The following is a 60,948-nucleotide window of genomic DNA, read 5'->3' on the forward strand; positions in this document are numbered from 1 at the left end:
CGCCTTTGGATTCCTCTTGTCACATTACATGCTCACCTCAACCCTGGGAGGGGCTGTCAGACATCCTCCCTTTGAAAGAAACAGGTCCAGAGAGATGAAGGGACTTGCCCAGAGCCACACAGCACGCAGGTGGCTCCCACCATCCCGGGTTCTCAGAAGCCACCCTCCTCCGGCTCCGTGTGCTGCCATCTGTTCTCATTTCCTCAAGATCCCACGTTTCTCCTCGGGCTTATCCAAGGCAGCCCACATACGCCCTCTGCCTTCCCTCATCACACAAAACCCCAGGTCTCTGGAAGCACAATCCACAAGGGCCAGGGACGGAAGACGATCATCTCTATGGGGCCTGCAGCTGAGACCCACGTCAGATAGCCCACCATCCACTCCAGGAAGCTCTGCCGCACCCACACCGTGCAAGCAGTCCACCTGGGGAGATCCTTGAGTGAGGTGGGAGGAGGGACTTCCTGACCAGCTTCAGGCCTGACTGGAAGTCCAGATCTGGCTCAGGCTCAGGCAAAGCACCCTGTGTGTGCCCTCCTGGGTTCCCTGCATGTGGGGGCTGGAGCCCTCCCTCCTGCCCCCCCCCCCCCGACTCCTCACCTTCCTCTGCCCTTCCAGGACTGTCAAGGGCACTGCTGTCTTGGGCCACCTGGGTGGGGGTGGCTTCTCACTGCTCCAGAGAACCAAGATCTAGGAGGAAAAGGGGGTGTTCCTGAAGTCTGGGAGAGCAACTGTATTTGTGAGTTTGGGAGAGTTTAGTTGGAGCCAAGGTCCTTTTCTCGCTGCCCTGTTTTTGCCTCTGGGCTTCAGGAAGGCAGGAATTCCGGTGACACGAAGGAAGCTACCTATACCATTAGAACTGGAGGGAGTCGGTGGTGGTAACCCCTCGCCTGGGCCCTGGCCCCTCGCTCCATGCCCAACTTCTCTCAAAGGCTTTCATTCTCTTCTGCTCCTTCATCATTCGCTGCCCAGCTCAAATGTCCCATCTGTGGAACTGCTCTGTCTGTCCCCGGCTGAGCTTCCCTCCCCTGTGAGTTCTCTCAAGAGTCTATGTGGCTTCTCTGGAAGTGAGATTTGACAGCGTGTGCCAGAAAATGCTAACTGAACGGGAATCCGGGGCTGAATCCTTTCCTGCTTTTTCTCTGCATCCTCAGCATCAAGCCCACGGCCTGGCACTGAGAAAATGACTGATGGATGAGCACATGCGTGAACGCACGCCTGTTTACCTCTCCAGCCCCCCCAAGGGGTACCTGCTCTTTACGTGATTTCATCAGTTTCCAAGGGCGGGGGGCAGGGAGGAAAGGAACAAGAACGTTGGGACTTAAAGAGGAGGGCACCGACAGCACTTGAAAACCCCTCCCAGGCCTCCCCCCCAAATGTGTGGTTACGCTTGGGGCCTAGACATCTTCAAGGGCCCTGCCCTTTCCCTTGCCCCCACCCTGGATCCCAGGACCCCAGCTGGCAAGGGGAACAGACCTGGGCACAGTGCTGGGAGCCTGCCACCGCCTGGATGAGCTTCAGGGGGGGCTGGCCTGGGGCCCCCACCCAGATCAGGGCACTGAACCTGCCCACAGGCCGAGAGCCTGGGGGGAAGGAGACACAGGCTGTTAGGGTGGGAGGGGACAGAACCTCCTGAAGAGTGACCTGAGCCGGGGCCTCCAGGAGCCAGGAGAGATGTGGGAGAATCAGGGATGGGCTTGGCAGGGCTTTATGGTTGCGGCTGGGACGGACTTGGGAAGAGCTGGTGAGGGGACTTCAAGTCGCCCCGTCCCCAGGGCATACCCCGTTGTAGGTAGTAGAAGGGGAAGTCCGAGGGGCTTGTGGAAAAAGTGGGCAGGGCCAGGAGGGCCCCTGGGGGGCTGTTCCACAGTAGCGAGGGGTGAGCAGATGCTCCAAAGATCCGGTCCTGAATAATCTGTGAAATGAGAGAGGGCTGTGCTGAGGGAGTGGCCGGTGTGGTCGTGGGCAGGGTCCGGGGAAGTGCGGACCTGGCCTAGCACCCCCTCCCTGCAGCCCCCCTTCAGGCTCCTGGGAGGGCAGCAGCTGCATCACTGTCTGAAGGGTTCAGGTACAGAAGTCCAGAGTAGGGGGCACTCAGTGATGGTGTCCAGAGATGGCCGATGATGGTGAGTTTGCTGCCTCCCTTTCCTTCCTCACTCATGGCAGATGTTGCCAACAAGTCGCAACATTCTTTCCGGACCCAGAATCCTCTTTAACACAGCACCCGAGGCAGCCGCTGCCCATCACCTGGGCTGACATCTTGGCACATGCATTGAAATCTATTGGCCAGAGCTGTCCCTCTACAGATGGGGAAACTGAGGCCAAGACTGGAGAAGGAACTTGTCCAAGAGCTCAGAGCCAAGTCTCAGATTCATCCCAGAAGCCTCTTCAAGGGGGAAGTCCAAACAGCAGGGTGGAAGAGGTGTCCAGAGAGAGGGGTGTGGAGAGGGAACAGGGATGAGGCAGGAGCCAAGCCCCACAGCCCCCATCATGGAAGTCCCCCTCACCTCCAGAGTGGTATGGATGACCTTCTCCACTGAGGAGAAGTAGGCATCCCATAGAAACTGGGTCTGCTGACGCAGGGCAAGGACCCGCGTGGGGGGCATCTCCTGGAGGGCAGCGACGACCTGAGGCACAGAGGGAGGAAAGGAGAAGGCATGGCGCCTTGTCGGGCTCTGACTGACTCTGAGGTGGGACCACCCAGGTTGGCAGTCTGGGAACCAGAAGGCTTCTCCACTCGGGTTTCCAAGTGGGTTAGAGCAGCCACCTTTGGCTGAGGCCCAGGTAACAATCAAGAGTTCAAGGATCCCACAGAGTTGGGCCTAAATGCCACTTAGTAACTGTGTGACTATGGGCAAACTACTCAACCTCTCTGAGTCTGTGTCCTTATCTGTAAAATGGGGATAATAATAGTACCTGCCTTATAGGGTGGCTGTGGGGATGAAATTAGACAACACAGGGGCACCTGGGGGGCTCAGTTGGTTAAGTGGTTTGCCTTTGCCTCAAGGTCATGATCCTGAGGTCCTGGGATCGAGTCCTGCCTCGGGCTCCCTGCTCAGCGGGGAGTCTGCTTCTCCCTCTTCCTCTGCCCCTCCCCCCCCACTTGTGTGCGTGCGCGTGCACGCTCTCTCTCAAATAAATAAAAAGATCTTAAAAATAAATACATTAGATAATATACATTAAGTGCTTAGCATATGGTAGAGGTTCTGTGGCTGGTAGCTATTATTATTAACTACCATACCATTCTCACTTCTCAGGGGATTCAAGGCTTATGCAGGGTTTTCATAGTCAGGCAAAATTAGTTTCATCAGCTGGAAAAGTCACTGCATTTTGCTTGCCTACCCCAGCCTCCATGGAGGCACTCAGATTTTGGATTTTTTGTGGCTTTCCCTTAAATTGGTCGAGTCATGGGCTGGGCCCATGGAGATCATCTGGTCTAACTTATCCCACTGTAGAGATGGGAAAACTGAGTCTGGAGAAGGCTCAGGACTTGCTCTCAGAACCTTCAGGAGTCTCTGCCTCTCTATGATCCTATGGGAGCCCCAGAGGCTTGGGGCTTGGAGCAAAATCATGAATATACACATATGGGGAATAGGAATGAGGACTGAGATCAGCCTGGGGGCTGAGATCCCGGGCTCCTCCCATGTCCTGGGTCCAGTCCCACGCTGTGGGCAGCACCCTGAGCTACCTGAAATGGGAGCCTCTCGTCAGCTACAATGGCCGCCTTGGTCCAATCGATGACCTCAGAGAAGGGCAGCTCCCACCGAGGGCTGAGAAGCACAGGGATGCAGCCAGCCTGGGGGGAAAGGGGAGGCACCGGGAAGCCCAGTCTTATCCTACACACACTTCCCCTCCCCCAGTTCCAAATTAGCAGCTGCTTCGGTTGTGGGCAAGGGGCAAAGAGGAGAGAAAGGTGGTTTTTTTGGGCAGAGGGTTGTTCTACAGAGGGTGTGGTGAGCGTGGGTGCGGGCAGCTCACTGTCCCTTCCCATCAGCCTGGGCCCAGAGAGCCTGCCAGCTCAGGAGTGGGGGGGGAGGGGGCAGGGCCAGGGGATGCCTACGTTGGGGTTGTACCTGCAGGGCTTGGAGGAAGTGCAAGGCATCAGGACGGTGGCCAGGGATGAGGCAGAAGGTGGCATTGGGTAGCGTTGCCCCAGGGTGGGTCCTAAGGAGGTACAGGAGGGGTCCCACACATATGAGGCCTGAGATAGCGGCCCCTCGCCCCACCTGGCTCCCTTCACATCCCCCCAACTCCCCACACCAATACTCCCAAATTCACAATGTGTAAATCCATCATCTGTGCTTCATATGTTAATGAACACTCACGCACACGCACAACCACACACGGAACACTGACACGAACACAAGCTTCACACCTGCCCTTCACCCATGGTGGGCTTAGTTCTGCCTCTGCCCTTGGTGGGCTCAGGCATCTCCCCCCTTCTCTTCTCTGGACCTCAGTTTCCTCATTTGCAAAATGGGAGGTGGCGGGACCAGCGGTTTCCAAGGCCTGGTCTGAAACCAAGGCACAGGCTCGCCCCCCCCCCACCCCACTGCTCTGCCACACGCAGATTCTTGGGCAGCCCTCACCTGAGTGGCCTCCCTGCCCTGCCTTCCCCCCTATCCCGAGAGCCCAGGCCCATGAAAGGCTCCTCTGTCAGGAGGTGGGCTGGGCCCCCAGCCCGGAACCGCACAGGAAGCTGCTGCCCAGAGGCCCCCTTGCCCAGAGGACAGGCCTCCTCTGTTCCTCCCAACCCCAGGGCCACACTCGGCTGTGTGTGTTTGTGGGGGGAGGGGCTTGAGTCACAGCCTCCTGGAGCCGCCTCCCTGGGACTGCCCACCCAGGGAAGCGGTGCCCATGACCTAGCTGCCGGGAGGTGTGGGGAGGGCATGGAGGGGGCAGGACTCCTGGCCTCACAGGCCTGCTCAGAGTGGGACTGATGAATAGAGCTCAGAGGTCCCAGGACCCTCCTCAGCTACAGCCTGTCTGGCCTGAGTCTGAACCATTGAACAGATGGGGAGACTGAGTCTCAGAGAGACCCAAGGACTAGCTTAGGGTCTCAGAAAGGGTTAAGGCAGGGCTGGAACTAGAACCAAATAGGCTAACTCCTGCCCCTGGGTTATTTGAACTACCCCGGAGCTGCGGCTTAGGGGTCTCCCAGGGGCTCTGCCTCCCGCCTTCTGTCTCTCCTCCTCAGGTGGCCACCAGGCTTCTCCTGGAAGAAGCCACGCGTTAAACAATAGAACATTCTCTAACTCATCGGTGCCACAGGACCAGCCAGCTACAGCCCTCCTCCTCTCCCCAACAAAGCCCTAAGGGACTGAGAAGCCCTAAGTTCCAGGCTTCCGAGAACCCAGAGACAAAGAGCTTTCTGAATAAACTGTACTCCTCAGTCCTCACTAACCTCCATCGTTCCCTCCTCTGCGTCTCTGTATATCCTCCCTCAGCCTGGAGCACCCCAGCTCTGCCTTATAGCCCAAGGAATTCCTCCTACTTGATCTTTTTTTTTTAATAAATTTTTTTGTTTTAAGATTTTCTTTTTTATCTGAGAGAGAGAGAGACAGAGCGGGGGAGAGAACACAAGCAGGGGGAGCAGCAGAGGGAGAGGGAGAAGCAGGCTCCCTGCCCAATGTGGGGCTCGATCCTGGGACCCTGGGATCATGCCCCGGGCTGAAGGGAGACGCTTAACTGACTGAGCCACCCAGACGCCCCTCCTCCTACTCGATCTTAAGATCTAAGCTCAAACCTCGCCTTCTCTGGGAAGCCCTCCTTGATCTTTCCAGAGAAGGCTGGCTCCTCTCTGCTCCCACAGCCTGTGTGTGCACACAGTAGTAACGAGCCACGCCAAGCTTCCCAGAGCATTGCTCTAAGTGCTTTACCTGAGGTAACTCACCCCCCTGTCACAGCACTCCCTCAGAGACCGGAGGTCTGTGTTGCTCGTCCCCTGCTTTCCAGATGCGGGAACGGAGGCCTAGAGAGGCCCCACAGCTCTGAAGTGGAGGAGCCTGCAAGCAAGGCAGCTTGCACAGCATCTCTCTGCTTAACAGTGTGGGTCCTAACCAGGATCTGCCTGCCTCTCCCACAAGACCGAGCAACTTGAAGGCCGGGGCCCTGCCTTCCTCATCTTGGCATCCCCATGGCCTAGTGGAGCACCTGGCCGAGACTGGGTACGTAATAGCTGGTCAGTGAACGGATGCCCGGCGTGTGATAAAGGATGGACCCAGGACCAGGGGGCCAGATGTCTGCAAGGTCAGTTTCGGCACCAATTCTAGTAATGAATGTCTGGCTGACAGGAGCCAGGGGGTGGCCTTGGGAGATGGTGAGATCCCTATCAGTAGAGGTAAATAAGCAGAGCTGGATGTCTGTGTGTCTCTGTGCGTGCTGTGGCGGGGACATCATGGTAACTGCCAATGAAGTCTTAGGGTTCTGTGACCATAAAAGGTGTTTGCCACAGACTCAGGGCCTCAGTGCCCAAGGATGGAGTCAATGTGGCTCTGATGGGCTCTCTTGCAGCCTGGCTATTGGCAGGGCCACGTGTGACTTCCGTGTGCCCTAGGTACTTTGGCCTTTGGGGTCTCTCTGCCATAAATATTATATATATAAATTACATTTGATAATTGCATTTAGTATAAAAACAAAAACACTGGGGTGCCCGGCTGGCTCAGTTGGTGGAGCGTGCAACTCTTGATCACGGGGTTGTACATATTTTAAGATTACTTAAAAATAAATAAAAACTCGGGCGCCTGGGTGGCTCAGATAGTTAAGCGTCTGCCTTCAGCTCAGGTCATGGTCCCAGGGTCCTGGGATCGAGTCCCACATCGGGCTCCCTGCGGGGAGCCTGCTTCTCCCTCTGCTTCTCGCTCTCTCTGTCTCTCATGAATAAATAAATAAAATCTTAAAAATAAATAAATAAATAAATAAAAACAGTAATATTATATATTAGGGGCACCTGGGTGGCTCAGTCAGTTAAGCATCTGCCTTCGGCTCAGGTCATGATCTCAGGGTCCTGGGGTGTCAGGGTCCTGGGGTGTCGGGCTCCGTGTCAGGCTCCCTGCTCAGCGAGGAGCCTGCTTCTCCTTCTCCCTCACCCCACCCCACCCCCAGCTCATGCTCTCTCTCTCTCTCTCAAATAAAATCTTTAAAAACATATATATTAAAACATTTTCTTCTACTTAAAAGTACGGTTTTTCCTTCTGATTTTCAAAGAAATGAAAACGTTTTCCTGGGTCCCTGAAAGTACCATGGATCCTAGGCACTGCGCCTCCTAGATGCAAAGGAGACTTTAAAACATGCACTGAATTTATGTTAAAAAAAACAACAACACAAAAACCTAAGTGAGGGAGACCATACATACACGTTGTTTGTGCACACACAGAATACCTCAGAAAAGCCATGAGAGAAACTAGAAACGGTGTTTGGCTCCAGGAAGGAAAACCGGGTGGCCAGAGACACGGGTGGGAGGGAGTTTTACTGTATACCCTTTTGTGCCTTTGGAATTTTGTACCCTGTGAATGAATTCCCTATTCATAAAAATAAATAAATAACAATTTAAATGGGTGGAGGCTTATTCCAAAGCAACAGGAGACTGTTCACCCAAGGTGGAAAAATGGCTCTGGAGCCAGAAGCGCCGGGTTTAAGCCCAGCTCCGCAGCCACCCCATCACAAACTCCAGGGAGGCCACGGTGAATCAAGGAGCTTGTCACCAAAGGGCCTTGGCTGGCTCCCTCCACCGCTTTGAGCCTCAGTTTCCTGTTCCCTGAAGTGGGAATAACAATGCCTCCCTTGCAGGGTACTTGAGGGCGTGTGACTTGTGCAAAGTGGCTGGCGCAGCACCTGGCCTGGGGCGTGTTCGCTTCCTCCCCTCCCCCTCTCGCCCCCCCCCGCCCCCCCCCCCGGTCGCTAGCCCAGGGAATGTGGGACAGTGGCTGTGAGATGGTGGCAGGGACGATGAATTGCCTCTTTCTCTGGCCAATACTTGTTTATTCAGGCCACCTTCCGGGGGCTGCCCTGTGGCAGGTGGCCTCCCTCTCTCCCTCTGTCCCTATACTGTTTGGCTGCTTCAGGCAGCTGCCTGACACCTCGGGGAAACTGAGGCTTACGCTACTCCAGAGATTACAAGACCTGTCCCCTGCAGGGGGGCTGAGGCCAAAGACAGACCTTGTGAAACTGCAGAGGATAGTCAGAGGCTGCCAGGCATCACACCTTGGAAATAAACTCATCCAGAGGGTGGCCCACGCAGATAAGAAAGCCTTGACAAGTTCTGGCCGATTTGGGATCAATCGGTAAACATTTAGTACGTCAGCAGTTCACCTATGGTATGCAGCTCCCTAATTTCCAGTCTCTCAAAGAAGTTCAGACTGAAATTCACCAGCGCAGTAACTAAAGTCAGCGGAAAGAAGAACTTCCTATAAGCAGGAATGGCTAAGAGCCTAATCAGAGAGGTCAGGTGGGGCCATGGTGAACAAGAGAAACTAGTTCACTGAAGGTAAGCTCTGTCTGAGCTCTGACCTTCAGGGGCCTGGGGTGGGGGGATCCCCGACCTTTCCGATCACTGCTGAGGACGCCTGCTAGGGATGGGTCCGGGCAGAAGGGCCTGGGGGCTGATGAAGCAATTGCATTCCTACCTCTGGCTGTGGGACTCCCTGGAGGCCCTGTGCCTTGAGGAGGTAGAGGGAGTGCCTTCCCAGGAGAGCCGTCTGCCTGAGAGAAGCCCCTGAGAAGCAGAGGCAAAAAGGGAGCTTGGCCACGTGAAGCCTTCCTAGCGGGGAGGTGTTGCTGAGAATAGCCCATGTTGTTCTAGCAGCGAACGGAGATACCTGAGGGAGCGAGCAAGGGGAGGACAGTTTCCAACTCAGGTTTGCCCCAGAGATGGAGAGGGAACCCTCTGCTGCCTGGACAACCTTCAAAAGGATTTGAGTTCCTGCCTGCCCAACCAGCCTTCGGACACACGGACACACCGGCCTCCTGGGGGTCCAGAGGGGTTAGGGTACTTCAGGGTTAACTGCTTTATCACCTGAGGCCTGTCACTCCAGCTAGCCCACGGAGAGGGGTTTCTGAACAACTCTCCATGTCCCATAGGCACCACACCCCCCTCTATGTCTCCAGGCGGTTGTGGGGCGGGAAGTTCTTCTGTAGGTCTGACATTCATATTTGCTGTTTCCTTAAGAGATTAATCCCTCAAATTAGACACCAGAGCAGCTTCCATCTGTGACCAGTTCTTAGTCTCCATGGCTCTGAGGCATTTGATGGGTTGATCATACACTCTTGGTTAAAACTCAGAATTCTAATGCTGAAGGCTTTGGAAACAGGCAGCTCTGGATTTCAACACTGGCTGTGCCCTTTCTGTCTGGATGGCCTCAGACCAGTTACTTAACCTCTCTGAGCTTAGTGTCTGGTACACAAACAAATGATAGCAATTAGTATTATTTTATTATAACCATTATTTATAATTTAGCACAGAGTGAGCACAATAGACGTGTACGTTAAAATATTAGGAAAGGAGGAATTGGAATAAGAGAAAGAGAGTAAGCAGGAGTGAGTCATATTTTTGTTTTTACAGATCCCCGAGGGAGAACTCCAAAACCTACTTTGGACACCCTGTGTGACAAAGAACCATCTTGGTGGGGTCTCTCTCTGTCTAACCTGATTCCCTCTTGCTGCAGCTGAGGCCAGAGTTTGCCAGGCCTAGCCGGTTCTCCTGTCCCATCTCAATCCTGCCCTCCCCGCTGGCCTCTGGGCTTAGTCCCCTTGCAGATCCCTCCCACTCAACCCCCCCCCCCGCCCCCGGGGTAAAAGTCCACTTACTGCTCGGGTCCGCGGTCCTGCTCACAGCGCCCATCCCAGGGGCAGGCAGAGGAGTCCGGGACTGCTGTGCGCCACCCGCCCCTCTCCTCCGCCAGGGCTAGCAGGGGCACCCCAGGGTGGGGGCTGTGCTGTCCCAGCCGGCCAGGGGCCCCACCTCGCAATGGGTGGGCTTCAGGGAGAAGCGGCAGGGCCACGTCAAAGCCAGGCCGGAAGGTGTCCACCATGGGGCTGGCCTTGGCCACCATTGCCTGTCCCAGTTGAAAGGTCTGGGTGCAGAAGGCTGGGTGGAGACTGAGGACCAGATGGTTCCTTCCCCCATTCCATTGCTGGGGCACTGGGATGCACTCTCCGGCTGGGGCTTCCAGGCTGAGGAGGAGGAGGATGCAGGCCTCATCAGGGCTGACGGAGCGGGATCGAGAGCTCTCAATGGAAGCCAGGATCCTGCGGTGAGTGTCAGAGATCGGGCCAGCCACCGGGTACACGAACACCTTGAGACCACCACCCCTGCACTTGGAGACATCAAAGCAAGCTCCCCAGTCGCAGCTGCCACCACGGGGGGCTTGAGGAAGTTGAGGGTCATCTTCTGGGAGCTCCCCAGGCTGGGAGAAACTCTGCAGGAGCTCTGCATCCAGCCAGCGGGGCCAGCCTTGGGGGGCCCCTGCCCAAGGTCTAGCAGGCACTGCCAGGCGGAGAAGGGGGAAGACTCTCAGAAGGACGAGGAGCCAAGAGGCCGACAGTGCCAGCCAGAGGGACTTTCTTCTCCACGACTGCATGTGGCCACCCGCAGCCAGGGCTGGGGGAAGCAGGAGGAGCAAGGGCTTGGAGCAGGGGCTTGAGGGCGAGTCGCTGGAGCTGGGATCTGCCTTCTAGTTCAGCGCCTTCATTGTACAGATGGGAAGACTGAGGCCCATGGAGAACAGGCTGCCTGTGTAAGGTCAAACCGCAAGTCACCAGCCAGGCACCAGGAGGCCAGGTAGGACCCGGCTTTGTGGCCTTGCCTTCTTGCAGTCAGGAATCTGCTTCCTTGGCCTTTGGGCAACCAAGCCAGGCTTTGACAACCCCCCACCCCCACCCCCACCCCCCGCAACCGCCAGCAGGGCCCCTGCCCCTGGGCACTGCTCAGGCTGATGCAATCCCCTGACCACACTGCCAGGCGACGTCCTTCTGCCCTCCTGGCTGTACCCCCTGACCTTGGCCTCAGCAGGGAGGCAGGCAGTCTGCCAGGCCATGGGGACCTGTCAGGGCTCTCACAGGAGGTGGCTTGGCCAGGGTGTGTAACTGGACAGAAGGGTGGCTGGCCTCCCCAATCCTCCCCTTGCCTGAGCAGCCCCTGAGTAGTCCTGGCTGCCCCTGTGCCCACGGGCAGGCACTCCCGGGCTGTGGGCCCTGCGGCAGGAGCTTAAATTAGACTCGGCAGCCCATGTGGGCTCTCAGGGTCGGCTGAGGTCAAGGCCTGGGTGCAGCCAGTACCCCCTGCCCCGGGGGGCTGGGAGTGCTCTGGGTCCTAAGTCCTCTCCCACCCCCCGGCGCTGTCCCCCTCTCAGGCAGCTCGGCCCCTCCTCCCCTCAGCTGGCCCTGCACCCTCTGACTGACAGCTGTCCCGGTGCAGACACCGGAGACCCTGCCCCACGCTCCCGTCCTACGGCGCCCCCCAGCCCCGCCGGCGTCTCGGTCTTCTCCCCGGCTCCCTCTCAGGGCAGCATCTGGCCCGACGGGACCTCCTTCCCGGCCCGGCTCCTCCCCTGCCAGCCCTGATTCGTTGCTGCCTGGGAGGCAGGGTCTCCACTTAACCCGTTCCAAACCAGTTTCCTTGAGGGTCGATAATCCTCACCAGCAGGACCCACACCTCACAGACGCCTCGTGCTATCACAGCCTCTGAATCCACACAGCAGCGCTCCAAGGCAGAGGTTTAGCACTCATGTTTCACAGGTGAGAGAAGTGAAGCTCGGAGAGGGGTGGTATCTTCCTAAGATGTGGCAGGGCAGGGACTTAAACCCTGAACTCCTGACCCTCCTCCTTAGGGCTTCCCACTGGTCACCCCAGCAGGGGGGTCCGAGTGTGGGGAGTCTGTCAGTCAGCAGATGAGAAAGTCCACGGTGAGGTGTGAGGTAGGGGGAGGGGCGGGTGGGGGCGCAATGGGGTGGGTGGTACTGGGTAAGATGCTCTCCACTATTCCCAGGATTAGCCCCACCTCATCCAGCTGCAGCCTTTTCAAGCCCACTTCCGGCACCTCTCACTCAGGTGTCCAGGTAGGTCTGCCATTGCCTGGGGCTCTGGAGAGAAGGTCTTGATGCTCATCCTCCAGTCCATATGGTAAGTTCTGCCTGACGTTGAACTTGGCTATCCATTAGTCCACGGCCACTGAGGGGTTCCCCTGCTCAGTTCCTTAGTCTGTGCTCTGAGAGGGGGGTCAGGAATGGGTGATGTCACCCACTAAAGAATTGCTGAGGTGAAGGGGGAAACACAGCCCCTGGCTGCCAGGAGCCCCAGTCTGATGTGGGAGGCCATGTGGAATGGGCCAACCTAGAGCGAACTCTGCCTCCACCTCTGAACAGCTGGATGATGTGGGGCCTCTGTCCCCTCATCTCAAGATGGAGGTAAAGATCTTTACCGTGAGGTGGTTGTCAGATTAAATCTAGGCCTATCCCATGGGGTCCCTCAACAAGTGGCCACCTCCTTTCCTTTCTTGCCTTCCCCTGATCTCAGAGGGCCACTGATCTGAGCAGGGAGAATGTTTTGCCCTCCATGGGAATGTTTTGCTGTCCGTGGGCAGCACGTCCTAGGGAAGAGTACAGTTCATTCACCCAATGTCCTCAAAATGGCCAGCACAGGGGAAACCTGGCCTTTTTGCCTACAGCGTCCATCACTAAGTGATGGACTGACTTTCCCTGCACACATCAGGCTTTCCCAAGGGGAGAGAGACCTTTGCACTTGCTGTTTCCTGCTCCTGCCATTCACCCTGCTCAGCTAACTCCACCTCATCTGACAGGAATCAGCTCCCCTCCTACAGGAAGCCTCCCTGACTCTCCTCGTGCTGGGTTGGGGCCCTCCTCTAGGTTCTTAAGCCACTTCTTCATCCTTCTATCCCTGTACTCATTCATTCATTCATCCAACAACTACTTATTAAGTACTAAATGTGGGCCAGGTTTTGTGCCAGGCCCTGGAGATACGACATTGAAGAACAGTAACAGCTAACGTTCCTATTACACTTACTATGTTCCACATGCAACTCCAAGTGCAAGTGTATTAGCTCATTGAATCCTCTCCTAGGGGGCTCTGAGGAAGGTACTGTTATTATCCCCATCTGATAGATGGGAAAAGAGAGGCCCAGGCAGCTTAAGTAAGTTGCCTGAATTCCTGCAGGATTAGCCAGGATTTGGACCTAGGCAGTCCATTCCTTCAGTCATCACACCATCCTGTCTCCTGAGTGAGGCAGGTATACCCCCATTCTTGCAGAAGGCACCGTCCCTGAGGAACACCAGGATCCAGGCAATCACAGGACGAGGGGGGCAGGGAGCATGGGAGTGCACCGAGGGACACCTGCCCTAATGCTTGAAGGACACAGTATGTTTTTTAGAAGAACCAGTGTGGCTGCCTAGGTGGGAGCAGACAGGAAATGGCAGGAGTAGAGGCAGGGACTGCTTTTTTTTATGACGGTCACCCCCACAAGTCATTCATTCCCTCATTCCACAACTCTCCTTCATGAGCCTGTACTGTGTGGGCCAGGCGGGCTCTCAGGGTGGGGAACAAAGCAGACAAAACCTTGCCCTTATGGAGTTCACGTTCCAGGGAGGAGAGATCAGCAATGAACAAAACATAAATAAAAAATCTCGTGTTATTTGGCAAGAAAGGCTGTGGAGAAGGGTAGGGGGAGCTGCAGTGTTAGACGGGACAAGTGGGGAGGGGCGCCCTGAGAAGCTGACGGTGGAGGTGAGGGAGTGGGGGGGGCGGTGCAAGGTCAGGTCACTCCAGCAGGGCGGGGAGAAGCACAGGTTCTGGGGGTGGGGGGCATGGACGTGCAACATGAGAGACATGGTCTCACTTGTTTTTGAGGCACCACTCGGACTCCAAGGAAGAAGTTGCCACGGGGCAGAGACAGGCGGGGAGCCATGTGGGCCCAGGGGAAACCACAAGACTGAGTGGGGAGTCGAGGTGGGGGAGAAGGTCAGGGGTCCACCTCTGAGGCTAGGAATTTTGTCTCATTCACCCTTCTCATCCCAGCACTAGGGTAATAAATGGCCAACAAATACTTGTTGAATGAGTGAATGAATGGACCGGTGGACAAAGCTGGGAGGGCGAGGAGGCCAAGGCCAGCGGGCCAGGGGCTTGGTAGGGGACTCCTGCTCCCCCAGCTCTAGGTACCCTGGCTGGCTCCTGCCTGTGTCCACACTTGCATACACGCACAAGCCAACGCCTACCTTCGCCCCTGCAGGGGAGGCCCTCAGACTGGCTGCGTCCTGGGCTTGTCTGGCCTGTGATTCACGTGGTTGCCCTGCGGCTTGGATGGAGGAAGAGAAGTCAGGGCATCCTGGCAGGCGGGACTGAGCTGGGCTCGTTCTAAAAATACATCGCCAGTCTCTGCCAAAAGCTCTGAGGGCCTCTGTTGAGCTCTTAGGGCTCATCAAAGCCACCCGGAGTTCCTGTCCTATGCCTGGGCTCTGATCAATGGCCCCGTAGCCCACACTTTGGGGAGAGGGGGGTGAGACAGGGCAGGAAGGAAAGGACAGCAGGGGGGAGGAGGGGGAGGAGAAGGCCCAGGCTCTGGTTCAGTGAGGGGAAGCTTCTGGAGAAGGCAGCACTCTTGTTTCCCGCAGGGCAGGGTCGAAGCAGAGCTTGAGTGGATTGGAGACCAGGGAGTGCTCTGGATGGCATCCCGGAGCTGGAGCACTGCAGCGTTTGCTTCGGGGCTACGGTGTGTCACACTGCGGGGGGGCTGCCGGAGCAAGGGGGTGCTCCCTGCCTGAGGGGCCAGGTATCGTATTGGCCAAGTGCCCAGGCAGGAAATGGGGGTTTGATCTGGACTATTCCCTCTTTGCACCCTGGTTCTGCCTCCCCCCTGTCTTTCCTTCTCTGGAATGGGCCTGAAATTTCCAGAAAGAATGCATCTAGTCTTCCAAGAGAAAGGAGCCTGGAACGTTAGCTCAGGTGCTCTTACCAAGCTGTGTGTGTTCCTGTGCAAGTTACTTCACCTCTCTGTGCTGCTGTTTCCCTTTCTATAAAATGCCGAGAATAGCACATTTCCTCTAAGGCTTTCTGGGAAGAGGGTTCAATGAGATCATGAATGGACAACCTTCAAAACACCATGCCTGGCACAAAGCCGGCACCTAACAAATGCATCCTCTGTCCTCCTCAGACCCCAGGAGAGGTGAGCCGGCCTGCACCAAGCTGTCCAGATGGGGTAGATCAGGGCTAGGACTTGGACTTTCTCCCCTGTGCCCATGTTCTTCCTGCTGTATCTCCATCTCTGTTCAGAAAGAAAGATACTTGGAGCTCCAGGAGACGATCACCATGGCAACCCATCTGCTGCTTCTCACCCACCACTGTTGTTTCCTCCAGCTCTGAGCTTTCTGGGTGTCTCGCTGCGGAATTCACACGTGTGGGGGGCTGGAGGCCATGGGAGGCTCTGGGGTCTCAGCTCTCACTTGCCTGAGCACTGATAACCCCAAAGCATGGCGAATCCCCACAGGACTCTATGATAGCAATCCAGCTCCAGCTAAAGTGAGTCTCCCCCTGAGGCCCCACCAGGATGCAGAGCGATTCCTCCCTATAGCAGAGAACTCACATCTGGAACCCAGAGCTAGGGAGGCCCAGGGAAGCAGCCCAGGGGCCCAGGGGATGAGAGTCAGGGAATGTAGGTCTGGCCTCTGCCACTCCCCCAGGTATAGCGGGGTGACCTTGGACCAGTCACACCCTCTTCCTGGACCTTCACTTTCTCTCCATCATCCTAACGTAGTAGCAAGACTAGCTTTTTAGAGGAAAAAGATCTGGAATTCTTACTGAGAAGTGATTCTGACAGTTTGGAAGCCCAATCCTTCCCTTTCCCATCCTATGAACACTTGACTTTGTCAGGAAAAATGTGCAAAACTTGGAAGTGAAGCAATGAGGAGACTGTGTATACTTTCATCATTCTCCTGGGGCATCATCCAAGAAGCCCCCAAGGGTCATGTGACCCCCTACGTACTGGGGGCCCAGACATTTTATAAGTATGAGAACTAAGACGTGACCCCCTACGTACTGGGGGCCCAGACATTTTATAAGTATGAGAACTAAGACACTAAGTTGTAGGGGCACCTGGGTGGCTCAGTTGGCTCAGCATCTGCCTTCAGCTCAGGTCATGGTCCCAGGGTCCTGGGATCGAGCCCCGCACCAGGTTCCCTGCTCGGCGGGGAGCCTGCTTCTCCCTTTGCCCCTGCCTGCTACTCCCCCGGCTTGTGCTCTCTCTCTCTCTGTCAAATAAATAAAATCTTTATTTTATTTTTTTAAAGATTTTATTTATTTATTTGAGAGAGAGAGCAGCACGAGACGGGGGAGGGTCAGAGGGAGAAGCAGACTCCCCGCTGAGCAGGGAGCCCCATGTGGGACTCGATCCTGGAATTCCAGGATCATGACCTGAGTGGAAGGCAGTTGCTCAACCAACTGAGCCACCCAGGTGCCCTAAATAAAATCTTTAAAAAAAGACACTAAGTTGTAGAAAACAGGTAAGATACAAATGATTTTTATCTGATAGCAGCAATACAAATGATTTCTGACCAGTAGAGATCATCCCAAAGGTTATAAGTCATGCCCTGTAGGGTATTTGCCAGGTTGGAATCTGACTAGCAATCTTGTTCGAGCATTCTCTGTGCTTCATGGACCATCCTCAGTGAGTCCCCTGAACCAGCTCTGTCATCCGACAGTTTCCTTATGAATGAGTGAAATACAACTTTGACACATGCTCGCTATGGTATGATCATTTTTTCTAAACACTTGGACGATTATAATTTGATAGCTCAGTGAACCTCATTTTCCTCTTCTGTAAACTTCAAGAGAGGAATTCAAGGGGATTTAAGGGAGGGGCCGGTACATTTGCTCCCCAGTGCCAGGCATGATGGAGCTCTTTGGATCCATGATTTCATTTAAGCCTCAGAGTAAAATTGCTGCCACGGGCCTCTGTTGTCCCCATTGAACAGGTGAGCTTAGCAAGGTCCTGAGAGGTGATGTGACTGCCCCAGGGCTACACAGCAGGTGAGTAACAGAGCCTAGATTTGAGCCACTGCATCTCAGGGGCCTAATTCCTGCTTCAGAGGTTTATTCTGGAGCTGGATGAAGGAGACAATGCAGGGGAAAGGGTTTTGCCAACTGGACTGGCAGGTGCACATGTGAATAATTGCTGTCAGCCAAGGCTACCTTCTAACCAGCCACACCTAGACACAGCCCAGGGCCTGGGTCCCCCGCCCCTGGGAGGTGGGTCTCTGCTTCTTATAGGGTGGGTGTCTCTTAGCTGGAGAAAGCCAGAAGGGGTTGAGGTGAGCAAGCTTCGCTGGGCCAGCCTCTCACAAACAGGACACCATCCCTGCCTGAAACTGCAGGCTGAGCTTTCAGCCCTTTGGGGCCTGTGTTCCTGGGACAGGGGTCTTAGGGTGGAAGCTGGAGGATAGCAGGACCGGACAGGCCAAATAAAGTAAATTTCAAACCACAGTCAGAGTCATTCTGTTCCCTCCTCCTGAATGAATCAGTCCCTCTCTGAAGGCTCCAAAGCCGTGCCCAACCTCTTGAAGTTCCTCGACCCTCCCAGATCAGCCCACACCCAGACTCTTGGACCTCAGCCCTGGGTGCCAAGGAGTTAATCGACAGGCCAGCTTGGCAAGTGTTTACATAGCCGTCAGGCTGCTTGGAACCCCAGGTAATTAACAGCCTGCTTTTCAAAGCCAAGGCAAGAAGATTTTTTTCTCCTCTCCTCCCTCCCTAGGGATGCCACTTGGCAGAGTAAACACAGCTTTCTGTTGGTTCTTTGAGGAGATGCCCAGCAGAGGAGTGGGAGCTGGGGCAGGTGGTAGGCTTCTAGGAGGAGATAAAGGGGGCTCAGTCCTATGTCTCTGGGAGTCTTGGCCCCATCTCCAAAGCCTGGCTCAACCGACATTCCTTAAGACGTGATAATTATGGCTGCAATTGATGTGAGCCCATGCAAAGGCTGGTCCCCTTACAGACCTCGCCTCGTTTAATCCCTGCCACCACCGGGAGAGCTAGGTGCTCGCATCTCTGCTTCCAGATTAGGGAAGGGGGCTGAGAGGGATGAAATCACTTGTCTGGGGTCACCCGGCTAGTGGTAGTAGAGGCAGGACCAAACCATGATCTCCCGACATCAGACCTGCGGGACTTTATACTTTCCCTTATGGAAGAAAAAACTCTTTGTTGAGTACCTACTATGTGCCAGGCACTGTGCTGGACATTTTATTTCTTTTTTTGAGATTTTATTTATTTATTTGAGAGAGAGAGAAAGAGTGAGAGAGTGAGAGAGCAGGGGGAGAGTGGCCCTGAGCAGGGAGCCCGATGCGGGGCTCGATCCCAGGACCTGAGCCGAAGGCAGACGCTTAACCGACTGAGCCACCCAGGTGTGCTGGACACTTTATTTCAATCTCTACTCTGGAAGTCTCATTTTCTAGAACATCTTTACAACGCCATTAACAGAGGAGTGAGACAGTACAGTCCATGACTGGAGAAGGAAACACGGGCGTGAATCCTGGATGGCCCCCTGGCAAGTTGCCTCTTGGGGCGCCTGGGTGGCTCAGTCGTTAAGCGACTGCCTTCAGCTCGGCTCATGGTCCCAGGGTCCTGGGATCGAGCCCCGCATCGGGCTCCCTGCTCGGCGGGAAGCCTGCTTCTCCCTCCCACTCCCCCTGCTTGTGTTCCCTCTCTTGCTGTCTCTCTCTCTCTGTCAAATGAAAAAAAAAAGGTTGCCTCTTATAATCCCAACAGCATCCTCATCAGGTCCCTCAGGTCCTGTTGGCCCCATCTCCAAACACACCCTGACGCTGGTCTGACTCCCACCCCCTGCCCCCACCCAAATCCAGGCCGCCATCATTTTGTGTCTGGAGTGTTGCATTGACCTCTGGCGTCTGCTTTGCTCTCGTCTCACTAAAATACCATTTCCTCACAGAAGCCAGAATCCCTCCTTGGCTGTAACTCTGTATTAACCATATCTTTTAATTTTCTGTATTTTGATGCTTTGACATGGGGAGGTGCTTGCTGACCCCCGAGGGACTGCCTCTCCCAAGGCTAGCCCATTCCTGGAGATAATAAACAAGGCACTCTTTTTTTTTTTTTTTTTTTTAAAGATTTTACTTATTTGACAGAGAGAGACAGCGAGAGAGGGAACACAAGCAGGGGAAGTGGGAGAGGGAGAAGCAGCCTTCCCGTGGAGCAGGGAGACCGACACACAGGGCTCGATGCGGGGCTCGATGCGGGGCTCGATGCGGGGCTCGATGCGGGGCTCGATGCGGGGCTCGATGCGGGGCTCGATGCGGGGCTCGATGCGGGGCTCGATCCCAGGACCCTGGGATCATGACCTGAGCCGCAGGCAAACGCTTAACAACTGAGCCATCCAGGAGCCCCTAAAGAAGACACTCTTGAACTCACCTTTCAAATGCAAGCCAATCAATCCAGAGCCCATACCCCCAGACACCTCCTGGAGGGCTCTCTGGCACAGGGCCACACTCCCCCTGCACTCTTCACCTCAGGGCCAGGTGCTAGACAACTGAGGACTGCCCCCCTGGCTCAGAGCCTTTGGACATTATTCATACTAGCCAATCCTAAACCACCTTCCCCTACCTTATCCATTCCTCCTACAGAAACCACAATAAAGGCTCTTGCCCAGGCTCTCCCCTTGCTCCCTCTGCCTCCTGACAGACCTGGTGCTTCTCCATGTGACCCCCTGGAGCATTTCATGGCCCCTTCTCTCGGGATCTGTGAGTTTCACAAACCGTCTTTTCAATTGTAGTTGTCTCCTGATCTGTTGGCCTTGCCATACTTCAATAATAAAACCTTTTTTTAAAACAAACTCCCCCCAGTGGTTTGCATCACACAGAGTAAAATCCAGGCTTAGGCTTCCTTCCACGGCCTAGAAGGCCCTGTGTGATCTCGCCCCCGCTGACCCCCCAGGACCTTGTCTCCCGCCCCTCCCTCGGACTCACTGCACTCCAGCCCCCTGCCTGCTTGCTACTCCTCAGACCCAGCAAAGCCACTTCCCACCTTGGGACCTTTCCTTGGCTCTTTTCCCTGCCTCAAAGATACTTCTTCCAGGGTTCAGCACAGGTTCCCACATCCAGGGCTCTGTGTACACGTCACCTTCACGGAGAGGCCCTCTCTGAACCCTTGCCATCACGGAATCATAACAGTAGCGCTTCTAGGGTGTTTTCCACAGGCCAGGCACCATTTCACACACTTCCCATGTACTCAATCTTTGAATCCTCACGACAAGCCTCTAACGTAGGTGGTATTATTATTTCCATTTTGCAAGTGAGGTAACAGGCTCAGAGAGGTTAAGTGACAGGACCCAAGTCTCACAGCTAACAGGCGGGAGGGCTGAGACTTGAACCTGGCAGCCTATTTCCAGAGTCCACATCCTGAACCACTGTACCTTATTCTCTGGTGCAGAGTCAGTTTGTAATTAGCCATTATCGTTGTCAAGGTTGTTAACAGAGGCTGAATTTCACTCTCCAGTGTTCTTTTTTTTTTGTTTTTAAAGATTTATTTATTTATTTGAGAGAGAGAGAGCGTGCGCATGCGTGCGTGAATGTGCAAGTGGCGGGGAGGGGCAGAGTGAGAGAGAGAGAGAGAGAGAAGCAGACTCCCCGCTGAGCGCGGAGCCCAACCTGGGGCTCCATCTCACAGCCTTGAGATCATGACCTGAGTTTAAATCAAGAGTTGGATGCTCAGCCGACTGAGCCTCTCCTATTTTCTTTCATGGAATTCAAATTCCTTTAGGCAAATCACTCTGTCCAGTTTGCCACCATCCTTCCCGCTCCCCAGCATCTTACAACAATTTGCTTGGCTTGCTTGGACCACGAAGTCATTCATGTTTCCAAACCCCCTGCTCTGGGTGTCTCTTACTCATTCGCTCATTCTCTTATCCAACATCCACTGTGCCGGGTGCTGTGCTAGGCCCACAGAGAGGAATAAAATGGCATCCTTGTCCTCGAGGAGCCCATGGCCATGTAGGGAGGCAGACACGTCACGGGGATGTCGATGCGTGTCTGGGCAGCACCGAAGAGCACAGGGGGTTTCAACCAGGATCCCCCAGAGGAAGTGACATCTCTGCTGGGTTTTGGAAGATCGGACAGGAAGCGATGGGAATGGTGCTGAAGGCACAAATGGAAACAGCCTAAATCATGTGGAGGTGGCTGAGCACATGCATGTCTAGGGACCAGGCAGTCTCTTTGCAGGAGAAGGAACAGTGAATCTGACTTGCTAAAGGAAGCTGACTCAGATCTTGAAGGGCTTCTGGGCTTTTTGGTGAGGATGGTGGGTTTAGTCACTGAGGCTGAAAGCAGTCCTAGAAGAATTCTGAACAGGGACTGACGTGGCACTCATTATGTTAGTAAGGGTTCCATCCCTACGCACTCCCATTATCCCAAACCTGCCAAGAACCTGGTACCCACCAGGCCAGCTCATGTTCTGCAGGCTGGCCAGCCTTTACCAGACATTTGATGGGCTTGATGATAACAAGACTGGGGGCCAGGAAGAAAAGATTGAAAGTGGGAATTCAGGACCTCCTTGGCCTCTGGGCATCCCTGAACTGGCCTAGCCTCCAAGAACCATTTTTGATGAGAGATTCTGGGAAGCAGGCCATTGCCAAGGCCAAGTAAACTCCTGAAGGCATAGGAGGAGCCAGGAAATTGAAAGGGTAATGCCTTCACCAGTTTTCCCCTCCCAGGTGGGGGTGGGCAAGATGCCCAGCCCCTTCCTTTGCAGGAAACCCCCTCAGCCTGGCCCCCTTCCTCTGGGCTCCAGAGTCCCTGAGCCTCTCAGCCGGCACTCTAGGGACTGCCTTGGGGGTTGTCCCCTTAGCTGTAGAGTTAGGTCTGACAGAGAGGAAATGTCGGAACCACCTCAGAGACCCCAGTGCCTGCCCGTTCCCTCCAGCCAGGTACCAGGTATAGTAGCAGAAGAGCTAGATCTGGGTTTTGGTCTTGGCTTTGCCAGTCATTAACTGTAAGACCCTGGGTAAATCACCCAGCCTCTGTGAACCCTGTCTCCTGACCTGCAAACTGAAAATGGCCCTACTGACCTCTCAGAATTATCGTATCAGTGGAATGAGATCGGGTGTGCCAAACACTTGGCATAGATGTGATTCTTTTTTTTTTTTTAAGATTTTATTTATTTATTTGAGAGAGAGAGTGAGAGAGAGAGCAAGCCCAAGAGGGGGTAGGGTCAGAGGGAGAAGCAGACTCCCTGCTCAGCAGGGAGCCCAATGTGGGACTTGATCCCGGGACTCCGGGATCATGACCTGAGCCGAAGGCAGTCGCTTAACCAATTGAGCCACCCAGGCACCCCATAGATGTGATTCTTGTCAGTGCTGGACACTTGCAGCTGGAGTTCATCAGGTGGAGGGCGCAGGGATGGGTGAAGGTAGACATTAGATGGACCACAGTGGGAGGCCGAGGCAGGGGACACAGCACTTGCGCAGGGGACACAGCACTTGCTAAGGCATGGAGGGTGGCAGAGCATGGCCAGATTGGAGAATGTGATATCCCCAAGCAGTTTGCTGTGCCCGGAGCAAGAGGTGGCTGAAAATGAGGAGATTGGACCGACAAGAGCAGGGAAGGTCAGGACGGCAAGGGTATGGGGTGGGGCTAAAGGGGCTTGGGCTCAATCTTCAGGCTCACTGTCCCCTGGTATAGTGTTTAAGACGGTGGAATGTGATCCATGTGAACCTGGATTCAAATTCCAGTTCTGCCACTTGGTTGGGCAGCCTTGGGCAAATCACTGAGGCTCTGTCTTAGCTTGAGTCCCCTCAAAATCAGGCCCTGGGACTTAGGTGCTTGTAGTCTATTTGGGAGGTGATTTCAAGAAGCAGAAGTAAAGGCATGAAGATGGTGAGTCGGGGAGAGGAGCTAATATGGCAGGGCACATTTGAGGGAGGCTTGCTGCCCTCAGCCACTGGGTTCAGTCCCCCTGGGGACTCTCTGAGAAACAGTGTAAAATGCACCTCAAAATCATCTTGGCTCAGGATGGGGAGGCACCAACTTCCCTGATGGCTGAAGGTTGCCCTTGGGGTGTGGAACATGACACCTTCTCTCCCTTCCTGGTTCAAAGATCCCCAAGAAAGCCCTTGGGGCAAGGAAGCAGGCAGGAGGAGGAGCTTGAATGGATGGGCCCTCAGCGTGCTGGCCGGGGAAGAGATGAAGGGAAAAGAGGCAGGTATCAACGCTCCTGTTATATTTTTGAGCCTCTGTTTTTTTGTCTGAAAAACAGAAAGACTATGACATACTTCCCAGGGGGATTAAATGAAGTAAAGTATTTGAAAGTTGCTAACGACACGTCTGACACATAGTAGACAGTCGAGAAATGGTAGGTGTATGGTTGGGCTCCCCACAAATGCCAACTCTTCACAGAATTCTTCCCAGACCATTGTTCTCCATCAAAGCATCCTGTCTGTTTTCTGTAGAGCATTTAACATAGCATGTGATTATCTTGGTTATATGTTTGTTTATCTGCCTCTCTCCACTATTATGGAATCACCGCGTGGGTAGGAAATTAATTTCTTGATTCACCACTTGATCTCCACATTGAGCATAGTGCCTGGAACATACTAGGGGCTCGATATTTTTTTGAATGAAAGAATCATTATATTAACAATAATAGAGAAGGACAGTTACTATTCTTGACCTTTGTTAAGCATCTACTCTATTTGTTAACAGGACATTAGACCTAGCTGGATTCATCTGGACTCCAGCAGGGGCCCAATGCTGAAAATAGTAGGTGTAGCTATATTCAGAGCAGGACCCTTTGACTCCTCTGACAGTAGCCCACTAACTTCCAGGCTATAAGACAAGAAAGAGCTAAGAGTACTCGAGCAGGTTTCAGCCAGGACAAGGGTATTTTGGGAGAGCTTGTTTGAAGGCAGTGATTTGAAAAGAATGAAGCGACTGCATAATTTTGCCTCTTCCCAAAGTCAGAGTTGTAGAGAGGGTAATGAAGTTTAAGTTTTCGAGTCCCTTCCGAGGCCCTGGGAGGGGATCTAGCAATGTGTTCACATGGCCACATGTTTTACAAAGTTTGAAAAAGTAAGATATCGAAAATTCTTTTTTTTTTTTAAAGCAGTCTCTCCAAATTGTATAAGCTTCAAGCGTCACAAAACCTGGATCCACCCCTGCCCCCTATCAGATCCAAACCATTTAAGTAACCAGTGATCCGTGGATAAGCTCACTTGATCCTTGCGTCAACTCTATAATGTAGATGCTATTGTTGTTCTTGTTTACAGATGAGCAAACCTAGGCCTAGAGAAGAGTAGCTGCCTAAGATCTCACTTAGGCAGTGGCAGATTGGGATTTAAAGTTCATAGCCAGGGCACTGGGTGGCTCAGTGGGTTAATCATCCAATTCTTGGTTTTGGCTCAGGTCATGATCTCAGGGTTGTGAGATCAAGCCCTTTGTTGGGCTCCGTGCTCAGTGGGGAATCTGCTTGAGGATTCTGCCTCTCCCCCTTCTCCCTGCTCTCGCACTCTCGCTCTCTCTAAAATAAATAAATAAATCTAAAAAAAAAAAGTTTCATCGCCTATCTCTGAGGCTCAGACCCTTAACTATAGTGCTTTCCAGTGTTATATATTTATTCTCTTGTCCATTTTCCCTACCAGCCATGAGTCCCCAAGGACACGAAGGCAAGTGATTTCTATACACCCAGCACCCAGCCCAGAGCAGACATTAACATATGTTGGTATATAAGAAAGAAGGAAGCAGCCCCTGATCTCCAGGAGCTGGCCTGGGACTCCCAGTTGAGTTCCTAAGCTGAACAGAAACAATTTCATAGAACATCAACATCAGTGAGGCCACCATGTCCGTGATGGATCAAGATACAAACAGGACTGGGGCGCCTGGGTGGCTCAGTCAGTTAAGTGGCTGCCTTCAGCTCGGGTCATGATCCCAGGGTCCTGGGATTGAGCCCCGCATCTGGCTCCCTGCTCAGTGGGGAGTCTGCTTCTCCCTCTCCCTCTGCTGCTTCCCCTGCTTGTGCTCTCTCTCCCTCTGTCAAATAAATAAATAAAATCTTAAAAAAAAAAAAAAGATGCAAACAGGACCACTCCGTAATCACCTCTGAACATAGACAAAATGGACATTGAACATTGTCCAAACTACAAAAAACACCAGCCAGCCCCTATCCTGGCTAATAAAAGAGACTATTGCTTCTTACTAATGGCAGCTTCCACCTTAGTGAAATCTTCCCTCCTTCTAGATAAAATTAAGATCCCCAGTCATAAAATTACCCCTACTTCCGGATAGCATCCAATCCAGAGCAAAGCCCTGCTTCCTTCAACCCTCCCTGAAATCATCTAACAAAGCTCCAATTCTAGTCTTTTCTGATACCCTCTTTCTGAGATGGCCCACAGTTCCTGATCATGTCTGCTCTCCCTCACTGCAATGAGTATCCAATTTATTCAATTTTTTTAAAAGATCTTATTTATTTATTCGACAGAGAGACACAGCGAGAGCAGGAACACAAGCAGGGGGAGTGGGAGAGGGAGAAGCAGGCCTCCCGCTGAGCAGGGAGCCCGATGTGGGACTCGATCCCAGGACCCTGAGATCATGACCTGAGCTGAAGGCAGACGCTTAACGACTGAGCCACCCAGGCACCCTCCAATTTATTCAATTACAGCTCTGTTTCTGGTGGTCTTTTACTGCAGGGCATTTACACAGGTATCACCCACTGATGGGTCGTTGAGCATAAAACACCACTGTCAAAAGTTACAAAGTGCTGCTCACCCAAAACTAATTGATGATGATAGAAAAATAGTGGCTCCCTCCAGGGCATGAGTGGTTATAAACAGGGAAGGGACAAGAGGCAACCTTTCAGAGTATTAGAAATGTTCCACATTTCAGATTAAGTGATGATTACATCTATTTTTTTTAAAGATTTATTTATTTTAGAGAGAGAGAGTTTGGGGACAGGGAAGGGCAGAGGGAGAGGGAGAATCTTGAGCAGACTCTCCACTGAGTGCAGATTCCCGACTCCACTCGGGGGCTCAATCCCAGGAGCCTGAGGTCATGACCCAAGCCGAAACCAAGAGCTGGATGCTCAACCAACTGAGCCACTCAGGCGCCCCTATTTATTTATTTGAGAGCGAGAGAGAGTGAGTGAGCTCATGTGCACGTGAGGAGGGAAGGGGCAGAGAGGAACAAGCAGACTCTGAGCTGAGTGCAGAGCTCGACTTGGGGCTCAAGCTCATGACCCTGAGATCACGACCTCAGCCGAAACCAAGAATCTGATGCCCAACTGACTGCGCCACCCAGGTGCCCCAACCTACATCAGATGTCTAAAAAAAAAAAAGATTAAGCTGTGTCCACTTACTAGTAGTGCACTTTACACATTCTATTGTATATATATTATAGTTTGATTTTAAAAAGTGTTGTCCAACAACTTTGGCAGGTAGTGGAGAGAACAGGAGATCCAAACTGGTCACTTAAATAACAATTTAGTAACTTAGCAACAAGGAGAAGGCTGGAGTGGAATAGTAGCCAACTGGAAGGGAACCTTGGGCTGTTGGAGGACAGGATCTATGATGAAAGCCTGGAAAATCAACTGCTTGCTAAAAACTTAAAACATTTGGGTTGTTTATCCTAAAAAAGACTAGATTGGAAGAAAATGCAACTGAATTCAAGCATTCCATTTTGCAACAGGAGTTTGGGCCCAAGACGGATCTTCCTCACAGTGACAAAGGAGGTAAAGGAGGCTGTGATGTCCCTGTCCCTGGGAAGTTTAAAAGTCAGTTGCCCAGCAAATACCCCCACCATAGGCTGGTCTGGGAGTAGGAGACAGAGGAGTGACCCCAGCTGCTTCTTTCATGACTGGGGACTCTAGTTAGTCCTGGGTGTTCTGGGCCAACTGCAGAGCACCTAGTAATTAGTGCCAAAGAGAGCATTCTCAGATGTGTGCTAAGCTTTTTATATTCTGCTGTCACTACCACTAACCACAGCTTTAATTAAATCCGGGGCTTAATTACCACAGCCCGGTGCTGCCATCACTTTTTCCTCATGACTTTATTGTGGCTCCTGGAAGGATGGTGGTGGTGACAGTATCAGGAGCAGGGGTGAGCCTAAAGAAGACCAAAACAGGGACTCTGGACCAGTGATCTGAGGGTACGTGAGATGGGGCTGTGAGGACTCAGCACCTGACCTCAGAGAGCTCACAATTTTTTTTTTTAAAAGACTTTATTTACTTATGTGCGAGAGAGAGAGAATGAGAGAGAGAGAGAGCATTAGAGGGGGGAGGGTCAGCTCCCTGCTGAGCAGGGAGCCCAATATGGGTCTCGATCCTGGGACCCCAGGATCACAACCTGAGCCGAAGGCAGTCGCTTAACCAACTGAGCCAGCCAGGCGCCCCGAGAGCTCACAATTTCTTGCAGAGATAAGACCTCCCACCTAGGAGGTGGCACAAGGCAGTGTGAGGTAAGCTCCCACATGAGAGGTACACACAAACATCCCAGCAATTGAGAGGGGGCAGAGGTCCTTTGGGACTGGCGGAATCAGGGAAGCTTCATGGGGAGGAGAGCCTAGCTGATTTTTAAAGAAAGAACAGCATTAGACAGGCCACAAGGCGGGGCAGCATCTAGTGGAGGGAAGAGCATGAGTAAAGGGTTGGAGATAACAACAAAAACCCGATACACCTCGAGAATGGCGAGGAGGTGAAGGTAGCTGGAGGCAGAGCAGAAGAGAGGAGATCCCTGTCAGAGTGAGCAACACTTCTGGGGAAGTAGTGGGGGGCCAGGTTGAGGAGGACCTCCAATGCCAAGCTGAGGCAGGGAAGCCAAAGGGAACACGTGAGAGAAAAAGCTGTTTTTTTTTTTTTCCTTTGCTCCTTTTTGGGCTTCTATTCTTGCTAGACCTGCACCCCCGCCCTACACAAACATGCTTTATCGTATGTATGTCTTCCTTGTAAGGGACAAAGAGTTAATAATATCTTTGGAGTCTTGCAGCACAATAGATAATATCTAAGGAACTCCTGGGCAAAGCTATCATGTGCATATTCCGGACCACTGGCGCTAGACATCTCAACGCCAAGACCAAGGAGTGAGTGACTCCAAGGAGTGAGTGACTTAGGATGGACATCTGGACCCTGACCTTGTTCTGACCAGTTCCTGGATGCCTGAGAGGACACCTGCATCAGACCAGATCATCAATAAATCCCCCAGACCCCAAGCAAAGATAAGACTCATGCTCCTTTCCTTTCTGAGCCTCCGAACGTCCTGTCCGTATCTGCTGTTTCTATATCCTCAACAAACCACTTTCACCTGCTGCTGGCTCGAGTTTGATTTCCATCCTGCATGAAGCCAAGGACCCTCTTGGCTAGTCCTGCAGGAACCCCTTTGGGTCCTCAGACCCCGCCTGCCTGCATCAAAGCGAAGAAGTTGGGACCTCATTCAGTAGGTAATTGGAAGCTATTGAAAGTTTTTAAATCGCTTGAATGATCCAAATTTCTTACAGTAGCTTACAAGATTCCTGAGGATGTGGCTCTACCTACCTCCTCAGGTGTCTCTCCATTCCATCCCTCACACTTCTGTGCTCCAGCCTGAATATAAGACATTCTTCACAATCCCTGGACTCCCGGCTAAGTCCGATTCCCTCAATTCTCAATTTTAATTTCTCTCTAAGATCTCTAAAAAGCCTTGCTGACACGGTCCCATTTCCCAGAAGCCCGCGCAGGTGCCACCTTTCAGGGTTCCCACAACCCCCTTTGTTTCCCCTATTAGAGCGCATATTGCTGTGTTTTAATTCTTCATTTGTCGGAATCCTCCGCTAGACTGTGATTTCATTTGAGGCTAGGGACAGTATCTTGCTTACCACCGTGTCCCTAAGAACTAGCATAGGGTCAGTAAAGTGATGACGGATGGAGGGGCTGGGCTGGAGGCCGGGAGGACCAGTGATCGCTCAGGTTCCTCCCTGTTCTCTGTCGGCGAGCTTCTGAAGGACAATGGAAAATCACAAGTGTCAACGGGTATGGTTTGGTAGAAAATGTGCGCTTAACTTGAATGATCAGTTTCATATTCTCACAGAGCGCAGACTGGGGGAAATCAAAAAAGGCTCAGACCTTGCCCCCCAACCCCCGCACCCCCCTGGGAAGAAAAAGAAGCCCAGGCTATTTGTAGGCACGCCCGGGAATTATTTGAGGAATGGTGAGGAGGTGGGTTACTAGCCGGGACTATAAGCAATAACCCTCCGCCCGAGCCTTGTAACCGTGGCGGCGACGTCTCAGACCACCAGGGGGAGGAATCGCGCCGCATCCCGGGCCTTCGGCGGTTTCATCCAACAAAGAAGGGCCGCGTGGAACTCTGGGGATTGTAGTCTTAGGGTCGCAATGCTCCATCTTGCGCAATGCACCTAGTGAGTTGTAGTTCCAGGCGGAGAGGACGGGAACGCTTTTAGGCGCCAATGATGAGTTCTGGAAACTACATCTACCAAAGGGCCACGAGCTCCGCAGTAGTTTCTGGTTTCCGTGGCGTTGACCTTCTGGGTTACTTCTGAGGGGTCAACTTAGCTGGGTAAGTTGGTTTGGAGAAAGCTCTTGTTCTGAACTGAGCTATCAGCCGACATTTTCATCCTCCAGCCTGGTTTGGGGGCTGCTCGTCTCATACCTAGTAACTCCTCATTAATCCTTCATCCTTTTCTGCTTCCTATTCAGACACCTCCAATATCTACCTGCACCCTTAACGCTCCCACTGTCAGCTCGCGCCTTCACTCCCGGCGCCCCTGGAGTCCCACCCTGAGCTCCGGCGGTAGAACCCAGCCCCCACAGCCCCACCCGCAGCGCACAACGCGACCTCCCCGAAACCTGGGCGTCTTATGCTCCACGCCTCCTGTGTGCTTCTCTCTTCCCCTCACTTTCCGCTGTTTCATGCTAGTGGAAGAAGGGTCGCCATTCCTTCTTTCCACTCCGTGGAAGAGCCCCGGACTCAGCCGACCCGGGGTCTAGTCCACCTCTGAAGCTCACTCGCTGTGTGACCTTGGGCAAATCAAGCAATCTCCCTGGGACTACCGCTCTTCATTTACAAAATGGAGATGGCAGTTGCTCTGTCTTAAGATGAGGCTGTTTTGTGGAGTCAATAAGCTAATGTGTATGAAAGAGCTTTTTTAAACTGTAAAGCCTCCACAAGCGAGAGAGGTTATTTTTATTATATTATTAATGCTCTCGAACACTCTTATCTCGGGTCCTTTTCTATCTCTGCCCCCTTGTTGCTCAAGCCTGCCCCTTGAGTGCTTGGTGTCTCCATTCTCCAAGAGCAGGATATTGCCTCACTTCCACCAGACTAATGAGCTTTAAGTCTCCAGAGGGCTTTGTCTGAAAGGAAGCCCCCGAGAAGTGCTTCTCTTGGACTCTGTCCTGAAATAGCCGGCGATGAAAAGTGCACACAGCTGGTGAAAGGGTGGTTGGTTTCAGCTCACTGGAAACAGGACTCTGGCAGGAGATGGGACAGCTGCATCGTAGGCACTGTGCATCTCCTGGTCTCTTGTGGGCCTTTTTAGTACACTCTGACTTTCGCTGCGGTGTTTTAGACTCAAAAAGCCTGGGAGGAAAGAATCCATTTTGTCAAAGTGGTTAATACAGAAAAAATGGAAGAGACCTTGGCCCCTTGGCTGGGTATGATGCAATAGCATTATTAATTAATTTCTAACATTTTGTGAGCACTTAAAATGTACCACGCCCTAGACAATATCACTTTTCTTATTTACTTATTTTTCTAATTTTTATATATTTTCTCATTTAAATTTAACTTTTGAAGTGTCTTCATTTAACTTATAAGGAACTTAGGCTCAGAGAGGTCATGCTATAATAACTATTGTAGTTAGAGCAACCATCTCTGGTTATAGTGCCTTCTACATGTCAGGTGTTTTATATACATTATTTCATTTAATCCTCATGGACAACTTCATGAGTGCTATTATTTCTATCATATGGATAAATTCTCAGAGGCTTAGAATTTAAGGAACTCGCTCAAGATCGCAGCCAATTAAGAATTGGAATTCAGACTGTCACCAAAGCCTTTTCTTTTTACACTATACCATATAGTGTTATTTTTGGGTGAAAAGACAGATTAAAGAATTGAGAGGGTTTAAATCAAAGCCAAGTAAAGGAGCATTTAGTGGGTCCTTACTACATAAGAAAAGCATGAAGGTAGATGGTTCGGCCTACAAAGAAGTATAAAACACAGCCTTTATATGGTATGTATATCCAAAGAAATGAGGCATAAGTGTGTAAAAATTAAATCAGATTCATTGGATAAGTTAATTATTGAGACCAGTTCTATGCGGGGCACTACATTAAGCCTTGTGACTGGCAGGAACATGCTTCTAGGTGGCCATGGGGATTGAACCAAGTGAAATCATAGTCATTATCATTTCATTACGATAAAATGGTGGGCTGGAACATTGTATACACTCAGTAAATGTTTGTTGCATGGATGCATCTCTGAATAAAAAGTCCTATGTATCATCTGGACCAGCAGTTCTCAGACCTTGCTGGTGAGAAACATGGGAAGCTTTTAAAAACTGACATCTGGGAATGAGGGCCCTAAAATCTGTATTTTTTAAAGTTTCCCAGGTGACTGTGACAATAGACTCAGGAGCCTCTGAACTGGCTTCTACTTGGACCACTTGTAGGCAAGTCATTGATTGAAAACTGCTAGAATAGGTAATTATCCAAGAGCTATCCTAAGGCAGCCCATGATTGTTTAGCAGGTGAGGGATGCGGACAGTGCTTATAGTTGAGAGGAGGGCAGGTGGAAGGACTTGTTAAAGCACAGAGAACCAGAGATTTCACTGGGCCTTGATGGGTGGGGCAGGCTTGCATGGGTGGAGAGGCTTCTAGACAGGTACCACTGTGAATTGTTTGGATGAGGTGAACAAAAGAAGGTAGAGACACCTGGGCTGATTTCCTTGGAAAATTCTATGGCATTTGTTAGAAATGACTCTGGAAAGTCTGGGTGTATGTCTCCAAAATTGAATTTTCCCATCTCCCCATCTTCCTTGGGCATCAGTTAATGTGAGCCCAGGGAATGCACATTCATTTTTGTGTATGCCTTATTCTGGCCAATTAGCTTTAGTTTGTATTTATTTCCAAATTTAAAGATTCTTCCAGAAACTTTCCAGGAGTACTAGAGAGTTCTACTCCCTTCTGTTCAGCAGTTTTTTTAACTCCACTCATCTTGATTCCTGTCCCAAGCACTGTTCTCTATATGGGGCAAGACCGAAATCTCTTCCCATAAGAAGTTACTATCATCTGGTCATCCAATCCTGAAACCTGACTCCTCTTTGGCTCTTCTGTCTCCCTTGCCTCCCCAAATCCACTCATTTGCCAATTCCCATTGTTTTTACTTTTTCACTCAATCAACAAATATTTCCTGAATACTTCATGAGCGCCAGGTACTACATGAGGTGCTTTAAATGCATTATTTCATTTTATCTCCCTAGCAACCCTACAAGGATGGATAGTTTCCTATTGTACCCGTGGGGAATCAGGCTCAGTGAGATTAGAGGATCTGCCCAAAGTTAAAGAGCTAGGCAGCAAAGGAGCTAGGCTCAAACTTGGCTCCTTCAGACTTAGTATCACCCATTTCCAGGGTAGATTCCAGCTCCTTAGCCTAGCACTAGAGAGACTGCTACCCTCCAAATCTGTCACACCTTTCTCTTCTCACATGGGCTTTCTTACTCTGTGCCTTAGCTGATGCACTTTCTTCTACTTGAAAGTCAACTTTTGCCATCTTCCTCTGCCCTCCACTGCCAAGCTACAGAAATGTGCTTTCTTCTCAGCACTCCTGCATCTGATCCTCTTATCTGACCCTCTTTTTTGGCAGTTAGAACTTGGAGCTGCTTCATTATCATGTGCGTGACATGTGTCATGCGCCCCTGCCCTAGGTCTTCCATGTGTGTGCCCCTCAGCGGCGAGGGGAAAAGGTCAGGGTTTGAGACTAAGCAGCACATATTCAATTTCACTCTGGCTAACCAGGCCGCTGACTGCATCAGGAGCTTAGTTTGTTTCTTTTTCTTTCTTTACTTTCTTTCTTTCTTTCTTTCTTTTTCTTTCTTTCTTTCTTTCTTTCTTTCTTTCTTTCTTTCTTTCTTTCTTTCTTTCTTTCTTTCTTTCTTCTTTCTTTCTTTTTTAAGATTTTATTTATTTATTTGAGAAAAAGAGCAAGAGAGCACAAGCAGGAGGAGTGGCAGAGGGAGAGGGAGAAGCAGGCTCCCCTCCCCTCTGAGCAGGGAGCCCGATGTGGGACTCGATCCCAGGACCCCGGGATCATGACCCAAGCCGAAGACAGACACTTAAACTGAGCCACCCCGGCACTCCAAGCTTAGTTTCTTTTTAAAAAGAACTGTATTCTACTACTACAAGGTAGTAGAAAGAAAGCCATTTGTTATATTCCAAAGTTAAATAGAATGATGTTCAGATAATTGGTTATTTGGGGTTTGCCACTGGACCAGAAAGTTGGAAGTTGGCAACCAGGAGATCTATGTGTAATAGTAGTTCTGCTGGTGATGTTGTGCAGCTCCCTTAACCTCTGAGGACCTACATGTAGTGGGGAGGGTGAGAGATGATTGTGGCAAGGATTGAGAGAAATGTCTTCTAAGGTCTCTTCTTGCCCAGACACGCTTGGATTGAAACTTTCTGATCCATCCCAGAGTGTCTTAAAGAAAGCAGCATAGTCTAATGACTAAAAATGTGGGACTGGGACTCAGTGTATTGGCTTAGATGCTTTTGGTTCAGGCAATAGAAATCTAAAGTCAGTTGGTTTTCACAAAAAGGATTTATTGACTCATGTAACTAGAAAGTCCAGAAGTGGGCCAGGTTTTTCAGGTATTGTCAGATCTAGAGATTCTTAATGTCTTCACAAATATGACTCCATTTGTCTGATTCTCTCTGCTCTGCCGTCCTCCATGGGTACCTTCATCCTTGAGGTAGCAAAGCGCTGCCACATTTCAAGGGTTTCTATATGCACATCACTCTACCTCAGAACCAGAAAGAACGTTTCCATCTTCAACCATCAAAGTCCTGGGCTTTACTCTGAATGGATCAACTATGTCATGTGCCCATTCTTCATCTAGAGACTGACCAGGGGACACCCAGGGCTGATCGGTTCAGGTCAATTAAGGCCCAAGTCTAGAAGTTGGGGGGACACAGTCAGCCCCACCCAAGTCACAAGGGTACTGCATAGGAGGGCAAGGTAGAATGGATATAGAGAAGTTTGACCATTATTCTCCACTGTTAGGGCCACGTTGCCCACGATCAAATTCTGGCTCTGTTAGCTGTATGTTCTTGGGGAAATTACCTGACTTTGTCAAGCATCAATTTCCTCATCTCAGCTTTTCAATTAATAATGTATTGCACTTTGTGTAATTCCTGGCACTCCGTAAGTGTCGTGATGACGAGGCTGCTGGGGATGATGAGATTGAAGAGGGATAGAGAGCAATGGCATTGGCCCCAATTTAGGGAGCAGCCAAGTTACCGGAATGTTGGCTAGTTAGGAACACGCACACCTGCCGTGTCGAAGCTTCCTGGTTGATCTAGAAGGCTCCTAGTCGATCTACTGCCACATCAAACTCTTCCCCATCTCTGCCCTTTCTTGCTCTTGTGTCCTGTGTAGAAATGTTTTCCTTCCTCTCCCCTGCCTCTAAATCTTCCTCATACCTCAAGGCCTAGCCTAAGTGCCACTTTTATGGTAGTTTAGGTCCGTGTTTGTGTAGACCTATATCTGAGTCTCCCCCATGAGCAGGATCAATGGGGGTTAAGAGCTTAGGTCTGGAAGAGACAGACCTGGTTTTGCTGCCCCGAAGCAGGATAACTTCGGGAAAGTTATTCAACCATTCTGTGCCTTAGTTCCCTCATCTATAAACAGGTTCTTCACAGGACCTTCCTCAGAGAGTTGTGGAGAGAATGAAATGATGTACTGTATGGAAGGAGCTTAGTTCAGTGCTGACACAGAGCGAATAATACATCTTATTATTTTTCTTGGCCTCATGAGGATATGGTCTGGGTTACATTCTCTGCAGAGGTTACTGCCACGCTGGGCATGTGGTAGGTGCTGAACAAACACTACAGTGGGTTTTTTTGTTTTGTTTTTTTAAGATTGATTTATTTGAGAGAGAGCGCGCGCAAGGGGAAGGGAGAGAATCTCAAGCAGACTCCCCGCTGAGTGTGGAGCCCGACATGGGGCTTGATCTCAGGATCCTGAGACCATGACCTGAGCTGAAACCAAGAGTTGGACCCTCACCTGACTGAGCCACCCAGGTGCCCCTTTGGCAGTGGGTTTTGGGGAGCATGGAAGCTCTCTTTCCCCAGCTGTCTCTTCACCCTGCTCCCACCAACAACAAAGCAGCCCTTAAACCTTGGCGAAGTTAGTGTAGCAAAGCAGATGATGTGGAAGACGGAATTAGTCCCTGGCAGGGAGATGGGGTGATAAGGAGCCGCGGACACAGGTGACAGATAACACAGAAGCAACAGGAAGCTAAGAGGAAACCAGCAAGAAGCTCTTCTGTGTTCCACCCTCAGCCATCAAGTTCAGCACTGCCCAGTTCGTTGTTTGTTTCAACTGGTGATCAGATGGGGGTGAACCAGTCCGTGGGCTTCCCGCCTGTCACAGGACCCCACCTTGTAGGCTGCGGGGATGTGATGGAGGGCCAGGGTCTCCAGGTAAGTGCCTCCAGCTCCGTCCCCGCACATCCTTCCTGCTGCTTCTGCGCCCTGACTTTGCAGTAGCCAGTCTGATGGTGATGGTGTGATTCTCAGCGGAGGGGGGAGGGGACGGGACTGAGTTACTGCTGGTCTGGATTTGGTGATAGAGCCCCCAGGTCTGTCTTCCCTGACCACCTTCTTCCTCTTTCCGGTTAGGAACCTCTCAGTAGCCAGAGAGGGGTTGTTTTGCCAGCTAGGAGGAAAGGGGGGCTCGAGCTCCAAGGGCAGCTCTCAAATCCCCTGCCCGGTCTTAAGAGCGGATGCCTGATCTGGAAAGGTTTCTGGTCTCATCCCAATCTGAAGGTGTGAGAGGGGGAGCAGTGGACCATGTGCTGTTGGCCTTTGACTCCCCAGCCTGGGTAGGAAGACCTGCTGCTCCTTTTCCTCTACTACCTTTATCCGTTTTCCCTCCTGCATTGGTTCTGGACTTTCCCTCCACCAGTTCCTAGGTGCTTCTCTGCTGGCCCTTGGACTCCCCTGTTTCCCTTGTGAGAGGCACATACTTCCTGTTAACCCATCACCTACTCCCATGTGAAATGAGTGTGCTGCTGCTTCCTAAGGGCCAGCCTTGAGAACGGGCCTGGGGGACCCCCGGATGCCACCCCATCCGGCCTGCGACCTGATCGCATTCCCAGGGCTCCTACCGGCCTGGGCTCTGGGCCAGATTTAAATCTCTCTGATCCAAGCACTGAAAATATTTTGGTGTCCCCCAGATGTCATTTAAAATACAGTCAGCTATTTGAAATAACATAAGCCTACGTGCATGCTAAAAATAAAATTGCTTCTTTCTGGATTTTCTGAATGCAAAATTCAGGTATATGAATTGAAGCTTAAGTGCCCCATTTTGGTGACCTGCTTTGCTGGCACCCCACGTACCCACCGAGTGTGTGTGTTGGGAAACCTAACTGAGCTTGGGCTTCTTGCTCTGAGCAGTTGCTCTCTTCTTTCCTATAGGGGAGCTTCTTTCGACTCTTCTACCCCTGCCAAGAGGTGGAGGAGACCACGGAGCAGCCCCTGTGGATTCCCCGCTCTGAGTACTGCACTGGCCTGGCCAGTTACCTGCGCTATAATAAGCGCTGGGGGGGGTTGCTGTTCAGCTTGGCTGTAGGTAAGTGCTGGCCTCACCCCCAGATGCTTTCCCAGCTTCATGGTTATGTTCCGGGAGATCCCTAGGCAGGCACAGTACTGTGTAGCTGGCATCATCCAGCCCTCTTGTAGCGGGGCGTGCATTAGCCAGTGTGGTGTGGAGAGTCGGGAGAGGATTATATACACGAGAGCTTTGGTTACAGCGTTAGGTTGTTCCGGATTCGAATGCAGACTTTATCATTGATTCCTCCTTAGCTCTCCTCTCTCCGGGTAAAGTCGCCTTGACCCATCCACTTTCCCCACAGGCCCCACCATGAGGAACTCTAGCCAACTGCCTTGGCATCTCAGGGGTTTTCCCCATAGTTGTTCAGTACTTGTTTGCATTTATCTTCCCATTTTCTATCACATTTGTACTTTCTAGGGAAGATAGGGGTAAAGGGAAGGTGATTGATTGTCCTGGGCTGCTCAGGGGCAAAAGGTGCTTCTCCAGTGAGGACGGGCACATGTCCCCACCCATGCCTCTGCCCAGGCTGCCCTTGGGATTACGGCATTGGAGCAGCCAGAGATTCTATAGCCCCTGTCTCTGTTAGGATCTTGTCGCCTGCCTGTTAGCTGGAATGGCCCCTTTAAGACAAAGGACTCTGGATACCCGCTGATCATCTTCTCGCATGGCATGGGGGCCTTCAGGTAAGAGCTTCCTCCCTCAGACCTTGCCTAGTCTTTAACTAGTGACAGCTGCTCTCAGAGGGCAGAGAAACAGACATTTCCATCCCCCAGCTGTCTTCTCTGCCACCTGCTTCATTCTGGAGTGCTGGGTCCACCTCTCCATGAAGGCTTCCCCAAGCCCCTTTCACCTGGTGGGGTCTTTCCGCGCGGTCTTCACATCCTTCGCTTCTCATGTTCCTGCATTGATAAATAAACCTGATTGGTTTTATGTTTGTGTTATATTTAAAAATAAGTAAACATTTATAAATAAAATAAATACTTTTTTTTTTTTAAGATTTTATCTATTTGACAGAGAGAGACACAGCGAGAGAGGGAACACAAGCAGGGGGAGTGGGAGAGGGAGAAGCAGGCTTCCCACTGAGCGGGGAGCCCAATGCAGGGCTCGATCCCAGGACCCTGGGATCACGACCCGAGCCGAAGGCAGACGCCCAATGACTGAGCCACCCAGGCGCCCCAAAATAAACACTTTTTGCTCTCTTTCCATGTAACAGCACAGAAGTATTAGAAGGAGCTTGAGCTTTATAGCCAGAGTCATTCCTTCAGTGTCCGTGGATGGACAGCTCTTCTGTGGCATGCATGTAGCGGTGAAGCGGGCTCACTCCCAGCACGCCCGCAACTCAGCCTCACCTGGGAGGCTCAGCCACACCGCCTGTGCTCCGTGTGAGCTCGGGACAGCTGTAGAACTCTCTGAGCCTAGATTTCGTCGTCTGTCAGTTGGGGATGCTGCTCCCTCCGCATGGGTTGTGAGGATTCGGTTAGGCTGGCACCTAGTAAGCATGCACACATGCAGTGCTCTGTGTTTCTCTGCATGAGGAATACGAGATGGTGAACTGGAAGACTTTGGGAAACTCTGCCTGATGTTTGTAAGGCAGTATCCATTCAGAATTCTTCCTGGGGATCCTGATTTCTCCACCTTGCTGTGTTATACAGCTTACTTACTAGTCCATATGTTCCTGTTTAAATTTGTGAATATTCTGTCTATATGTTCATTACCAACATGTAAGTCTAGTTTATGTCCTAGAGTGTCACACCTCCCAAAGGTGTCTGCTTTTGCCTCCCCACTCCTCAAACCATTGTCCACACTGGAGCCAGGGAGATCTGTTTTTTGTTCTGTTTTTTAAAGATTTATCCATTTATTTGAGAGAGAGAAAACATGAGCAGGGGGAGGGGGAGAGGGAGAGAGACTCTCCAGCAGACTCCCTGCTGAGTGTGGGGCCTGATGTGGGGCTCGATCCCAGGACCCCGAAATCATGACCTGAGCCCAACCAACTGAGCCACCCAGGGACCCCCAGGGAGATCTGTTTTAAAAGCAAATATGACCTTGTCATTTCAGCACCTAGAACAGTGCCTGGCAGATAGCAGGTGCTCAATAAATACTTATTGAATAAATGAATGAATGTTGCTTCCCTACCTGGTCTTTTTAATAGCCCTTTGAACTTATTTCAGCTCCTTTCATGGTCTTACCTGGATGCAGGTCCCAAAGTCTCCAGCCTTGTTTCTTACTACTTGCCCCATTCCAGCTCTCTAGACAAACTGACCTTCACTTCCATAAAGGCGCTACATTATTTTCTGCTTCAGAGTTTTTATCTCTGCTGTGCTTTGTGGCTATTCCCTTTGCCTGGAATATTTGCTGTTCTGCTCCTCTCTTCCTCCCATGCCCCCCACCCCTTCATCTTTGCCTGGCTAATTCCAGATCACCCTCAAGGTCATAGTTTGGATGTGACTTTCTCAGGGACACCATCCTGATCCCTGTACTATATGATGTTTTCCAGTAATGTGCTTTCATAAGGTACCTGTACTTTACAGTACTTAACATGATTGTAATGAATGAATTACATGTGTGATTATTCTTTAAGGTCTGTCTTTCCTGCTAGATTGTCTGTCTTCCGTGCTAGATTGTAAGCTCCATGAGGGCAGAGACCATATCTGTCTTCTATCTCTTCCAGTGAGTGCCTAGGACAATACCTGGAAAGTAGTAGTTTCCCAATGAATATTTTTTAAGCAAACACAAGGGCTATGTTTTGCTAGGTTTTCATTTGTTTAGCAAATATCTGTTGAGCACCTGTTCTGTACCAGCACCATGGCATAAGAAAAAGGTGATTCCTGTGGAGATAAATCAAGGAATTGCATCCAGTAGGGGAGCCCGAACATGGACTCACATAACTGTAGCCTGTGGCAGGAGAGTAAATGCAGAGATGAGGCCAGTAAGCAAGTAGATGGTGTTCAGTGTTGCTTTCTTATTCAGTAAATTTAGTACCTGCCATATTCTGGGGCCGTGCTGGGGTTGTGTACTCAGTAGTGAATAAGATAGAGTCCCTGCCTTCAGAAGGACTGTAGTCTAGCAGGAAAAAGAAGTAAGAAACATTCTCTCCTAAGCTCACAGGTATTTTATACAGAGAGCAGGTGAGCACATGACTTTGGAGACTGGTCTTTTTGGTCTAAGAATCTGTGTTGAGACTTCGTACCTCAATCGACCTGGGTAAGCCAGTTATAAACACTCTTCCTTCACCAGAATGAAATTCCAAGCCAAAAGGCAGGGAGGGAAAGGGACATGATTTCCTCTTGTTGCATGTGTGGTTGATTCAGGATCTGAAATCCTTCCAGACCTCTGGGTTCCCACCCCAGGGAGGAGTATGTGCATTTAAGTGTTCCCTGCTTGCATTGTGTTCCTTCGGTTTCCACACAGTCCTGTGAGGTAGGTCATGGGGGGTGCGTATTTTACAGATGACCAAACAGGCTCTGAGAGGCAGACTTGCCCAAGGTTACACAGTCTGAACTAGGAAGGCATCAGAGATCTCTCTGGTTCTTATGCCCAGTTCACTGCCTCCCTCAGAGAAATGAGAGAAGGTGAAAGGAAATTTAATGTCTGTCCTTCCTGACCTTCCTGAATAACTTAGGATCTGGGCAAGTTGTATTAACAGAAAAAACCCAAACCATAGTGACCTAAGCCGTATGAAATTTATTTCTTGCTCAGATAAAAGAACACTAGTGGTAGACAGAGACTTCTTTCATCACCTTGCTCTTCCCCTTGTGCCTTCCGTTTCTAAGGCTGTCTAATGACCTCGGGGGGGCTGCTTTAGGTCCTGCCATTACATCCACATTCCAGGCAATGGGAAGGGAGAACTCTCCTGAAAGCTTTTATTCCCCCCCCTCGAAAGTTCTATACAACACAGTTGCTTACGTCCCATGACTAGAGCTGTTCTGTCCTTTTAAGCCATATGTGGCTATTAAACATCACAAATATGGCTGGTCGAAGCTGAGATGTGCTGAAGTATAAGGTATGCGCTGGATTTCAGAGACTTCATATGGGAAAAAAAGAACTTAATAAAATATTTCATTAATTTGACATTCTTTTTAAAATTTTTTATTTAATTTTTTTAAACATGTTATTTTTTTTTTAAAGATTTTATTTATTTATTCATGAAAGACAGAGAGAGAGAGAGAGAGAGAGGCAGAGGGAGAAGCAGGCTCCCAAGGAGCAGGGAGCCCGATGCGGGACTCGATCCCAGGACCCTGGGATCATGACCTGAGCCGAAGGCAGACGCTTAACCATCTGAGCCACCCAGGCGCCCTTATTTAATTTTTTTAAAAGATTTTATCTATTTACCTGAGAGAGAGATAGCAAGAGAGAGCACAAGGGGGGCAGGGAGGGAGAAGCAGGTTCCCTGCTCGGGAGCCCGACACGGGTGGGTCTTGATCCTAGGACCTGGGACCACGACCCGAGCCGAAGGCAGACACCCAACTGACTTGAGCCACCCAGGCGCCCCAACATTCTTTTTTTAATGTAATCTCTGTACCTAGTGTCGGTCTCAAACTCATGACCCCAAGATCAAGAGTCAGATGATCTATGGACTGAGCCGGCCAGGCGCCCCCTAATTCAGACATTTTGATTGTATGTTAAAATGATAATGTTTTGGCTCTATTGAGTTAAATATATTATTAAAATTAATTCCACTTTTTTTTTTTCTACTTTAAAAAATGTATCTACTAGAAAATTTTAATTACTTATGAGGGCAGCATTATATTTCTATTGCTGGGCTGGAATTTAATCACATAGATAACCCTGGCTACAGGGGAGGCTGGGAAATGTCATAATTGATGCCTGTATCTTCAGCTGAAAATAAGATTCTGCTACTAAGGAGGAGAGAAAAATAAGTATTTAGGCAGTTAACAGTGTCTGCCATATTCCTTTTTTTCTGGGAAGTTGGAGGACAGACAAATTCACATGCTAAGTCACAGGTGCATATTTGCATATTACAGAAATAGCCAGAGTGCTGTCTCCAAGGATCTGGCCAACTAATTTGGGAGATACACAATAATACATAGACAATAAAAATGCAATTGTTAATGTACCAAACTGTTTTGGGGGTAGGTGGAGGAGATGGATGATGAGTCAAGGTTCTTGTGGGGTTGAAAACACCATGGATCGATTTACACATGCTTCTTGGAGCCTTGGTGAGACGAATGGTCTGCTGACCAGAGAAAGCACCTTGAGGAGGAAGGGCTGCTACAGATGAAACTTCCTCCATTCAATCTTTTGAGATGGTCACTAGCAGAGCATGGTTGGAATGGGAGCTGCAGGGGGGCAATTCTTTTGACTACTTCCCTCTGTTCCTTCCTGCATCTCTAGGACGCTGTATTCAGCCTTCTGCATGGAGCTGGCCTCCCATGGCTTCGTGGTTGCTGTCCTGGAACACAGGTGAGGGGGTGATGGCCATAACAAACTCTTGGATGGGTTGCTACCAGTGGGCTAGGATATAGGCTAGTCTCTTATTGATATATTATTTCTAATCTTCACAACAACCATGTAAGGCAGGTATTCTACTCATTTTCAAGGTGAGGAAACCAAAGTTCAAAGGTTCACTTGCTAGAAGTGACACTGCCAAGTTGGGGTTCAAACCCAAGTCAGTCTTCAAAATCCGTGTTTTTTCTACTCTCTTATGTGTGCCCCTGGATCTTTCTCCCTGCTAGCCAAAAGATGATCCAGTGTTTTGGCGGGAATGGAGGATTTAGTAAAGGAGAGAAATAAGCTCAAGGGTATCCTCTAGTTTCTCCGGCGGCATGTGTATTTCAGGGACGGGTCTGCTGCGACCACCTGTTTCTGCAAGCAGGCCCCAGGGGAGAGCCAGCTTACTCATGAGCCACTGGAGGAGGAATGGCTCCCTCACCATCAGATTGAAGAAGGGGAGAAGGAATTCCATGTCCGGAATTGCCAGGTAGGCTTGTGCCAGTAGGGGAGGGAGAGTTAATAAGCCCGTCCTCCTGATACTACAGTCACTAAGAAGACTTTGAACTAGCCTTCTGACCTGAAATCTCACTCGTAGTGGGTCTGAGCTTGTCACAGCAGAGAAATGGGGTAATAATCAACACTCTTAACAATTGCAGGTGACAGAAACTCAATTTAATCTTGGTAGGCAAAATGGAGAATTGACTGGCTTATACAGGCTGAGTGTAAGAGGGGCAGGGCCACAGGAGCCAGACTCAAATACCGTCAAGACATTTTTTTTCTCTGTCTGTCTCTGCTGGTTGGTCTTATCTGCAAACTGGCTTACCTTACAAGGTTAGATGGACTGAGTTTGCACATGTTTGGCCTCACCACCTGAGAGAATACGGCTGTTCGGGTGGTCGTCCCCCAGTTGTCACACCTGCCTCAAGCTGCGCTATGAAAAATCCTGGAAGGAGGCTCCTGGGCCCGGGAGAAGTATCCAAATGGGAAATTTTCATCAGAAATAGGTCGATAGATTTGAGGGGGTCACAGTCCTCAAAAGTCAGGGGTAATGGGTGAAGTGGGGGCAGGTAAGTGCTAGGCAGACAGAAACAATAGATGTATGCTATAAATAGGCAAGTAGAGTCCAGTACTGGGTTGATTAAAAAAAAACACTCTTCTTTCTTTTGTGTTCAAGGTGCTTTCATATATATTGTCTTATTGGGTCCTCCTGCCCCCCCCCCAATGGGGAGGTGGGTAGAGTCTGAACAGCAGTGCTGACCCCAGTGGACTGTTGTTAGGTGGCGCTTATGTGAGCTGCTAGGAGGTTGCCGAGCCTTTCTCAGGATGTGGAGCTCCCAGTACTTGCTGAGATCCAGGTGGCTACACTCTCCCTACCTCTTCCCTTGGCCCTGTTGGAGAGTGAGGTTCTTGCTGGACAGTTGTGCCGTCTTCCAGACCCCACCATGACTGTCTCTGTTGCAGGTACATCAGAGGGTAAACGAGTGTACACGGGTGTTGAGGATCCTGCAAGAGGTCACTGCTGGGCAGATCGTCCTTAACATCTTTCCTGATGGGTTGGATCTGATGACCTTGAAGGTATGGCAATAATTGGTATGACCTGGAGCGCATGTATTCATCAGGACTTTTGGGGTTACAAATAACAGAAACCTAACTCATTCGCTTAAACCAAAAGAGAATTTATTGGCTCAAATAAGTGAGGAAGTCCAAGGGCAGACTGGCTTTAGGCCAGCGTAGCGAGATCCAGGGTCTCAGACATTGTCATCAAAGCTCTGGCACTCTCTCTTCCTTCTCCTGGCTTGGTTCCACTCTGTGTGTGTGGGCTTCATTCTCACCGTTCTCTCTCCATTAGGCAGGAAAGATGGTTGCTGGCAGCCCAAGCCTATATTTCCACACAGCTCCAAATTTAAAAGGAAAAGAGATTCTCTTGGCTTCCACTATTCTGGGAAGGCTGTGGCCCTGCCTGGGTTACATGTCCCTTCTGGACCAGTCACTGTACCAGAGGGACAGGGTATTCTGATTGGCCTGCCTACGTTATACACCCACTTCTGGGTCAGGGGAACCTAAGCGCCAGGATTGGCATCCCTACGGGGCCACATGGATAAGGGAAAAATGGTTCATTCCCCAAAGGAAGGTCTGTTGAGCAACAAACAACCCGTGTCTACAGCAGGCTAATTCCTTCCTTTGAGGGAATCCCAAAAATCCTCCCAGGAGGATAGAAACTGTCCCAGCTATAGAATTTGGTACCTATGCAGATAACATTCCCAAAGCCCCCATCCCCCGATCTTTCCCACCTAATTGCAAAAGTAGCTCAGGCCCTATTTAGAGAACCAAGAAATCACACAAAAGCATGAAGAAAAAAAGTGTTTTTTTACATGTTGACGTTCATCTTTCCAGTTACTCTAAAATGCGTAACACATATGTATACGTTTTTAAAAACAATAATGTTATCATTTAATACAAGCTGTTTTGTGGCCTTTTTGTTTTCACTTAGCATAAGTCTGAATGTCTTCTTACGCCAGTTAATATTTTTCTATGGCGTGATTTTTTTTTTTTAAGATTTTATTTATTTGAGAGAGAGAATGAGAGAGGGAGAGAGAACACATGAAGGGGGGGAGGGTCAGAGGGAGAAGCAGACTCCCTGCTGAGCAGGGAGACTATGGCATGATTTTTAATAGCCATGTGTATTCCATTGCATGAATGAGAATGGTGTGTGTGTTTATATGTATATAAATACATATATATAAATATGTATAAAATAACAATTACTGCTGTATGAGTACTTACTATGATAAGAGCCCCTCACGCAAACTTATGCAGCAAGCATTATTAGCTCTTTACACAGAAAGAAACCAAGGATCCAAGAGGCTACACATAGCCAAGTAAGTGGTAGAGTCAGACTTCACACTGGGGCCTTTTGATCCCAAAGCCTGTGCTTTGTGCCCCAAATCCTTGTTAGAAAATGCCTTTTAAAGGCTCTGGTCAAGTCAAGGCCATCCGGGGCACAGTATCCGCCTGGGCAGCCAGCTGGAAAGGCAGACATATGAAGCACTTTTCCAACGATGTGATGTGTGCCGCCAGCCCCCAGCAGACAGGCAGGGTCCCAGGCACTGAAGTGCAGGGCTGCGTGCCTGTGAGCCAAGATGGGCGTTGGGCAGGCTAGAGTTGAGTTGGATTATTATGATTTGGAGAAATACAGAATAAAAACAGCTAAGAACATTTTCACCTTGCAGATAAGCTCTGAAAATTGATTACTCACTCTTGTTGGCAAAGCTATGGGGAAGCTGCTGTGTTGCCCATGAGAGTACAGATTGCCCCACGCTGGTCAGTTTGGCAATAGCTATCAACAGTACAAATGTGCATATTCTTTGACCCAGCAATGTCCAGTTCTGGGAATTTATTCTATAATCTGCACATGCAACGTGATACATGTACAAGGTTATTCATTCCACCATTGTTTGTAATAGCAAAAGATTGGTAGTATCCTAAGTGTTCTCTAGTAAGGGAAATGGTTTAATAGATTACGGGAAAATGAATGTATTAGTTTTGGTAACGCTAATTGCTGTAACTCTTAAGTCCCAGATCTCAGTAGCTTAACACAATAGAAATTTACTTCTCTCCCATGCAAATTTGCAAGTGGGTGCTCCTCTTGCAAAGGGTGACTCAGGGATCCAGGCTCCTTTCAGCTTATAGCTCTACCCTCTTCCACTTGTGAACCCCAGCTCCACTGTGTGCAGTAAGCCAAGAGTGGGGAAGGGCATGGAGGTTTGAACGAAACACTCTTTATGGGCCAGGCCTGGAAGTAGAGAGATCGTTTTCACGCTCCTTCTGTTGGCTAGAACTCAGTCCCAAGGCCACATCCCACTGCTGGGAAACAGAGTCTAGCTGTATGTCCAGGAAGAAGAGAGACAGATTTGGTGATCAGCCAGTCGCCTATGCCATGGGGAAACCAGATGTAGCTTTAAAAAAATAAGGAAGATCTTTATGTAACTAATACTACTATGCACAAAGGTAAGTTTTGTGTAAAAAGTGGGGACATACAGATTCACATTTACCTATGTGTGCATAAGTAAGCTCTCCAAAGACACTGAAGAAACTGGCCCCTTTTGGGGGTAGGTGTTGGGCAGCTGTGTAGAAAGGGAATGTGGTATGTGGGTGACTTCGCTATATGCTCCTGATTTTTGGCGTATATAAATATATTAACCTATCAAAAAAAAGCTGAAGCGGCTGTCAACCAGTTGTTAGTCTGAAGGTACTAAGCAAAGGGAGAGGATTTAGGTATAGAGCCTCAGGGTGGAAATTTGGGGAAGCAGAGGAGAGCAGGGGTTCAAGGCAGAGGCTGGGCTGCAAAGACCAGAGAGATTTCCCAAGCCCCTCGGAAGGCGACTGCAGTGGCTTTTTATATAACCATGCCCTGCAGCCTTCTGGGGACAACTCGAAATAGATCCTTGCAGAGCATGGAAGAGCAAGCAGACTTCCTCTGCTGGATCAAAGTCAGGACAGATATCCAGAGGCAGATGAAGCTGGGTTTGTTTCTGCACAAGCAGGCCTTGCTTCAGAGGGAAGTGGAGGCAGCAGGAGCTTTCCATTTTGTCCTCAACTTGGCACCTTGTCACACTTTGGACCAGTTGTAAGGCAGGGATCTAGGGGTTGGAGACAGTTCTTGTTCCTAACGTGCCCTTACACAGATGCATCTGTGTGGAGTCACATCACTTATGCCCAGTCGTTTACTCATGTATTTTTGGGTGTCTCCCCTGGTCCAGGTATTACAGGTGGTATGATTATGAAAACAAAGATGAAAAACGTAGTTTTCAGAATTCCTGACTACAGAAAGTTGTTCGGCCTGGGAATTGCCTGACTGGCCGCTCTCTGGTGAGCAAGAGGTTCTTACCGTGCAGACGGGAGCTCACCCCCCTGTATGGTGCTTCTGCCTCATTGTCTCACTCTTTGTCTCTTGCCTCTGAAGAATTCCTGAAAAAGCAGCCCCGTATTTCTGATTTGGTTCAGTTCTCTGCTTTCAGGGCAGCATCAACATGAGCCGCGTAGCTGTGATGGGACATTCATTTGGCGGGGCCACGGCGGTCTTGGCTTTGGCCAAGGAGACCCAGTTTCGGTGAGTGTGTCCCATCGATGTTCTGTGAGCTCCGTGCACGATTCATTCATTCAGCAAGTATTTGTCATGCAAGTGTTACACGCTAGGCACAATTGTTTGGGGGGTGGGGACTCAGTGGTGAACAAGAAAACGAGGTCTCTGATTTCATGGAATTATGTTATTGTGGGAGGAGACAGATGAATAAACAAGCTAACAGCCAAATCCTCAGCACTCAGGTGTAGTGAAGAAAATAAACCAAGCTGGTATGCTGGAGTAATTGGAGGCTTCTTTCAGAAAGTGACATGAGCCAAGACTTACAAAGAAGCCAACCATATGAAGGTCTAGGGGAAGCATCATTCTAGGCAGAGGGAACAGCTTAATGCAAAGGCCTTGAGGCAGAAAGAAGCTTGCTGTGTCAGTGTCAGTGTGGGAAAGGCACAGTGAGTAGGGGAAGTGGGTCAAGATACGATCAGAAAGATAAATGGGCTAGATCACAGGGCCTTTGGCCAGAGTAAGAGAGTTCGATTTTATTCCAGGTATGATGGGAAACTATTAAGGGTTTTAAGCAGAGAAAAATCTTTTTTTTTTTTTTTTTTAGTTTTTATTCATTTAACTAATTACTACACCCAACGTGGGGCTCAAACTCACAACCCCAAGATCAAGAGTTGCATACTCTTCTGACTGAGCTGGCCAGACTCTGAGAAAAATCTTAAAAAGATCCCTCAAAGGGGGCGCCTGGGTGGCTCAGTCATTAAGCATCTGCCTCTGGCTCGTCTCCCAGGGTCCTGGGATCGAGCCCCACATCAGTCTCCCTGCTCAGCGGGAAGCCTGCTTCTCCCTCTCCCACTCCCCCTGCTTGTGTTTCCTCTCTCGCTTTGTCTCTCTCTGTCAAATAACAAATAAATAAATAAAATCTTAAAAAAAAAAAAAAAAGGATCCCTCAAGGGGGCACTTGGGTGACTCAGTGGATTAAGTGTCCAACTTGATCTCAGCCCAAGTCTTGATCTCAGGGTTCTGAGTTCAAGCCCTGTGTTGGGCTCCACGCTAGGCATGGAGCCTACTTAAAAAAAAAACAAAACCTAAAAATAAAAAAAATAAAAGATCCCTCTGGCTACTGTATGAAGAGTGGATCGTAGCAGGACAGGACTGAAAACCAGGAGGCTAGTTAGAGGAAGGCTGTTTCAGAGTCAAGGTCAGAGGTGATGGATCGGCATTAGGATGGAGGTGGCAGGCTGGAGAGAAACAAATTTGAGTCAGGCTATGTTTTAGAATTTGAGTGGGAGATGATTGTCCTTTATTGAGGTTGAGAAGACTCGAGGAACTCTGAGTAGGGGAGAGGAGCTAATCTTGGGGCCTTAGTTTTGCCCCAGGTGACAGATTACTGCTCGACACTCTGGCCATGTCTTTGAGCTGTGGCACCAAGGAGGCTTTTCCTGACCCCCTGTGCCATGCACACTGTGGGCTCACATAAGCTCCTTGTGCAGTCAGGGCGCTAAGCTCTATTTTGTTACCTTGTCTGTTCTGTCTCCCCTTCTAGACTGGGAGCTCCTTAAGAGCAAAAACTATGCCATTTATCTCTGTATCCACAGCACAGGGCTAAGCACATAGTAAGTACTCAATGAATGTTGAATGAAGTGCCTTCTGAGTAACCCAGGTCAGCTGCCTGAGGGTAGACCCAGGAAAATGATCCTTGCTGCCAGAGAGTTTATTTATTTATTTATTTATTTATTTTTTAAAGATTTTATTTATTTATTCATGAGAGACAGAGAGAGAGAGAGAGAGAGAGAGAGGCAGAGGGAGAATCAGGCTCCCAAGGAGCAGGGAGCCCAATGCGGGACTCGATCCCAGGACCCTGGGATCATGACCTGAGCCGAAGGCAGATGCTTAACCATCTGAGCCACCCAGGCACCCTGCCAGAGAGTTTAAAATCTAGAAGGATCTGAGGTGCCTGGCTGGCTCATTCAGTAGAGCATCCACCTCTTGATCTCAGGGTCATGAATTTGAGCGCCACGTTGGGCATGGAGCCTACTTTAAAATAAATAAATATAAACAAACAAACAAATAAAATCTAGAAGGATCTTTGGTGACAGGTGAAAGTGATCTCTATCCAAGATCCTAACTTAAGGATTTGGGCCCTGATACCCCCTTCCTGGCTTTCTGAGCTTTTGTCCCAGTGAAGGGAAGAACCCTGCCCCTCCCCCACCGGCCTAACTATTCTTGCCTGGGTTTCCGCATGGCAGTTCCAAATGTCTGGTCCTGTCACAGGTGTGCTGTGGCTCTGGATGCTTGGATGTTTCCTCTGGAACATGACTTTTACCCCAAAGCCCGAGGCCCTGTGTTCTTTATCAATGCTGAGAAATTCCAGACAATGGAGAGTGTCAACTTGATGAAGAAGATATGTGCTCAGCACGAACAGTCCAGGATCATAACTGTCCTGTGAGTAAGCCCCAGGGTCGTGATCATGATCCCCAGTGTTCTCTCCATTTGCTACTCGGTCGTGGCTCTCTTATTAATTTCTTCTAAATTATCCGTAAGTTCTACCCATTAATACGATACTTCAGTACTTCCTGAAGTGCAAAGTCTTAATTCCTTTAGGGTTTCCTATCTGTCCCCCTCCACTTAGCTCCACTTACAGGAATTCCTTTACTAGTTTGTATGACTTGCTGACAGGATTTACCTGCTGCCTTCTGGAAAAAAGGTATTGTAGGATTGTGAGTTGGAGAGGGAGAGTATGGGTCTGGCTGGACTCCAGAGATCTCTAACCTCATTTGGGAATTTTAGTGAGTCTTTTGAAGAGTGTAAATACAATAGACCCTTGACAGTCACAAGATAGACTTTTGGAGACCTTGAATACCGCAATTCATATATCTTCCATAAACCATATGTATTCTGCCCAAGAGAAACCATATTCTCTTCACTTCAGTTGCTAGCACTATCAGATGGTTTTCTCTCAGGAACCACTTATCACAGAAAGAAAATTTTGAGTGACCTTCAGATCCGAACCATAGATCGAAAGTGGCACAGAGTTCGGGTGCAGGGCTGAAGGCCCACTGACACATCTTCGACTTGCTTCTGCCCTGCACTCAGAGCCTAGCAGAGCCTGACTGCACATGCCTCGAGGATCCCAGGTCCTATTTCTGCAAAACAAGTAACTACATGTCACAGGCTTCTGGAATCACTCGGGTAGTTGAAATGCTGAATCCAAAGTGCTGGAATACTGCGAGTTCCCTTGGTAAACAGTACTTCTTCCCTTGCTCCTCTTGGGTAGGCTGTCTTCCTTAGGGCCAGCCCTCCCCTTTCCTTTTGGTCTTATGGCAGCAGGGGACTGACTGCTTGACAGTTTCCCCACGCCAGTCAGTTTGAGGATAATAGTGACCTCCAGAGGGAAGGGAGGTGAGAGCAGTTGGGAAGGGGAACCCAAAGGCAATTTACCGGCTGTGTAAATTCTTAAACCGACTGCTGGATACTCAGGTATCCATTATATTATTCTTTACACTTTTTCATGTGCCCTAAACAACACATTTTTTTAAAAAGTCGGGTATTCTGCATGATGTCAACCAAAATTGAGCGTTTCGATTTCCTTCCCTCGTTGAAATGACTAGTAAATATTTAGCTGTGAGTCATAGCCCAAAATGAACCTAGTGAGTATTTCACTTTTGAATTAAGTGTATTTGATAGCTAGGAACTTAAATTTTAATCTGGAAACCCTCTTTTATAGGCGTTTGCCCTCACTTTTCTGATTACTTCAATAAATGCAGGTGATTCCTTTTCCTGTTCACTTTGTGGCACGATTCTGATGAAGAAGGAGCTGATATGTTTTGTGACTGTTCAGAAGTCACCAGGGAAAAGCCACGGTGCAATAGTTTATAATCACAGCAGAATGGCAGGGATGGCAGGCCTTGCCTCCTTGCCCTGTGCCTGCCCACTCCATCTAACTCACCCTTCCCCGGCACTGTCAGACGTTGTGGCCTAGGAGTTAGGGCAGCTTTGAAGCCAGGCACACCTGCGTTCAAGTCCTAACTCTGTCCCTTCCTGGCTGTGTGACCTTGGGCAGATCATTTCCTCTGATTCCGTTGAAAGGAAAGTGCTTCCCTTCCGAGATTGTGATGAAAACTCAGAGATAACGCACGTAAAGCCCCTTGCACGTGGTAGGTGCTTAGCAAATATTTTTGTGCCCTCATCTCCAGACCTGTACCAGTTACTTGTTTCTCTTTTCCTCTAGTGGTTCTGTTCATCGGAGTCAAACTGACTTTGCTTTTGTGGCTGGTAACTGGATTGGTAAATTCTTCTCCCCTCAAACCCGTGGGAGCTTGGACCCATATGAAGGTCAGGAGATTATGGTGAGGGCCATGTTGGCCTTCCTGCAGAAGCACCTAGGTAAGGAGAGAACCGGGGTTTGTGGGCAGCTGTGGGGGTCCCTTAGATTTCCCTACCCAGTGGCCCATCCTGACATGTCCCAGGTCAGGAAGATTTATGGCAAAAGGAAAACCTGAGTGAAGGAGAGAGTTGCACAGAGTTATAGAAAGAAAACTTAGCTGTTAAGTTTGGAGACCCTGACTCTGTTTCTTACTATCCGGATGACCTTGGCCTAGTCATTTAACTTCTGAGCCTTGGTTTCCTCACTGTAAATGGAACTTTCACCTCTCTCTTTCCTCCAAGACCTGTGTCCTAACTCATTCTCACTCACCTCATCTGTACTGCAGAGGTGGTTATGAAGATAAATGGGCTAAGTTTGTAGAAGTGCTTTAAACAAAACAAAGCATGGAAGGCTTAAGACCAGTGTCATACCATCACAGACCAGCTAAATGGCAAGGCCTGTAGAGGTCTTTGGCCTAGCCTTCCACCCAGAGGAGATCTTCTCTTCCTTTTTCCCACCACACAGTCAAGCAGCACGGGGAGTGTGCTGCTATGAGGGTCAGCCCTCTCCGCCTCTCGTTTTATGACGGATAGTCTAGTTAGGCTTGTTTTGGTTACAAGGACTAGAGATTCCATCATCTACCTTGAGAAAAAAAGGAGAGTTTGTTTATGAAAGTACACCCAGCCACCTGGGAAGTGAAAAGTTACGGGAACCAAGGTAACTTACAGGACTGACCTCTCTCTCTCTGGTCTCTCTCATGGGCTCAGTCTCTCTGTCTCTTCCTCTCATGACAGCTGTTTCTCTTGCCTCTGGTCTGTATTTTCCTCCTTTTCTACTCTAGTTTTTCTCTTAGCATCTACTTGTTCATAGTTACTGGTTCCTCATAGCTTCGGTTGGCTCAAACCACTCATGGCTTGGTCTCCCTGCCTTGTGGCATCCTTTCCTCTGTGGCTCCCAGTGCTCACTGCCATATTTTGTGGGATTTCTTCGACCAGATTCAAGAGAGACAACTTGATTCTCCCAGCTCATCTTTACTTAGCAGCACATTGTAGGCCACTGCCCCACCCAGGCTCGGAGCTATCTTGACCAGATGTCCCTTTCTGAACCAGCCAGAATGGAGGCGGCTACCATTGTGTGCACCAGACTGATCCCTCAGTAGTGTTGTACACAGTACAGTTTCCTTCAGAAGGGAGCCAGGCCAGCCCGAGTTTCCAAGGTCACCTCACTCTAGCCTAAGAGCAAGATCTGATCCTTTCTGACTCTCTCTACTTGCCCTGGTCACCCCACAAGGGCTACCCAGAGAAGCCTCAGACCCCTTGCACATGGCAGCTCTTTAGATACTCGAAGTCCCCAGTGGTGTCTTCTCTGCATTTTCTGTTCGGTAAGCTAGATGTCTGTGGTACCTGCACCTGTTCCCCATGCGGCTCCCCATGTTGCCATTTATTATCCCCTTTGGATGCACTTGTTTGTCTGGGTGCCTTTTAATGTGTGGTGCCCTGACTTGAACGTGACATGCTGGATGTGGTACATACAGCAGGACGGTCACCTCTGTGCTCTGGACACTAGATGTCTAGTTACATGGCCTGAGTGCGTTAACAGGTCCAACAATTGCCTAACAAATTTGGTGTGGAATTCAGTTTGCTTTTTTTTTTTTAAAGATTTTATTTATTTATTTATTTGACAGACACAGAGAGAGAGAGCACAGATAGGCAGAGCGCAGGCAGAGGGAGAGGGAGAGGGAGAAGCAGGCTCCCTGCTGAGCAGGGAGCCCAATGCAGGGCTTGATCCCAGGACCCTGGGATCGTGACCTGAGCCAAAGGCAGATGCTTAACTGATTGAGCCACCTAGGCACCCCTCAGTTTGCTTTTATTTATTTATTTATTATTTAATTTTTTTTTTTTAAGATTTTATTTTTATTTGACAGACAGCGAGAGAGGGAACACAAGCAGGGGGGGTGGGAGAGGGAGAAGCAGGCTTCCCACGGAGCAGGGAGCCCGATGCGGGGCTGATCTCAGGACCCTGGGACCATGACCTGAGCCGAAGACAGACGCTTAACGACTGAGCCACCCAGGCGCCCTCCTCAGTTTGCTTTTAAAATACAATTTGTTCTGTTATGAATGTATTGACTTTTTTTAACCTAAATTTGCATATCTACATGCCTGTTCATTTCATCTTGCTCCTGTGAGCCATTATGCCAGCCTGGGTGTAGAGACTGCAGGGTTAATAGAGACTTTAGGGCATCACCCTATCACCTTGTAGGAGAGGAATGGATCCATGACTCTAGACTTCAGTGGGGACTGACTACATGTCCTCGGCCCACTTTCCCTGGTAACTGTTAGCATCATGTCATTAGGTAAAGAGCCAAAGATGACAGGGCAGCCCCCCATGGCATGATTGGGCTGCAGTTAGGAGCAATGTGTGTTGAGCTAAAATGCTCATTACTGGAGACCAGCAGAAGAGGGGGATGGGAAGGAGGAGAGTCTTAGACTGTAGGGAGGTTATCGAGAACTTGCTTTATGCCAGGCCTTCCCCTAAGTACTTTAGATTCACCATTATATGTAATCCTGAAGACCACCCTCTCCAGTAGGTACTTTTATTATTAACTCCATTTTATAGATGAAGATATGAAGCTTAGGAAATTTAAGTAATTTGTCCAAGGTTATCTGGTTACTAAGTGGCAAGGCCAGAATGCAGCCTAAATCGTCTGATTCCAAAGCCCACATACTTAGCTGATACACTGTCCTGCCAGCGACTCTAATGACCAAGGCATGGACTCAGTCTTGAGGAGACACAGAAAGCAGGCACCTAGCTGACAGAAGGGATGGGACAGTCAGGAGAGGAGGCTCCCTGGACAAAGTGTTGCTTGTCTTTAACAGATGAGTCTGGTTCACCAGGGAAGGGGCAGGGCTCTTCTAAAGAGAAGGCACCGAGGCTTGTGTGGTCAGTTTGGAGAAACTGTGTTTAGTGTATCTGGCGCTCAGGATAGTGAACTGGTAGAACATAACAGCAGAGAAGTGGGCAGAAGCCAGATGTAGAAGACACGTATTTGCTGAAATGAGTGTGGATTTTAGTCCCCTGGCAAGAATTAGACGTGTGTGTGCGGTCTGGCTGCATCCTGAAGGACGAGCGATGGGCCTGTCTGAGAGGCTGAGGGCCCCGCTCGAAGGCTGTGGTGTAACCAGGCAAGAAGAGATGAGACAGAGTCTGAAAAGGCAAAGACTCTCCGCTTGGGGCAATTAGCTTTGCAAGGGGAGGAAAGCATTTTGGTGGCCACATGTCACACGGGAAACCGAAATGGGTCGCAGTGAAGTATACCTCTCCCCGCTCCTATAAATACCTCTGGGAGCATGTCTGCCACTGACCCCGGCATACACTTTCTCTTGGTGCTTCTGTCCTGTGAGCTCTAGGCAACTTCTGTCTCCCTTTTCCGCTCTCCCCTCTCCTTTCTCTGCAGACCTCTGACACCCTCCCCTCCTCTCTCTCCGCTGATGAACTTCGCCTCCCACCTCACTGAGAAAATGAAAGTAGTCAGTACTTCCTTGAAATCCCGGCGCCTTATCTACCCACCTTTGTGCACTCAGCTCCTCGTCTGGTTACTAGCTCCCAGTCAGTTGTCTAACTAAGGCCGAGCCCTCCACCCGCACACAGCTTCCCTCCTCTTCCGTGGGCTCAAGGTGATTGTGCCAGCAGGGTTTTCCTCTTATCTTCGATCATCAATTTGCCCCTCTCAACTTGGTTCATTTCACCCTGAAATTTCTCTCTCTTTTTTTTAAGATTTTATTTGTTTATTTGAGAGAGAGAGTGACCCAGAGCGAGAGAGGCAGCACAAGCAGGGGGAGGGGCAGAGGGAGAGAGAAGCAGGCCCCCCGCTGAGCAGGGAGCCCGATGCGGGGCTCGATCCCAGGACCCTGAGATCATGACCTGAGCTGAAGGCAGACGCTTAACTGACTGAGCCGCCCAGGCACCCCTCACCCTGAAATTTCTCTTAAAAGATACCTCCCTTGACCCCACTTTCCCCTCCAGGTTACCACTCCGTTTCCCTATTCCTCCTAACAGCAAAACTCCTCAAAAGAATGTCTGTCTTTACTCTCTCTGGTTCTTCCCTTAGCATTCTCTCTTACACCCACTCCAGTCAGGCGTTTGCATCCCAGTTCCCTGTGAGAACTGCTTTTGTCAGTATGACCGGTGACTCTCACAGCCCTCAATCTGGTGGTGAGTTCTCATTCCTCATCTGCTGGGGTGCTCAGCAGCTTCTGACAGAACTGGTGACGCCCTCCTCCATGAAACCCTGTGTTCGCTGCCAGGACACCCCGCTGTGGGTTTTCTCCTGTCTGGATGTCTGCTCCTCCTCGGTCTACTTTACTGCTTCTGGGGCTCAGGGCTTAGACCTTGTCTCTGTCCGCATCCCCTGACGTCATCCATCCAGTCTCCTGGCTTAAAGTCTCAGGCTGACAACGCCCCACCTTATGTCTCCAGTTCGATCTCTCCCATGAACATCACAATTGTATAACCCGCCACTCAATGATTCTCCGTCCAGTAGACATCTCCAACAAAACCTGACTTCGATTTACTCAAGCTGACATCTTCCTTCTTGCCTCTGTTCCCCTTTCCAATCCCTTCGAAATCCTCTTGGCTCTACCTTCCGACTACATATGGAACCTCGTCACTTGTCCTCACCCCCACGACTTCTACCCTGTCCAAGTGATCTCTCCCTGCCCTTGCCTCCCCACAAGGTCTTTTCTTAATCAAGCGGCCAGAGTGATCCCGATAGAAACTAAGTCCAATCTCTCATGCCCCTGTTCCGAATCCTCCAGTGGCTCCCCATTTCTCTGAGAGTCAAAGCCAACGTCCAGTGTCCCACTGGCCCCATAGGATGCAGCCCTCTGTTTTTTCCCATAGTATTTAGCACCTTTTCCCATCCTATATAATTTATTGTGTTTATTGTTATCTCTGCCTATTAGATTATGAGCTCTATGAGGATAAGGGTTTCTATTTGTGTTGTGGATGTATTTTTAGCACCAAGAACATATTGGCTCATCATGGGTGTGCTCAATAGTTTTTGAATTAATGAATATGTAACACTTGTTGAGGACCTCTTCCATGCCAGGTTCTCGGCAGGGCACTGGGGATCCAAAGATGGAGAGTGGTCCCTGGTTTCTGTCCCAGCTTTTGTTTGTTTTGAACAAAAGTACCACTTGCCTGTTTAGCTGTGCCCTGCTCCCTCAGCCGGAGGCCTTCGCCGCTTTTTGACCGCTCTTGCTATGTTAGACCCATCTGCCTGTGACCCCAGGGCCCTCTCTTAAATCCTATCCAGTGTTAGGCTGCCTCATGATGTTGCCATCCTGTTCTCTCCCGCCTTTCACTGAGGTGGCCCTGAATGTGCTTCCACTGGCTAAGGTGCAAAAGATCTCTTCCTTCCTGCTCAACAGCTTCCCTGAGCTTAGATGTAGGCTTTCCATTTTCTCACTCTTTCTGACCCAGGTTTGAATTCTGTCTCTACCACTTCTCCACTGGAATGACCTTGGGTGAATTGGGTAGCTTTTCGGAGCCTCAGTTTCCTCAGCTGTAAAATAGGGCTAATACAGGACTTAACACATAGGGATATTGTGAAAATTAAATGAAACAGTGCATGTTTGGCACAGTCTCTAGGATGAATTACTCTTCAGTAAATGCTGCCTTCTGTTATTATTACCCTTATTGAGTTGTTATGGGGTAAGCAAGTCATTTATGAAGCCCATTTATAAAAGCACTCAGTGAGGGCACCTGGGTGGCTCAGTTGGTTAAGCGACTGCCTTCGGCTCAGGTCATGATCCTGGAGTCCCGGGATCGAGTCCCGCATCGGGCTCCCTGCTCAGCGGGGAGTCTGTTCTCCCTCTGACCCTCCCCCCTCTCATGCTCTCTCTCTCATTCTCTCTCTCAAATAAATAAATAAATAAAATCTTTAAAAATAAAATAAAATAAAGTAAAAAAATAAAAGCACTCAGTGAATAGTAGTTACCACACTGCTGTCACCATCACAACCATCTAACCAGTCCTTTTAGTACCCCTGGTGCTCCTCTCCAGGGTGACCCACGAAATCCACAGTAGCTATTCTTTGATCTTACCTTACAAAGATTTCCCTAATCTTCCTGTTTTTTCCCCACTCAGAACTGAAGGAAGACTATGACCAGTGGAACAGCCTCATTGAAGGCATCGGACCATCGCTCACCCCAGGGGCCCCACACCATCTGTCCAGCCTGTAGGCACAGTTGGTCATTTGTGAAAAGTCACTGAGCTAAGTTCCCATTTGGGGCCTGCCCAGGGACACCTGTAGCCTATCAAGAAGTGGTTGGCGTGATCCTTCTTCACAGATTGAGAGGATATAATCGCGCTGCTGATTGGATAACTGGGTACTTTGGTCTTGGACTTGTTGATCTTAAACTCACACTGGGACTTGGATCACTTGCTCATTGGCAAACTGACTTTCTGGGAATGGAACCCTGATGGTGTGGGGAACAAGCAGTGGGGTAGAGTTCGGGGGCAGGGGGTTGCTTCAAGCTCCAAGCTGAACAATATTAACCCAGCAGCCTGCTCCCACTCCTTGGGCCATTGTGGCTTCTGTCGTGCAAGAAATAAAGCCAAAGGATGGAGTAAAATTCCCACCTTCAGGACCTCTAGCCCAGCTTAGCACTATCTCTTCATACCTCTCAGCCTTCTCCCTCCCCAGGGCCACTTGGTAGGTTCTGAGCACATTAGGTAACTTTCTAGGATATGGACCACCATCAAATTTTCTGTATATTTTCTTGTTGCATGAAACATGGTCAGGACTCAGACTTGTGAGCCCATGGAGGAGGGCAGAAGCATTGTCCTCACAGCATAGGTGGAGAAACTGAGGTCCAGAGTGGTATCACGGAAGCTCTGGATGTCATGGAGGTTTGCCAAAAATGTACCTTGACAAGAATCAACACAAGTTGGTAGAGATAGAGAAGGTAGACTAACACCATTAAATGGCCATTTGAACAGGCCCTTGCAACAGGAGGGAGGCAGTTTGGTTGGTTAGAATTTAGGCGGCCACCCCTGGAGATGTCTAGGAACGCTTCGGTCTTGCCTCTTACCTCAGATATCATGAGTCTCCAACTTGCTCAGAATCAGGGTGCTGTAATTGTTTTCTGGCTCTGAGGCCCTAGCCTCAAATGTATATCAAGATATAGACTGAATTTCCATTCTGTTCCATTTATAATATGAATGATATTAATACTCATGTTTGCCTAATGATATGTTGGAATATTTTCTTTATTTAATCTGCATTAGAGCAAGATGGCGAGCCATCTGGAAGTAACTTTTCCTTCTGTCTTTCTTTGTTCGCTTACTACTTATGCCCATGTGGAAAAAAAAACTTTAAAAGGAAAGGAAATCTTCTTGGAAATCTAACTCAGGATTGCTGTCTGGGAACATCAACCTGAAACACTCCTCTCCACTCCTCTAGACTTCATACCTCAGCCCAGGTAGGGGACCCCAAGACAAGGCAGGAGCAAAAGGGAAATGCATCTCTACACAGTAGATCCAAGGCCAGTGCCACCAAAGCAGGCTGGGACCATGTCTCCCATCTCAACAGCTATTCTTTCTAAGACATGAAATATCAGATCCATTGAGACTGTGGACCTTGGGAGGATCTTAAGAATTCCGGTGAGACGGAGTGTAGGGAGAATATCATTCATTAAAGCACTGGGCTCTACAGTTCTGTATCCTGGTTTTGAGTCCCAGCTCTACCGCTACTAACTGTGTAGATTTGAGCAAATTGTGTTCTTTTTCCATTCTCAGTTCCTGAATTTCTAAAACGGGGATCTGCATCATGAATCGTTAAGAGGATTAAGCATAAGGATGTGTGACCCATGGATTATTTAAAAGTATGATTCCTACTTTCTCATTATGTGAGATTTTATCTTACAGCTTTTGTTTTCTGGCTTTATTGCTTTGTGGTCAAAGAAAATAACCCCCATGGGCTTCATCCTTCAAGATTTGTTGAAACTTGCTTTTTGGCCCAATGTAAGGTCAGTTTTGTAAATATTCCTTATATGATTTAAAAGACTGTATATTTTGAAGTTTTGGGCTTGCCATGTTACTCAGCAGCACATTATGGACTTCCTTCTATGAGCGTGCATACAGGTATTTAATAGAGCCTTCAAACTCCTATACGGGGACCAGAGCCCCTCCGCACTTGCAGAACCAGTAGATGCCACTTCTTGTGCCTGGGGCTGGTTCTGCAGATGCTGGGGGCTAGTTCTGGCAGCATTAGCACATGAGACCCAGCAAATATGTCCAATGTCTACGCAGGTATGTTTTGTAAAGAAGGTACTCCAAACCTGGATCCATCTCCTCCTTTCAGTTTATGATCTGGTAATGACTCATTTATCTGGCAACACTGGAGTAGGTGAATCTTTATATAATTGAAAATTATCCTTTAAGCCACAAAATATAATATAATATTGACTATTTTGAATGGCAATCTACCAAAAAGATAATGCACCCATTTTCTTAATGTGAGCTGACGTATAACTTTTTAGGATGTCTCTGTTAAGATAAACTAGATTGGGCGCCTGGGTGGCTCAGTTGGTTAAGCAACTACCTTCGGCTCAGGTCATGATCCTGGAGTCCCGGGATCGAGTCCCGCATCGGGCTCCCTGCTCAGCGGAGAGTCTGCTTCTCCCTCTGACCCTCCCCCCTCTCATGTGCTTTCTCTCTCATTCTCTCTCTCTCTCAAATAAATAAATAAAATCTTTAAAAAAAAAAAAAAAAAAGATAAACTAGATTATGTGGTAGTTAACAAGCAGCCCCCAAAAGTAACAAGTGTGTTTCTTGCCCATGTCCTTGTTCTCTCTTGGTTGGGGAAGCTCTGCCTGGTGTCATCTTTATCCTCACTTGGGGACCCAGGCCAGCAGAGCTGCCGCTGCTGAAACCGTTCATTGCCAGTCGCCAAGATGGAACACTCATTAGCTCTTGAAGCTTCTTCCCAGAAGTGCCACCCACTCACTGTTTCCATTCACATTTCATTAGCCACAGCAAGTCATCTGGCCTTACAGACATATCTGTGGGCAGGTCTGAGGTCTGAGCGGCGCTGCCCTCTGGTCTGGAAAGGCATGGAGAGCTGTTTGCACTGACCCTCTGTGGCCCCAGTGACTGTCCTCTGAACTCTCTTGATTGCTTTTCAGAGCTTGTGCTGTCTCCCTTGCAGTCGGGCTGCCAGCCATCACCCTTCATTGCCTTAAA

At 49.8% G+C, this 60,948-nt stretch overlaps 2 protein-coding genes across 5 annotated transcripts in view; one reads left to right on the forward strand and one right to left on the reverse strand.

Moving 5' to 3' along the window:
- Positions 1 to 10,574, reverse strand: part of EXTL1 (exostosin like glycosyltransferase 1) — a 13,016-nt gene extending 2,442 nt beyond the window's left edge. For 2 of the 3 annotated variants that reach the window (XM_028114025.2, XM_088023027.1), the window contains exons 1-7: positions 9,802 to 10,574; positions 4,071 to 4,161; positions 3,686 to 3,793; positions 2,505 to 2,624; positions 1,780 to 1,912; positions 1,474 to 1,580; positions 598 to 687 (exon numbers count right to left, since the gene is read on the reverse strand). In XM_028114025.2, coding sequence (XP_027969826.1) covers positions 598 to 687; positions 1,474 to 1,580; positions 1,780 to 1,912; positions 2,505 to 2,624; positions 3,686 to 3,793; positions 4,071 to 4,161; positions 9,802 to 10,574 — 1,422 coding nt within the window. Of the gene's footprint in view, positions 1 to 251; positions 288 to 590; positions 688 to 1,473; positions 1,581 to 1,779; positions 1,913 to 2,504; positions 2,625 to 3,685; positions 3,794 to 4,070; positions 4,162 to 9,801 lie in introns of all 3 variants that reach the window. The other variant, XM_088023026.1, reaches the window with a different exon arrangement.
- Positions 10,575 to 29,375: 18,801 nt separating this feature from the next.
- PAFAH2 (platelet activating factor acetylhydrolase 2) lies at positions 29,376 to 59,783 on the forward strand. 2 transcript variants are annotated; one of them, XM_088022555.1, is made up of 11 exons: positions 29,376 to 29,530; positions 35,110 to 35,673; positions 36,670 to 36,823; positions 37,392 to 37,488; positions 42,158 to 42,226; positions 42,602 to 42,743; positions 43,718 to 43,831; positions 47,275 to 47,366; positions 49,611 to 49,781; positions 51,568 to 51,722; positions 57,850 to 59,783. In XM_088022555.1, the coding sequence occupies exons 2-11, from the start codon at positions 35,584 to 35,586 to the stop codon at positions 57,942 to 57,944; spliced, it is 1,179 nt and encodes a 392-aa protein (XP_087878681.1). In that variant the 5' UTR covers positions 29,376 to 29,530; positions 35,110 to 35,583; the 3' UTR covers positions 57,945 to 59,783. The 2 variants fall into 2 exon arrangements, with proteins under 2 accessions (XP_087878681.1, XP_027969749.1); XM_028113948.2 differs by having other exon boundaries at positions 35,533 to 35,673.
- The last annotated feature ends 1,165 nt before the right edge of the window (positions 59,784 to 60,948 follow it).

The sequence above is a fragment of the Eumetopias jubatus genome, unplaced genomic scaffold (assembly GCF_037043125.1).
Source record: "Eumetopias jubatus isolate StellerSeaLion01/CBP00866 unplaced genomic scaffold, mEumJub1_p1.0 scaffold_4, whole genome shotgun sequence".
Classification (NCBI taxonomy): Eukaryota; Metazoa; Chordata; class Mammalia; order Carnivora; family Otariidae; genus Eumetopias; species Eumetopias jubatus.

Bases quoted from the DNA above. Each gene is read 5' to 3' on its own strand.
- PAFAH2 (XM_088022555.1), top strand. From the start codon at position 35,584: ATGGGGGTGAACCAGTCCGTGGGCTTCCCGCCTGTCACAGGACCCCAC. The intron at 35,674-36,669 runs GTAAGTGCCTCC...TCTTTCCTATAG, and splicing joins TGGAGGGCCAGGGTCTCCAG to GGGAGCTTCTTTCGACTCTT. The intron at 42,227-42,601 runs GTGAGGGGGTGA...TGTGTATTTCAG, and splicing joins GTTGCTGTCCTGGAACACAG to GGACGGGTCTGCTGCGACCA.